This window comes from Elgaria multicarinata, chromosome 12 (assembly GCF_023053635.1).
Source record: "Elgaria multicarinata webbii isolate HBS135686 ecotype San Diego chromosome 12, rElgMul1.1.pri, whole genome shotgun sequence".
NCBI lineage: Eukaryota > Metazoa > Chordata > Lepidosauria > Squamata > Anguidae > Elgaria > Elgaria multicarinata.
The window spans coordinates 25811722-25883810 of NC_086182.1; the positions used below are offsets into that span (position 1 = coordinate 25811722).

The 72089-nt window shown below is 45.0% G+C and overlaps 1 protein-coding gene across 1 annotated transcript; it reads left to right on the forward strand.

The window, feature by feature from the left end:
• The first annotated feature begins 239 nt into the window (after positions 1 to 239).
• On the forward strand, positions 240 to 45989 carry ST14 (ST14 transmembrane serine protease matriptase). The gene is made up of 19 exons (XM_063138896.1): positions 240 to 803; positions 18032 to 18191; positions 20217 to 20344; positions 21583 to 21653; positions 21742 to 21902; positions 23581 to 23616; positions 26558 to 26795; positions 27194 to 27333; positions 27786 to 27883; positions 29614 to 29723; positions 31620 to 31750; positions 32959 to 33063; positions 34039 to 34146; positions 34772 to 34885; positions 35461 to 35583; positions 37048 to 37234; positions 38789 to 39063; positions 40486 to 40622; positions 41713 to 45989. Exons 1-19 carry the CDS (start codon positions 693 to 695, stop codon positions 41872 to 41874), a joined length of 2595 nt encoding a protein of 864 aa, XP_062994966.1. The 5' UTR covers positions 240 to 692; the 3' UTR covers positions 41875 to 45989.
• Positions 45990 to 72089: the final 26100 nt, after the last annotated feature.

A 72089-nucleotide genomic window follows, 5' to 3' on the forward strand; every position in this document is an offset into this window, starting at 1 on the left:
CAGACATGTCGAGGACCTGGAGGTTACCTCCATCCTATCCCTACCTGGGGTTTTGCTGGCGAGGCTGCCCTTGCAGAGAATGGCGAGGGACCTTTGCCAGGCGTTTCCTGCTCGCTCCTTCACCTGCCAGGAGGAGGAAGGGCGAAAGAGAAAAAGGAGGGGCCGGGAGGCCAAGGTAAATCTCGTGTGAGGAGGCAGAGAGCGCTTCAGCCCCACCCTTGAAACTGAGTTACCTGCGTGGTAAGGGGCGCACAAGGAAGACTCCGGCAGTGAAAAAGAAGAAGAAGAAGAAGAAGAAAACAAGGCAGAGGAGGAGGAGGAGGAGGGAGAGAAAACGAGAGAAGAACCATCCTGGGAAGGAGTCACATTTCAACCACCGGATGTGGAGGGAGGAACTGAGTGATCAGAGGTGGTCTCATTTTTTACCCTTTCTTTCCTCCTTTTCTTTCAAAAGTTGCCTTCTCCGGAGGCGTGCGGATTTCAGCGGAAGAAAGGTTTCCCCGGCCATGGCGTCTGGTTAAAAGTGATTTTCTTTTCTTTTCTTGAGCAGCCCAGGCACTAAGAGAAGGACTTTATACATTTCTGGAAGCGTGGAAAAAAGTCTTTTGGGGGGGATCTTAGGAACTCTTTTTCTCATTTTCTTCGCCCGATCTTCACCTTCTCCACCAAGAGGGAGAGAAATATCACCAACCATGAAGAAATATCGGCTTTCCAACGAAAGGAAAATGAACATTTATCACCCGCCCGCTGGAGCCAAAGCGCAGGATTTTAATTCGGGCCTGAAATACAGCAGTAAGACCGAGGTAAGCGCGAGCCTGTGGGGGGGTTTTTTTGGAGTGGTGGTAGAGGATGGTAATTCGGAGGCGATTAAGGTCGGAGGATGCCCATAGAAGGGGAATGCAGTTACTCCAGAGTGAGTGGGTTGTGGATCGCGACCATGGTTTTACACAGCGAGGAGTTCTCCTTCCGCCTTCCATGGCTAGTGGCTTCTCTTGTTGTCCAGCTTTCTGGAAACTTGAGGAATTGGTAGGTTTTAATGGCTAATACTACCCTTAGAACAATTGTTTACTGGGTCGGTTTTACTCGGATGTAAGGTGCATGCACTTCAGTGGCTCTTGCCGGACTCATTATGTGTGCGTTGGATCGTAGCCTTTCACTAAGTACAGAAATGACAGAGTTCGGCCTGGTATCAAGTTCAGGGATGAGTCGCCTTGAGTGTATAAACAACCCAGGTGCTTCTGTTGGTGGGAGAATGTTGTTTCTATGGGTGCCATTGTGCAGTTGTTACATTTAGATCCTGCCTTTTCCTCCAAGGAGCCCAAGACGGTGTACATGACCCTTCTCCATTTTATCCTCACCGCAACCTGTGGCACACTTTAGGCTGAGAGTCGGTGACTCACCAGTGAGCTTCATGGCCAAGTGGGGATTTGAACCCAGGACCCCAGTCCTAGCAGAACACTCTAACCATTACACCACACTGGCTGTCCATTGCGAGGATCCCTGGCAATGCCATAAAGGAGCGCACTACATGTACAGCAGTGTATTTTTGGCATTCTGCCTTCCAATGGGACTGGGTTGTCGGGTACCTTATCGATCACCTCATTTGCATTCTATCACAGTTGGGAACAGTCTCTTAAGTAGACCATTTATGTGTCAAATCAGGAAGGCCAAGACATCTCTAGGGATGTTTTCAGTGGCTGCTGCTCAATTTTGGAATTCTCTTACCCCGAAGGCTCACAAAAACCAGAGTTTATGTATCTTCTTCCGGAAGGTGTGGAAGACATTTGTGATCAAGTAAATTGGCTTTTAGTTGCCAGGGATACAGGAGAATAATTAATGCATTGTTACTTGCCCTGTGGATGGGGCAGGCTATACATCCAGTTACATCATTAATAAATAAAATCATCTGTGGCATTGCAAAGGATCGTAGGGTGCAATTCTTAGATCTCACACCACTGGCTGGCATTTTCTGTGATATAGGAAGCTGTTTTGGGGTATCTCTCTTGGGTCCTGCCCCCTATTTAAGCTGCCCTAATCCAGAATAAAGGTATGCATTCAGCCTTAAATAATAATGCAGTTTTGATGGAGCATAAAAGCCATTTTATTTTTGCTTTGTTTTATGTGGTTAATGTTATGGTGACTCAAACGTGTAGCTACTACAGGTTTTCTTCTGGTTGTGTTCTCCAGTCATTATACACAAAAGGGTTAATCAACCCTCTCTTGTTAACGTCAAGGGCCTGGCTGTTGTTATTAACTAGACTTTCCAGTTGAACAGGTGAACATGGACAGAAGCTGTGTATTTTTCTCTCGGTGGGTGAGGTCAACAAAGGCCTTCTTATTACATGGAACAATATAGGTTTTCCTTAATTAAACCTAATCTTTTTTTTAAAAAAAACACAACACATTCAATACCACTTCAACTTTAGTATCAGCAATTCCCTGAAAATGTATTGTTGAGCTCTTGATGGGACGATGAGAAACACAAAGAAAAATGGTGGATAATTCATCTGATGCTAAATATGGAAGCTTTCCTTTCTCTGTCTCTCTCTTAAAATAAGGAAATACATGTTTAGGGTTGACTTCTGTTTGAGGGGACCCTTAGCAAAGTGCCTTCTTGGAGATGCCCCACAAAGCCCATATCAAGGGTGAGCACGGTTGGGCACCTGTCGACGGACCCCCCTCCCCATGCAAAGGGCCACTGATAAGAACTCCATCAAATTGCTTCTGCTCTTCCCCCATTGCAACCTGCTTGTTCACCTGCCTCTTGATCTGGCCCAGGTAATGGTTGTGGTGAGGAGCAGTGGATGCCACTGCCTATTTGATCTTCGGCTCTCTGCCTATCGAGCAGTAGCAATCATGAGAGAATGGAGGATTAATAGCAATAGTAGCTGGAGACAATAGCAGTGGCAAGGTAGATTCATCCAGGAAAGGGGGCATTGAAGGTATCTTGGTCAAGGGCCCTCAAAGACCAAGAGTCAGCACTGGGCTCTATTCCGACCTCAGTGGGGCCCCATTTCTGGGCATACCTGGTGGCAGTAGCTTGGTTCATAACTGCCATTTAAAAATTCCTACAAAGCCTTGGAATGATGCTACATTGGGGGCATTTTCAGACAATTCAAAATGGCAACTAACCAACATACATTTCTGGGCAGGGCAAGGGTTGCCCACAGTGAGCCCTGCAGCGACTCTGGGGCTTGCAGCTGCCCAAAGATAGAGGTGTACAAAATTATGCATAGTATGGAGAATGTGGATAGGGAGACATTTTTCTCCCTCTCTCAAAATACTAGAACCCGGGGTCATCCCATGAAACTGATGGGAGGGAGATCCAGGACAAATAAAAGGAAGTACTTCTTCACACATAGCGCATAGTTAAATTATGGAAGTCACTATCACAGGATGTGGTGATGGCCACAAATCTGGATGGCTTTAAAAGGGGGTTGGATAAGTTCTTAGAGGCAAAGGCTATCAATGGCTACTAGCCCTGATGGCTGTGTGCTATCTCCAGTCTTCAAGGCAGTAAGCCTGTGTGCACCAGTTGCTGGGGAACATGGGTGGGAGGGTGCTGTTGCACCATGTCCTGCTTGTTCATCCCCGGCTGATGGCTGGTTGGCTACTGTGTGAGCAGAGTGCTGGACTAGACGGACCCTTGGTCTGATCCATGACACTTCTTATGTTCTTATGCTCTTAAATGTTCTAAATCAGCCTTCCCTAACCTGGTGTCCTCCAGAGGTATGTGGAGCCAGTGTGGTGTAGTGGCTAAAGTGTCGGACTGGGAGTCGGGAGATCTGGGTTCTATTCCCCACTTGGCCATGGAAATCCACTGGGTGACTTTGGGCCAGTCACAGACTCTCAGCCCAACCTACCTCACAGGGTGGTTGTTGCGAGGATAAAATGTAGAGGAGGAGGATTATGTATGCCGCCTTGGGTTCCTTGGAAGGAAAAAAGGCAGGATATAAATGCAAAATAAATAAATAAACATTGGACTGAAACACAAAGGATGCCCCAGCCAGCCAGCACTCCCACACCAGGTTGGGAAAGGCTGTTCTGTGCATAGATGCAGTTTTAGAATACTTCAGCTGTCCTGACTGCTCCTGAAAAGCCCGTTGATCATCTCTCAGATGAGATAATTTCTCTTACTTAAAGGACTTCCGAAACTGGGGTGTTCCCTCCCTGATGACCAAGGCAGAGGCTGTAAAGTCAACCTCCCTCACCTGACGCCACCTTATACTGAGTCAGTCCACTGGTCCATCTAGCCGAGTATTGTCAACACTGACTGGCAGCAGCTCTCAATGATTTCAGGCAGGATTCCCCCCCCCCCCTCCAGCCCTACCTGGAGATGCCAGAGACTGAACCTGGGATGGTCTGCATGCAGAGTGGGTGCTCGACCACTGACCTATAGCCCTTGTCCTTCAGATGTGTTGGGCTACAACTGGCGTGCTGGCTGGAGGTGATGTCCAACACATAGGTCGGGTGGCAGGTTAGGTAAAGCTGTTCTAGGTGATGATGAGTGCATCAAGGCTGATAAACATCATAGTGTCAGTGTAGCGGCTGCCTTGAATCTGCCACTTGTCTGCATGGCTGGTATTTGAAAGCCTGGGATATGGGTGGCTAGTGGTCCTTCTGCAAACAGGAAAGTTCCCTTTTTGCATAAGAGACACTCCTTAGATACTTCTCAAGCCAAGCGCCACCTCTTGAAAAGCCTGAGGAAAGGGTAAAACCAACACAACCTCTCCCCTATATGTGAGGGAACAAGGTAAAGGGTTTTGGGAAATAGGTTCTATTACTGAGGTACTGAAGTGCAGGTGTATTGTTAGATGTTTTTACACTGTGTACTATAGCAGGTAATAAATCCGAGCTGACGCATGGTTTGTGTGGTAACAGAACACAAAGTAAAGTTTATTGAAATTTAACAAATCTTTAGTATTTCAATTTAGATCAAACTTGCATATTTTTATATTCAAAACAACGATCCCAAGTCCCTTAAAATTCTATCTCCTCACACCAAACACTCTCACGAAGCACAAGCCGGACTAAAACTTCCAGACTAAAACCAAACCTCAAACTAACTCTCACAATCCCCTCAGCCAACCTATTTATACTCCTCCCTCTGCCTTTCTCACAGCATCACTAGCCACACCCACTCAGTCAAACATTCCGCACTCGCTAGACATACAAATCAGACATACCTAAGGGACAGAAAGGTGGTTATCGCCACAGATACCCTCATTACTCAACCGTTTTCCTGGGATGACAAAGGGCTAGTTGGTATGATTTTGCACATACTTCACTTTTTTATTTTTTAAAACTTTTGCCTTTCTTTTCCCCTTCTTCCTCTAAAATCCCTAACATTCTGCAAAAGATCTTCTCTCTTTATAAGAAGGGACAAACATCTTGGATTAATAGAACAGCTGGCTTGCGTCTTCTTCTCCTTCTTCTTTTTAAAAAAGAAGAAGAAAGTTGAATCGGTGACCTGGGTGAATCACACTCAAAGCAAACTTGCACAGATGGCTTATTTGACGTAATGTGCAATCCAGTTATATGTATGTTTACTCAGAAGTAAATCCCACTGTGGTGCACGGGATTACTCCCACATATTTTCCTTGTACTCCTAGGAAGAGGCTCCAAGCTTTGAAGGGCATGACCACCCCCCTCTGACCTTTACTTTGTATTACTATTTCCTGTCTCATTCTTGCCTTTACCTCCATCATAAATCTGGTATTTGTTCAGTTCAATTCGGGTTTTCCAGCCTTAGCCATAGCAACATACAATACTGCACAAAATGTTGGTGTGGGTCAGTCAATCAAGTTGTCTATATCTAGAGCATGTTCCTCCTAAGCAGGGCCAGTATCAAGGATAGACACACCCCAGCAACTGCCCACTGAGAAGATCCCTCTGGGCTTCCTCCTCCTCTTCAATGTTGCAACCAGCTTGTTCACCTGCCTCTCACTCTGGCCTAGACAATGGTGGTTGGTGGTGAGGAGGAGGAGGTGGAGCAGTAGATGCCGCTGCCTACTTGCTCACTGGCTGCCAAGCAAGGAAGTGGTAACAATTATGAGAAAGAGGATGTGGAACAACAGCAGCTGGTGGTGAGAAGGTGGACTGACTGAGGAAAAAGGTTGGTTGAGGTTGTCTTCATCAAATCACAGAATAGTAGAGTTGGAAGGGGCCTATAAGGCCATCGAGTCCAACCCCCTGCTCAATGCAGGAATCCACCCTAAAGCATACAAGACAGATGGCTGTCCAGCTTCTTCTTGAAGGCCTCTAGTGTGGGAGAGCTCACGACCATCCTAGGTCATTGGTTCCATTGTCATACCGCTCTAACATTCAGGAAGTTTTTCCTGATGTCCAGCCAGAATCTGGCTTCCTGTAAGTTGAGCCCATTAGTCTGTGTCCTGCACTCTTGGATGATTGAGAAGAGATCCTGGCAAGTAGGGGTGTGCACGAACCCCCGCTCCGCCCCGCGGGCCGATCCAAAAATTTCGGGTCGGCCCGCTCCGCGCCGCTCCGCCCATACTCCGCTCCTCTTTGCTGCGGAGCTCCGGCTCCGAATCGGAGCTCCGCAGTGGAGGGGAGTGGCGCCAGGTAAGGCCGGGAGAGGAGGTCGGGAGGTTTACCGGGCCCTGCCGCCATCGCCGCCCGTGCGGTGACGGTGGCAGAGCCTGGTAAGGGATCAAGGGGGAGGGGGGGCCTTACCTGCCTCCGTCCGCGGTCCGTCGGCGTCTTCAATTGAGCCCACGGTTCAAGCGGCCCAGACTTCCTGGTTGAACCGTGGGCTCAATTGAAGACGCCGAGGGACCGCGGACGGAGGCAGGTAAGGGAGCGGAGGGCGGGGGGGGTGTTTACCGGGCCCTGCCACTGTCGCCGCATGGTCGACAGCCACAGCAGCAGGGCCCGGTAAACCCCACTTACCTTTCCGGCGGAGCTCCGGATTGAGGTGAAGGATCCGCCTTTACCTTGATCCTCTTCGCCACGCTCTGCCGGCCCCCCAATCCTCTTCGCCTCCGCCTTAAGGCAGCGTGGTTTATATTGCAAGATGGTGAACAAACAGAAAGCCACTTGCTTTATGCAGTAATCAGAAAAGTCTTGCTATTGTGGTTACTACACTTTTACAAAAGACGTGTGTTTGTGTGTGTGTGTTTTATGGCTCACATTCAATATACTTGAGAAATCCCTCCGTCCTTTGTGCTCTGTGTTGGTGGGCAACTAAAGAAATAGTCAGGAAGTTTCTTAATTTGATGACTGCAGGCACTAGACTTTTTAATGGGGGTCTTACAAAACTGGTCTTCTGTTACAAAAGATGACAGGGAATTAACTCTCAGCAGGGCCTGCGTAAGATCAGTTTTGCTTTGTTAGTGATGCTTGAAGGGTTTGATCTTTGCAGATTCTTATACAAAATTACCTAACCCATGCCTCACTGGCTAACAAGCAGGACAGAACTTAGTTATCCATCCAAATATCAAAATATGCAGTTTGAGGAGAATTTTAAAAGCATAATTTCAGGTTAATGCAAAAACAGAATGGAAGTATGAGTGGTTTACTAAGCTTTTTCTAATCTGTTGTTTTGTTTAAGACTGTGTTTTTTAAAACACTAGCTTCCCATGTAAAAAAAGACGCCTCAAGGTGGCTTATACAAATCATTAAAAAAGTAATGTAAAAGGTCCTTCACAAAGAACAAGAATAAAAACACTGCTTTGTACTTTGTCACTTTTCCGGGGAAAGATTTTGCTGCCCCCAGTTAGCATCTCCCACCCCACACACCTGGCAAAGAACTTGAGGTACTTTCCTTTCATATTTTGTTGAGATCTCCATGGACTTCTCTCATTCAGTGAATGTGTTGAGGTATTTTTGGGGCTGCTCAGGCTAGCCCTGTCCTCCGCTGGAACCATGCACCCCATCCTGGGAGAAGACATTCTCTACAAGTACAGATGTACCTTTGGAGAGCTCCTACATGTGAGGATTGGCCCCGGTTAGACACAGGTCCTCCTGGCGTGTAGGTGCTCTCCACGCTAACATCTGTTCACACAGAGAACTTCTTATGAATGTCTGGATGTTCCCCAAGGAGAGGGGAGTTTGTGCTGTCTGTGGGTGGGACTAGTATGCAAACACATTTCAGAGACTTGCAAACAAGGAAGCAAAGCTGAAAAAGTCCGCAAAGAAGAGACTGACTTGAAAGACGAAAAACAGAATGGAGCTGAAGAGAAAGCAGAAGTTGACATAGAAGCTTGAAGCTGAAATGCTGATCTGCTAATTTTGTAAAACTGAAGAATTTCCAGTAAAGAGAGCCAGTGTGGTGTGGTGGCTAAAGTGTCGGATTGGGAGTCGGGAGATCCGGGTTCTAGTCCCCACTCGGCCATGGAAACCCACTGTGTGACTGTGGACCAGTCACAGACTCTCAGCCCAACCCACCTCACAAGGTTGTTGTTGAGGAGGAGGATTATATACACTGCCTTGGGTTCCTTGGAGGAAAAAGGGCAGAATGTAAATGCAAACATAAATAAATAAAAGTAGCCCCATGATCCTTTCCACAAATTCTTTGAGCATGTTGATGATTCCCTGTGTTATTCACATTTTAGATATTGCCTTTCCTCTAAGGCAATACTCCAGACTCGAGACCCATCTTGGACTTCCAACCTGCAACATTGGACCCAGACTTCCAACCTGCAACATGGGTCCCGACTCGAGACCCATCTTGGACTTCCAACCTGCAACATGGGACCCACTTCACAATTTCACAATTGTCCAACATGGCGGCAACAGCTTTGCCATGATCCATCTGGACTGATCTCTCAACCCACTTTTGAGTTGTGACCCACTGGTCAAAGACCACTGCCCTAAGGAGCTTGGAGTGGTGTGCATGGGTGGTGGGTGGTGGGTGTACTCTTACTTTTACAACAACCCTGTGTGGTAGGCTAGGTTGGGAGACTCTAGCCTTGTTCAGGCATTCTGAGCCTGAATAGAGCAAACACGAGGTGAGGAAGTGGTCCAGCCCTCCCTTCATCACATTTATCTGTTTCCATGGAGGTTCTCCATGCAAGCCAGAAAGTCAATTTCATTCTGGCTCATGGGGACAGCCACTATGGATATAGGAAGCTCTTCTCTTCAGTCAGTTGCCCTCCATGAGTTAAGGGCAACAAATGTGACAACAGAGGGGTGCAGTGGGGGTGGAATGCTCCCTCTCTTTTCAGAACACCTGAATAGAGCTGACGTGATTGGCTCACGGTTGCCTAGTGCACTTTAGTGGCTGAGAAGCGATTTGAGTCCAGAACTCCTAGGAATAGAAGGCAACGTTCAAATGCCTGATGGAGAACCTAAGCACTGTCATTTTGTCCGTGGACTGGCCTTATCCAGACTGCTAAAGAAGGAGTGTGTGCTATGCTTAATTCTTCCCTGTAAACAGCACACCCAGAATGTAAACGCAGAATTTATTTTACTAGTTTCTAATCTAGTTCTCACTGGGCATGAATGATTAGGTTGCAGGTGTTTGGAGGAATCTGGCTGCAAAGAAGAGTGAGGATTCTATACGTTTATTTGTAGAAGGTGGCAATTAATAGCTATCAGTCTTGTGGCTCTTTGTAATTGGGAACATCATCATCATCATATACAAGGCCCTTCTCGGTCATGAATACAACTGCAAGATTACTAGTGCTGGTATGCTCTAGAAATTCAGAAGATAAGTGCTGTAGGGAAACCTTCCCCAACCTGGTATCCTTGAGATATATTGGACTGCAACTCCCATAATCCACAGCTAGTAAGAGTCTTCTTACATGCTGGTTTGTTCTGAAGCGCACACCATAAAACAAATGTGTGAATATGACAAACAGATGTCTGAAAATTGATGTTTCGATGGGTACACATGTCAGAGAGTTGGGATTGCCATTTAGTTCTTTCTTGAGTGTACTCTCAATGGCAAACTTGGCTTTGCTGCCATGTAATGTGTGAAATGGCCCAACTAGGCTACTGGAAATCTTTGGTCCTGACTCAAAACTTGATGAAGTCCCTCCAGGTCAGTAAACCTAACCTGTCACCTGTAGTACTTTCTTGAAACAGATGCAAAAGAATAGGGAGTAACTTGCAAAACAAAGGAGCTGTATTTTGGATAGTGGTAGGAATGCAACAATGAACCGCTGATTTACTTTAAAATGGGCAAAAGATGAAGACAAAATATTGGTAGATTTTGTAAAATTCATTCCATCTGTGTTTCATAGATTGTCAGGTGCCTTTTGTTCCATTGTCTGTTCGTTGGCGGAATCAGATTGTTTGCAATTTCCCAAATTTGTGCAAATTTGCACTTGCAAAAATGCGCAAATCTTCCCTAAAATACACAAATCTTCCCAAAATGTGCACTTTCATGCTTTAGCCTGTAGAGGAAATGTGCATTCTCAGCCAGTGGTTTTTTTTGTTTTACGTATTTTTCTACAACTAAATAAATTTAGTTGTAGAAAGTATATTTAGTTGTAGAAAAAACATGTAAAACAAAATTCCAGAAAGTTAAAAAATAAAATAACCCACAATACATGCAATCTGGGAATCTGCTGGTCAGATTTGCAGTTTCCCTGATATCCCTAAATATTGGGGTACACCTATATCCCCTGTGTAGCAATGAGAGACTGAGGAAGCACAGAAATCACTTGGTTACAGCATTCCCCACTATGTTGAGATATTTCTATTTAAATAATAAGTCTCCACCCCTAAATTTGCCTCTGTGCATATAAATGCAAATGTTGGCCTCTCAACTGACATCTCAATCCTCTGCATGTGTACTCAGAAGTAAACTCCACTGTGTTCAGCAGGGCGTACTGTCAGATAAATGGGCACAGGATTACAGCCAAATGCCACCTTGTGAATTTATAGCAGAGGTAAGAACTTCCTGGTGCAGAGTGCAGTCTTTTTGTCACTTCATCATCCTTGTAAAGATTAACCAAGATAATCTTACAACAAGCTTCTTTATGGTAGGTCATTATTGCCTTTGTACTGCGGGATGGGTTATATGTGCTGAGGGTGAGAGTTAATGGTTTATTGAAGTGGGATTGTTGCCTTAGCGAGATTTGAATGGGAATTCTGAACGGCCTAGCACTGACAACTCTTTACTTTGTCCCTTTTCCAAACTATTCCTGGTATCAACTTATCCAAGAGTCAGTCAGTCAGTCAATCTCAATCTCTCTCTCTCTTTATTTATTTATTTATTTATTTATTACATTTCTAGACCGCCCAATAGCCGGAGCTCTCTGGGCGGTTCACAAAAATTAAAACCATTCAAAATATAAAACAACAGTATAAAACCATAATATAAAATACAATATAAAAGCTCCACCAGATAAAAACAGCAGCAATGCAAAATTACAAATTTAAAACCATGTTATTTAAAATTTATAGATTGTTAAAATATTGGGAGAATAAAAAGGTCTTCACCTGGCGTCTAAAAGCATATAATGTAGGTGCCGAGCGAACCTCCTTAGGGAGCTCATTCCACAGCCGGGGTGCCACAGCAGAGAAGGCCCTCCTCCTGGTAGCCACCTGCCTAATCTCTAATGATTATTGGTTTCCTTTACCTGCATTCTAACCGTTTCTGTATTTTCCTTTTATATAAACTGCCCTGGGAATTTCTCGTGAAGAGCCATGTAGATATTTCAACCATAAATAAATCCTGCTAGAACAAGCAGTTTGCAGATAGAAACGGCGATGCCGCCATTGCTTACGTCTCTTTGTGTCAGTGACTACAGCGAGTGCCGCTCGGTGTGTGATGCACGGAAAGTGATTGGCAGATTTTTGTGCTGGATGTGAAACTGGTTTTCTCCTTGGACTGTTGTCCTTTTGCCCTTGTGAAATGCCTTCCTAAGTCATGCCGGAACTTGCTGTGCCGATGACCTGTAATTAGAATCAGCGTCTCCAAAAATGCCCTTGTTTCTTCCTCTTTTCTCCCCCTTGAAAAAGCCATTTTCCCATGAGCAGGAGGATGTAGGAGGGGATTTTGAGGGTGCTGCATGTCAGGCAGGTATTGCACAACTAGGAGCTTGTGCAACTGTTGGGGATCACAAATGCACAAAGACTGCTTCACAAATTATTATTCTGATTATTTAGTGAATTGATACCTGTGCTTATGTGTATTTGGCTTTCTCGGTACTTGTTGACTAGCAGTTGAATGTGGGAACAGAGTCCACTGAAAAGCACTTTGCACCAGGGTGATGTGGAGCAATGTGAAACATTCTATCTGCGGTGTTTTCTCTCGGTCGGGCTGTTCACAGTTGCAAGCCGTCGCTTGGTGTTGCAAACCTGGCCTCAGCGGCTTTTTCAGGTGAATTGGTGAATCATCGCAGTTGAAAAACGTCTTGCGTTTGAACTTTCACCCCATCTGGGGCGGCTGATTTACTTATCAGCATGCACATGTCCATCACACGATACCACATGCAAGTTTCAACAGGTCCAGAGGCATTCTGGTTCTCCATGACAGCTAGCAAGGAGTGAAGGAGGAGCTTCCAGTGAGAACCTCATCTAGGTTCATGTTGTGAAGCGCCTGATTGGCCTGTCAGGCAGGGACACACACTCCCCCCCCACTCCCCCATTGCCCTGTCTTCTTTTGCGTGTATTTGCTGTCTATCTAAATATTTATTTATTTATTTATTTATTACATTTATTACAAGCTCTCTGGGCGGTTCACAAAAATTAAAACCATAATAAAACAACCAACAGGTTAAGAGCAGAAATACCAAATACCGTATAAAAAGCACAACCAGGATAAAAACCACGCAGCAAAATTAATATAAGATTAAAATACAGAGTTAAAACAGTAAAATTTAAATTTAAGCTAAAATTAAGTGTTAAAATACTGAGAGAATAAAAAGGTCTTCAGCTGGCGACGAAAGGAGTACAGTGTAGGTGCCAGGCGGACCTCTCTGGGGAGCTCATTCCACAACCAGGGTGCCACAGCGGAGAAAGCCCTCCTCCTAGTAGCCACCTGCCTCACTTCCTTTGGCAGGGGCTCACGGAGAAAAGCCCCTGTAGATGATCTTAAGGTCCGGGCAGGTAGATATGGGAGGAGGTGTTCCTTCAAATAACCTGTCCCCAAACCGTTTATATAGCAACGCTAGGATAGAAAAGGGAGAGCCTTCCAACCCATGTGCAACTTGCAAAGCGGTGAGTCAACTTTGAGTCAAGGGCTGTTTCTTTTATCCCTGCCTTCCCCAACTTGGCACTCTCATAAGAACATAAGAAGAGCCCTGCTGGATCAGACCAAGGGTCCATCTAATCCAGTGCTCTGTTCGCACAGTGGCCAACCAGCAGTTGACCATGGACCCACAAGCAGGACACAGTGCAACAGCACCCTCCCACCCATGTTCCCCAACAACTGGTGTATGTAAGCTTATACTGGAGGTAGCACATAGCTTTATTTTTTGTGAACTGCCCAGGGAGCTTCAGCTATTGTGCAGTATAAAAATGCAATAAAATAAAAAAATAATCAGGACTAGTAGCCTTCTCCTCCAGGAATTTATCCAACCCCCTTTGAAAGCCATCCAAATTGGTGGCCCATCGCTTCATCTCGTGGTAGTGAATTCCATAGTTTAACTACATGCTGTGTGAAGAAGTATTTTCTTTTATTTGCTCTGACTCTCCTGATGTGTTGGACTACAACTCCCATCATCCCTAGACAGCATGGTCATTTGGGATGATGGGAGTTGAAGTCCAACACTTCCAGAAGACAGTAGTTTGGGGAAGGCTGCTCTGTCATTTCTAGGAACTGAGTCTCAGTTTTGTTTCTGGCTAGTCTTACGTGGATGGGTTATATCCATGGGTCTTCTAAGCTACATGGAGGCTGAAATGACTCTCTATGCCTTGGAGCTCCGGACATATGGTGCGAAGATAAAAGTGGAGGAAGGAAAGGACAGTTTCTCTCCTCTGGAAAAGCCCTCAAAGTTCTCCGGAATTGCTGTTCCTGACAAACTAATCCGCATATGGCCTAAATTGGGCATGTTTCCACAGTGTATACTTCAAGCATTGAGTCATCAAAGGGATAGTCAACAAGCCCGGTCAAATGAAACCAGACTGCAGATTACACAACAACAGCGTGGCAGGATTGAGTTCTGGAGAAGGAAGTGAGCCTAAGTAAATCATTGAAGGCAGTTGGCTTGGATATGAGCAACAAAGCTTCCCCGGTGGCAGTTTTTCTCGCTTAGCCAAAATCATCCTTACAGGGTTGGTCAGGGGATAAAAGATAGAGATGCCGAGAGTGCTTCTTAAAGGATTGTACAAGATGTCTTGGGAGCATTGCCGATGACTTGAAGACTTGGGAAGAAGAATGACATGGTGGTGCTGGTGTGAGTGTTTTATGGTGGTTCCCCACATCTCATGATTTTTAGTCGGGCTGTGCTCCGCTCCGTTTTGGGTCGCAGAAGCGGTAGCGGAGCGGCCTGCTTCGCCTCCGCCCAAGGCGAATTTGAATCAGGTTGGGTGGCCAGTGGAGTGTTGCAAAGCGGTTCTCTCATTTGCGGAGTGCTCCGCGTGTTTTGGGGGCTCTGCCCACAATTACTTCTTGGGAGGAGAGCAATGACAAATCTTGATAAAATAGTTAAGAGCAGAGACACCACACTGACAACAAAGGTCCGCATAGTTAAAGCAATGGTATTCCCCGTAGTAACCTATGGCTGCGAGAGCTGGACCATAAGGAAAGCTGAGCGAAGGAAGATAGATGCTTTTGAACTGTGGTGTTGGAGGAAAATGCTGAGAGTGCCTTGGACTGCAAGAAGACCAAACCAGTCCATACTCCAGGAAATAAAGCCAGACTGCTCACTTGAGGGAATGGTATTAAAGGCAAAACTGAAGTACTTTGGCCACATAATGAGAAGACAGGATACCCTGGAGAAGAGGCTGATGCTAGGGAAAGTGGAAGGCAAAAGGAAGAGGGGCCGACCAAGGGCAAGATGGATGGATGATATTCTGGAGGTGACAGACTTGACCTTGGGGGAGCTAGGGGTGGCGACGGCCGACAGAAAGCTCTGGCGTGGGCTGGTCCATGAAGTCACGAAGAGTCGGAAACGACTGAACGAATAAACAACAACAAAAGGACTGCATTGGGCGAAAAATTGCTTATAACTTCTTTGTTTTTAAAGCTAGATCCCTGAAAATTACTATGCTTAGACATTGATGATTTGGGGTCATTTGTGTCAATTTTCAGAATTTTTCATCATGCGGTTTGCTTGCAATTAATTTTCATTGAATGGATAAAGTGGTAGGGGGGAACCTGCTTTTTTTCAGCGTTGATTGACAGGTTCATCTCCCAATCGTGATAACTGATCAGCCCATGTGAAGCACCCTCCAGTCCCAATGTTGGAGGGGGGGGGGAATAAGCAAAATGGGATACTTAGTAACTTTTCTTTCTTTGTCTTTTGTAGGACTTTTGTAACTTTTTGAGTGCATTGGTGAAGCAGTAGCCCCAGCAAACTCACACACACAACCTTAAATGATATACAAAGTAAAATAACAGATAGGCAACACAGCACTGTTGTTCACATAACTTTGGTGAACAACTGAATAGATGTGGTGCAAGTGGATGATGTGCTGTACGGCATGTGGACATGCCCAGGGCCCACTGACCTTGAGGGTCATCAGAACCCTCCAAAGGGGAAACAGTGGAAGGAAGCCAATGATTTGCATGAGTTGATGTGTGATGTGGCTTCTCAAAGGCAGGTACCTAGACAGGACTGGCCAAATAACTGGTGGCACAGTCCACTGTCCCACTGGGCACATTCACTTTCCCCTTACTGGTAATAAAATCAGGCAGTGTTTTCTTTCTAATTCTTCTTCTTGTTGTGATTATTAGTATTTTTATTGTTATTATAATTATTGGCTGGGCATACCCTGGAGTGTGTGAACTGTGATGGAGGTGTGTGTGTGTGTGCATCTTGAAAAACCAACATGTTATAGCACTTTGAAATGAGTGGATGGCATGAAAGAAATTAAGTTTTTAAGAAGTATTGCGACCCGAGCGTGGCAACGCAAGGTCTGAGTTGTTGTTTATCCCATGAACAGCTATGTGCTGTACGCTCATCCACTTTAATAATTTTCTATCTTGAAGTTCCCTGTGTTCATTTTTGACGTGGTTACCTGAGAGGAAGATTCTGATTTAGGTTTAACTTTAAAAATCCCTCCAAAATCAGGGCATGATCTGATTTCCTTCAAATTGGGCATGAATAAGGATCTATGTGGAAGCTGTCATGGTGGCCACTTAGATGTGTGTATATGGAAAAATGATGGAGATACATGCATTTCTGTAAATGGGGGGAATCTTTTAAATATTCACCAAAATTCAGGGCATGATGGGATTTCCTTCAAAATGGGCATGAATAAGGATCTATGTGAAAGCTTTCATGGTGCCCATTTTGATGTTTCTAAGTTGAAAATTAAAAAAAGTTATACATGTTTGACATTTTCAATGCAAGTCTATGGGGGGGGGGGGAACCACAGAGCTCCAATCTGGAGCCGGACCAGAGGCGGATCGTCCGAAAGTGGAGCGAACCCGATCCAAAATTTGCGGATCGGGGGGTTCCGTGCACAGCCCTAATTTTTAGGATTTGTCCAAAGTTTCCACAGCAGAAGCATGGAATTAAATGCATTCCAATGGTACATTTGTGTGATGTGCAGATTCTTAAGGTTGGTGCATCAACAGCCTCTAAAATAACACTTTCACTAAGAACTGAAGCATTTTATGATACTAGAAATGAACGTCTTCTACATTCCTTTTAATGGGTCTTTTCACATAAACTAAGCCCATGGAACCAATATGTCCATGAACACTTCTCCTCGTGCCCACCAGGTTCTCTGCCTCTCCATGGTGGACCATCCATCTGGGCTAAAGGCAGTAGTTTATCTACTTAGACCAATGGTTCAACCCATTCCCCCCACCCCTTGGAAGTTAATTTGTTTGCTACTAGAACCAATTTACTGCAGAGGTCGAGGCAGCTGAGCAGAAGGAAGTCAGCTTGCAGCTGTGTCTGGGCTGTGTGCCAGGCAAAAGGAAATTCACTCCTAACCTTTTCCTCCCTGGGATGGTGAAAAGTTGCTGACTTTACAGTGGAACTCTGTCACCTCGGAACTCTTAATGCTAAATGCGTAGCACATGAGGCGTGGCCTCGGTTGAGCCCATCTGGCCTGGCATGATCTGTTCTGCAGGTGTTCCGGTAGGGTTGGGCAGGGATAGTGAAAAAGCTATGATCCTGAAACCCTTGGCGAGTGTGCAATACTTGTATTTCCCTGCAGTTTCTGGCGATGAGTGTGTGTGTGTTGTGACGCTGACTCTTTATTCAGAGTTTCTGTGTCCTAGAACAGCCTCTCCCAACCTCCAGATTTGTTGGAATCCAATTTCCCATCATCCCCAGCCCACTAGATCTTTGAAGGCTGCAATTCCTATTTTCACGTACCCTGGTCTACTCCTCATCCAACTCAATGGGACTCGTTTCTGGACAGACTTGTATAGGACTGCCCCGTTAGTCTGAACCAGTAGAGCAAGGTTGGGCAGAAGGCAGATCTCCAGATGTTTTGGACCACAACTCCCAGAAGCCCCTGCCAACATGGTCAATAGCCAGGAATGATGGGAGTTGAAGTCCAAAACATCTGAAGATCTACTTTCTGCCCACCCCTGGTGTAGAGCACAGGGTGGTGGAATGCTGATGCTCTGAACACAGTATACATTTTGGGAATGGGGGAAGAAGTGAGACATCTTTATGTCTCTACACAAGGAGTATGTGAGGTATGTGAGGTATGTGTAGCGGTTAGAGTGTTGGGCTGGGACTTGGGAGATCTGGGTTCTAGTCCCCACTTAGCCATGAAGCTCACTGAATGATGTTGGGCCAGTCACTGACTATCAGCCTAACCTACCTCACAGGGTTCTTGTGAGGATAAAAGGGAGAGGCGGACCAAATAAGCCACCTTGGGTTAATTGCGAGAGGAAAAACGGGGGTGGGGGATGTATATAAGTGTAATAATAAATAAATGTGAACAATTCATGGGAATGCAGCCTGACTCTGTGCCTGTCTTACTCTAGGACATGAACGGCTTTGAGGAAGGGGTTGAATTCCTCCCCACCATGAATGCCAAGAAGCTAGAGAAGCGTGGCCCAAAGCGTTGGCTGGTGGTAATTGCTGTCATATCGATCTGCCTTCTCCTGTCCCTCCTGGCTGGATTCCTGGTTTGGCACTTCAAATGTAAGTGATGGTAGGCTGAGGTTGTTCTCAGTGCTAAATAAAAAGAGAGAGAGAGAGAGAGAAATGGTGTTAGGATTGGTCATCTGAATGACTCAACAGATATAGAATTAATTAAATCAGCTTTAGAATTAATTAAATGAGAACATTATGGAAACTTTTATAGAATTGCCTTTTTGGGATGCTGAAGGAAATAGAAGAGAGTTTACAATTTAAGAAGCAACGCTGCTCATAGTTGAAAGCAAAGGCCATATGTCAACATTTGCTCTCCCCTCCTTGCTGATGAATCAACTAAAACTTTAGTTGATTGTTCTACTGACTAAGTCAGTCATACAGGATTTGCCAGAAGGGCCTAGGAAGGGTGCACCAGTGAGCAGCACCTCATGACTTTGCACTTTCAGTGTGTCATGCTCAAAGTGGTGACATGCACCTTTTTCAGGGTGAGATGTGTGAACTAGACACACAACTGGAAATCATGCATCTCACATCAACCTGCCCAAGCCTTGTGATCAGCTTCTGAGTCCCAGGGGCAGGGCCTATTCTGTGCTGGCACCATCTCATGCAAAGGCATTAATTGGGAGTGGTAACTTTTGCTGAACGAATGATGACAATAATGACTCCCCCCCCCCTCTTGCAGGGAACCCAAGGGTGCTCACGTAGCCCTCCTCCTCTCCCAATTTATTCTCACAAGGTTAGGCTGAGAGTCAGTTTCTTCAGTTGTTTTGGACTACAACTCCATTTAGCCCTAGACAGCATAACCCGTTGTTAGGGATAATGGGAGTTACAGTCCAAAATATCTGGATGGCACCAGGATGCCTATCCTTGATTTAGATCTTAACAGTGGAAGGAGCCAGCAAATGAAGTGGAAGGGGTGAAATGGAGAAGCAATAATAACAAGGAATCAATGGATTGTATCTCATGTTAGTCCTGCTTAAGGTAGATCTGTTGAATTGAATGGGGCTTAAGTTAAACTAACATAGGCCCTGTTCAGAAGACACCTTAAACCATGACTTTAACCATGGTGCTTAAGACAGAAAGCCGAGCTGTGTTAAGAAGACACCTTAAACCACAGCTTTAACCATGGGGAATAATGCTTTTTGCCTTACTCACTGTGGTTAAAGCCATGGTTGTTTTCTGAACACAGCCTAGCTTTCTGCTTAACCATTGTGGTTAAAGCTGTGGTTTAAGGTGTCTTCTGAAAGGTGCCATTGGATACAACCCAATGTGAGCAAAGATGGTTAAACATACATAGGCTTGAGTTTTGTTGTGGGGGAGGACATGAAGGTGGGATCCTGAGCATCTTCTTTCTGGAAATGACTAGTTCTGCAGCAGAAAAATCACATGGAATGCGATATTCCTGGACAATATTTCTGCCACAACTGGGATCTTTTGGGAAAAGTTGATCCACGCGTGCAGATTGCTTTCTTGAACTTGCTCACAAATTTATGAAACTGGACGAGGGGCATCTTATCTGTCTTTGGTTGTGTGTGCGTGTGGTAACACCTCCTTAGGAATTAAACGGTAGGGCTGCAAGGACGGAAGCAGAGGGAGGAAGGGTTTGTTTTTTTCTGAATGAGATGGCGTAAGTTTGGTTTTGTTAGTGGGCCTCCAGCACACAGGGCTTTCCTGGATGCAAAGTAAGTGAGGGACAAAATGGACATTATTTTTAATCTGTGCCTAGTCTATCTACATCTCTTGTTCTTTCCCCCCCTTTTTAAAACTCTAGAGTAGGTGCAGAGGGCCTGATCCAGAAATTAAAAGCCCCCTACCACTGCAATAGGGCCCCAATCCAAATGGGGGTGTGTGTAGGCCTACTCCAGTGTAAAACTAAAGAAAAAAGAAGGTAGCTGCTAGCTACAATTTCAAAGTAATGTCTGTTTTGGCCCTGAACCTGTTTTGGGACAGAAGTGTCCAAATTAACCACAGCCCATCCATTCCAGGCACTTCTAGCCCTGTAGGGTAGATCACTGTCCATTCAGTACCTTTTAAAAAAAATATCTCCCTCTGTTTCCCAATGGCTTCTTTTAGACAGAAACGCCCCTGAACAGAAGCGCTACAATGGTCACCTGAGGCTCACGGGGTCTCAATTCATCGATGCTTACGAAAATTCCAGGTCCTCTGAATTTGCTGTTCTAGCCAGGAATGTGAAGAAAATGGTAAGGACATCTGGGCTTCCAAGGCAGCCTTGGTGAAGTGGGTTGTATTGGGTATCTGGGGTTGAACCGTGTTAAGCTGCATTACGCTGAGTAAGCCCACTGGCCTGTGTAGTCCGATATTGGCAATGGCTCGCCAGGGTTTCAGACCAGAGCCTTTCCCAGCCAGGGATGGTCCAAGATATTTTGCTGTCTGAGGGAAAGGAGATGATGGTGTCTCCTCCCATTCCACGCACTGAAGCAAACTGGACTGGCAATTGAGATTTACTTCAATACTGGCGCCGGAACATTATCTTCCATCACACCTGAGGGCAGCCGGATAGTTTAGGGACTGCAAGAGTGTGGTACACATGGCTCTGTCCCCCAACAGAAGGGAATGGTCAGGGGGCTCAGGAGAAATAGTCAAGGGATTGCCACTGCTGCCCTCCCCCTGGCATTTGCTGCCTGAGATAGTTACCTCACTCTGCCAAATGGCAGAGCTGGCCTTGTTCCCAGCCCTTACCTGGAAATGCTTGAGGCTGAATCTGAGGCCTTCTGCATGCAAAGCTGAGCAATGGCCCCTCCCAATTAATTGACCATCTTGGGCAGCCCTGCCCACATCTGCAACCTTCAGGCTCCATGTTCCCCATATCCGTGGCCATTCGCAGTGCAACTGATGGCAAGTCCTCGCTAGTCCTCTCTCTGGGTCCACAACCTACTATTGAGTCCACTGGAAGGTTCTTTTTCCATTGCCTTTCTTCTGTCAGACAGCAGGTCCACATGCTTCCAGGCTTAGGTGTGGTGCTGCCTGCTTCTCTTTTCAACTCCAAATCTCTCCACGATATGGTCTCTCAAACTCTTAAGGCCATCCTTCCCCAACTCAGATCCCTGAAGATGTGTGGACTGCAACCCCCATCATTCCCACCCAGCATGGCTATGTAATACTACCACCTCTCCATTTTTCCCCAATTGATGGATTCAGAGGTTCTCCCACATTAGGCCCATGAAAACATGAACAACTGATTCTTAGGTCCATTCTCAAGCTGCAGTCCAAGGTCTACTCTAGGGTTGACCAGCAAACTGGGTAGATCTGGCCAGAAAGCAAAACTGTTAGAACACCAACAGCTAAATAGGCAACACATGAGCAACTGGTGCAGGCAATGAGAACAATGGGCACAGCTGGAACATGTGGGCTGGTTCTAACAGCTGGATTTGCTAGAAATGTATTTATTCTGAATATAACCACCTCTCTGTGTCTTTAGCTCACAGACATCTATGACAATAATAAGGATGTTGGCCCTTTCCACAAGGAGACTAAGATAACTGCCTTCAGGTGGGTCACACATTTCACACATCTTTTTGCAACCCGGATTGTTTGTTCCAGGCTCTAACTTATTTGACATTTTCCCCCCTCCATGCAGTGAAGGCAGCATTATTGCTTACTACTGGTCAGAATTCAGTGTCCCTAAATACAAGGTGGGTGCCCTTGACAAGGCCATGACAAACATCCAGGCTTCAATTCCAGCAGTGCCGTGGAAATCACGAAATCACGAATTGCGAGTTGAGTCGCTTGTTGCTTTCCGTGAGTATCCGTTCTGCCTCTGTCTTCTCTTCTACCTCCTCCTTGTCCCACCCCCCACAACCTTGGCCTGGCTTGGGGGAGTGTGGTGTGAGCATTTGATTCCAGGGCTACGTATTATGGCTGTGGCAAGTTAAAGGAAGTCTTTAGGAAGGCAAAGTGATTAATTTGAGTAGGGGTTGGCCACTTGAGGCTTGGTCTCCTGTTCTGAGCTTTGCCAGTGCAATTTGGAGACCCAACCTCACCCATGGCTTCCTTCCTGGCTGTTACAGAGGGGTAAGCCAGGCCTGAATGGAAAACAAATGTTGTTAATGGTCAGTCTGACCATTGTACATTTCTGCACTTTATCAATTGAAAGAGGCAGCACATTTTATTTATTTTATTTACAAAATTTACATACCTCTCTACATCCAATTAAAAGGGGATAAAGTAACGATAATAGCAGCAACAATAACAACAGTAACAGTGAATTAAAACCTTTAGATTATGCCAGTAAAGCCATGGCTGGTTAGTCAGGGAAGGTTTGTTTAAATAGAAATGTCTTCAGCAGGCACTGAAAATGAAAGTGTTGCTGCCTACTTGACATTGGCAGGGAGTTCCATAGAGAGAGGGCCAACACACTAAAGGCCCTACTCTGAGTGGATTCCAAATAGAACTGCCAGGAGTGCCAAGAATTGTAAGAGGTGTTTTGGGCTCCGAGCTTACCAGAAAGTCTGTCCTTTCTTTCTTTCTTTCTTTCTTTCTTTCTTTCTTTCTTTCTTTCTTTCTTTCTTTCTTTCTTTCTTTCTTCCTTCCTTCCTTCCTTCCTTCCTTCCTTCCTTCCTTCCTTCCTTTCTTTCTTTCTTTCTTTCGGCCTGTTCAAACCACATGCTAAACCATGGTTAGGCTGCTAACCTGTTTGCAGCAAGTGGTTAGTGAGCATGTTTAAACCATGGTTATGTAGCCACCATGCTTAGGAATGATTCACATGACACATCCAGCCATGGTTCACATGACACACTTAGCTGTAATGTTTAGTTCAAAACACTTAACCATAATGGTTTAGTGTGTTGTCTGAACAGGGCCTTTCTTTCAACATGGAATGTGGAAGGAAGGGGGTGCAGAATTCTCATGCCAAAAAAGAGAGAGAAAACCCTGAAGGAATTTGAATTCTCTGCTCAGAGGAAGTGGCACAAAATGACTCTCTACCCTGCCCACATACACAGTTTATATTCTGATGATATTTCCACCAAAATGGCCCTGTCTGGTAGACTGAGAGGATAAGAGGAAGGCAGAAGGCATGGGACTGTGTGTGTGTGTGTGTGTGTTGTGTGGCAGGAGTCTGGTCCACCATCACTCCTCCCCTTCCCTTCTCAAATTAAAATTTTCCTGTAGTAAAAGATGTTCACCAAGGAAATTACGGAGAGGTTGACTGATTGCACTGTCAAACCTTAGTAATTAGCGGAAATCTATATCATGAAATTAAATGCTTTCAGCCTGGTCATGATAATTCATTCACTTTTGCTGGTGGCTTTAGTAAGAGGTTCTCATGAACTATCTCAAATCAGGAAAATGCACCATCCTCTGCCTATTCTCTTGTCTCCCAACAATGCAAGCTGGCAGGGGATTTCCTTGCATTGAGCATGCAAAATTAACTTGTTAGTAATATTTTGTGTGTCTGCTTTTTCTGCTTAACTTGCAGCTTCCGATCCGGATTTAATCAAAGCCTCACGGAACAGTAAGTAATATTTAGTTGGACTTTATATCAACAGCAATAAATTAGTCATCAGGCCATTTGAAAAATAGGATCTGTTCCTTCTCTCTGTTTGGGATAGGAAGGAGCATCTCTTTCTGGGGGACAGCTGTATGAAGGGTGTGATCTTATAATCTCTCCCCCCTACCAGTTCCTCTTCCCCCACAGGACACAAAAAGTTCTGGGGTGAGCGGAGAATTCTTTTCCATGTTCTGAGTTCTTCCCATTTACTTCTGAGTTGACATGTATAGGGCTGCACTGTAAGTTATTAAAGAACATCCATGAAAATACCTCTTCGCGAGCTGAAACTAATTTGGTATTAGGGCCCTTGGACCAGGAGAGAATTGGGGAACAACTCTTCTTGAGCACTCTCCTAGCTTGAATTTGCTTCCAACATATATAATCTGTTGGTTATAAGCTCCTTTTCAACATTGCTCATATTTGACTCCTTTCATTTCCCTCCCCCGCCTTAGACCTCATCCCCCAGTGTACGTACAAAGCGAAAAATGTAAACAGTTTCCGAAGCCTCATAAACATGTCGCATACTTTACGCAACAAAAGCAAGTTTGAATTGCAAAAACAGGGGGTGCGTTTGGGGAGGAGAGAGACAGGCGGAGCGGCGCGAAGAGGACCGGGCCTGATCCGGATTTTCCGGATCGGGCCACGAAGCGGATTGGGGGGTCCGTGCACACCCCTACCTAGGATTACGGCATTTGGGTTTCCCCTCTGCTCTGAGACTGGGGGACAGGAGCAGGAAGGCAATTCAGGAATGGGCCCTGTGTTTATGGAATGCTCTCCCCAAGGAAGCCCACCAGGCTGTGGCACAGCTGTCCTTTTCCCACCAGGCTCAGACAGACTTATTCTCCTAGACATTATTCTCCTAGACAGACTTATTCTCCTAGACATTTGGACTTTAGTTATGGTTTGTTTATTCTGGGCTCCCTTTACGGTGTTCATTCTAGGTGGCGGGGGTGAGGTGGAGATTTCTGAAGCCACACTTTCTGTATTGCTTTTATATTATGTATTTATGGTGTCCATTTATATTTGTATTACTGTGAAAATTATTCTTTATATTGACCGCCTCCCCCCAGTTAAGTTAATTATGAATTTCTATATTTGTGTACGTGCGCGTAAGCCATTTTGAGACTGCTTTTTGCAGCGGGAAGCAGCAAGTCATAAATGATGAAGATGATAATAATAACAACAATAATAGTTTGTCAATAAGATGCGAGAAAGACTTTCAACATGTTTCTTTTTCAAAGATGCATTTAAACATGACATTTGAAATTCAAGAAGTCTTAATTTGTAATTTGAAAACTGTGCGACGTCTCAAGCTTTTGTGAAATGTTTGGTTTTGGTCCCTCCATGGAGTTTGTCCTTGCCTGTTCATACCTATATCCTTATCTATATATCTTTAACCAACAACATAAACTTTAACATGCAAGCAATATGCTTTGCCTACTTTTACATTTAAATCAAGATAATTGGAGGCAATGGTTGGATATACTAATTACAAAGCTAGGGTATCCACCCTCCAAACACAATTAAGAACAATAATTAATCACAGTACTATTTTAACCCTTTATATAACCTCTGTAATAACAATTCAATATCATAATAACAATTCTATATCAACATTTCAATAACTTCAGCATTGCATATATGCATAAACTCAGTCTTTGCACCAGTTTTACAATACACACTAATCACCATTCAAACACACCAATTTGATGTCATGTATACATAGACATAATCTTTGGCACCAATTTTACGATATGGACTAACCACAATGCATTTCACCATTTCTATAATTACAGTTTTACATACATGTAAACATAAGACTTTTAATTAGAATTTTAACAATTTCCATATCTGTATACACCCATTTTTTAGTGTAGAAGTTTCATTACACCTTTAGCATGGTAGTTTCATTGCACCAACAGGAGTCCGGTACATTAACCTGTTTCGTGAGATACTGCTTCTTCGGGAACACGCTTCTCTCAGACTGTAAGCCAAGGCCTTTCATAATAGTCTCCCATAATACATAATTTCTCATACGTTTTAGGACAGGCACTACTGAAGCTAGCTCTCAAGGCTGTCAGGTACATGTATTATGAAAGACTATTATGAAGGGCCTTGGCTTACAGTCTGAGAGAAGCGTGTTCCCGAAGAAGCAGTATCTCACGAAACAGGTTAATGTACCGGACTCCTGTTGGTGTAATGAAACTTCTACACTAAAAAATGGGTGTATACAGATATGGAAATTGTTAAAATTCTAATTAAAAGTCTTATGTTTACATGTATGTAAAATTGTAATTATTGGAATGGTGAAATGCATTGTGATTAGTCCATATCGTAAAATTGGTGCCAAAGATTATGTCTATGTATATATGACATCAAATTGGTGTGTTTGAATAGTGATTAGTGTATATTGTAAAACTGGTGCAAAGACTGAGTTTATGCATATATGCAATGCTGCAGTTATTGGAATGTTGATATAGAATTGCTGTTATGATATATAATTGTTTTTACAGAGGTTATATAAAGGGTTAAAATAGTACTGTGATTAATTATTGTTCTTAATTGTGGTTGGAGGGTGGATACCCTACCTTTGTAATTAATTTACATTTAAATCACCAGCTACTGTTGTAGGAATCCATAACTTAGTACATCTTTTTCAAAGCAAGTCCTCTAAGAAAAGACAGTAGATCCAATTGTTAAGTGAAGAGCTGTTTACTGAAAATACCTGGGATTTAATCTATTGGTATCAATAATTTTGCCTCCTGCACCTGGGACATTTGTGTATGTTTCCCCACCTCCCTGCTTTTAAATCCGCTGCTTTTTTGCCGACTGCCGTGTTCTCTGAATCTAAGATGCTTTAGCATCTTTTTTGTTTATTTGTTTGTTTTTCCTTTCACCTGGCTAGGCAGCTGCCACTATTCCTTGCATGCAAAAGAAGGTACGATCACCACCTTTACCACCCCAGGGTTTCCCAACAGCCCCTACGCATCCAACGCGCGCTGCCTGTGGGTGCTGAGGGCCGACGCAAACTCTGTCATTAGCCTGACCTTCACGACGTTTGATGTGGAGCCGTGCAACATGGGTAATGACTACGTCAAGGTGTACGACTCGCTGAGCCCGGTGGACCCCCATTCATTGGTGAAGTAAGTCTAAGGGTTGGGTTGCCATGGTTTTGGGGCCCCAGAGGACCTACCCATGGCACAGCTACCATGAATCGCAGAGGCAGAAAGAGTTTGTGGCATGCTTGGGCAAACTCAAAGAGCTTAGGCTGTGCTCTTTCCGGTCAAGCAAGTTGCAGTGGTGAAGATGAGGAACAACTCCAGGGGTGTCTTGTCAGCAGGACTCTGCTGTGGTATGGGTTCTTGGAGGTGTCTGACCAATGCCTATCTTTGATGCTAGCCCTGGCTTCCTAGCTGGCAGGCTCTTTCATTCTCCTTTCCACATCAACGTTGTGGAAGTGGGGTCACCACAATGACTACTGTTGGGTTAACTCTCTTCTCCACAGCTCCCTCGAAATGTTTCTCTTCTTCCTTCCTCCTAGGCTGTGTGGCAGCTATGTTCCTTCATACAACCTGACCTTTGTTTCCTCTCAAAATGTTCTTCTGGTCATGCTCCTCACGGATGCTGAAGGGCGGTACCCGGGGTTCAAGGCGGAGTTCTTCCAGATGCCGAAGATGAAAGGTAAGAAGAGCTCTGCTGTTATTCCATTTTTTGTGTGTGTGGTGAAAGACAGTAAAAGGATTGATTCATAGTAGAAGAGGAAACGAAGGGGTTAAAAGCAACTCTTGTTGAAAAATATCTTGAGGATAATGCTTTCTTTCATAAGACGTAACCTGGGGCGTGGGTTTCTTTCTCGATCTTGAAATAGCAGCTCCCCCCTTGCTCCTGGCTGCTCTAATGATACCTCCTAATGAGAGATGGGCAGGAATGGCATTGGGTAAGCCGTTGGACAGATGTGAGCAGGTGAGACATAATTGGTCTCCAGGGTTAAATCCATGCCTTCGTAGTAAATCGGGTACCTCCAGAGACTGGCTTAACCTCATTAAAGGCTGCTCAGCACAAGTGTCGCTTTTCCTACTTGCTTTTCCAGAAAGCTCCAAAATAGGGTTCACTTTGTTTTCTTTCTGTCTTAGCGTGCGGTGGGTTTTTGACGGGAACATCTGGGAAGTTCAGCAGTCCTTATTATCCAGGCCACTATCCTGCTGATATGGATTGCATCTGGAATATACAGGTAAGAAGCCTAGAAGAAGAACTTGGTTGGTTGGTTGGTTGTGGATTCACAGTGCAGGTTAAGAGAGAGAATTTCTAGCCTCTCTATCATCCTAGCAAGAAACTAGAGATGGGAGGAGGCTCCAAAATCAGTGGCTGATGCAGGGTGGCCAGAGCAGGGAGGTGAACGTCGCCTCCGTGCTCCAGGTGTCCTGCATTTTTGGCTAGATGGGCGATTCTAGTATTTTTGGCTAGATGGGTGATTTTTCTTGTCTAGCCAGGGAGTTTAAGGGCATGGGGGAGGTCGTGTGACTCATAGGAAGCTGTGTAAAGTAGCTTCCACCATCTCCTCCCCTCTTTGCTCTCTGTTTCTGAGCACAGAGACTGGCAAGAACCATGCTAGGGGGGAGGGGGTGGGGAGTGCAGTTTCTGGGAACCGTGGTGGGGACCCTAGCTCTGACCTTGGTTCCCAGGAACCGAACAATCCTATGTCCATTTAGACAGTGTCTAGTGCCCATAGGATTGTGCCCTTAACTGTTCTAAACTGTGTATCTTTTTAAAAAATAGACCACATTTATTATAATGTTTTAGCGTAATGTTGTTTTTGTATTCATTTTTATGAATTGTTGTGAATCATCCAGAGAGCCTTGGCCATTGGGTGATGTTGTTGTTGTTTATTCGTTCAGTCGCTTCCGATCTTGAAGTCCGACTCTTCGTGACTTCATGGACCAGCCCACGCCAGAGCTTTCTGTCGGCGATACAGCAATAAAATCAATAACAACGAATACTAATAAATAATATTCCAGTGGTGGGTGGGTCTAAATGCAAAAAGCGTGGGGCCAAAAAACCAGCATATTAAGAACATCAGGACATCAGAAGAACCATGCTGGATCAGACCAAGGGTCCATCTACTCCAGCACTCTGTTCCCACAGTGGTGAACGAGCCATTGACCAGGGACCAACAAAGCAGGACACGGTGCAACAGCACCCTCCCACCCATGTCCCCCAGCAACTACTGTATAGAGGCTTACTGCCTCTGATTCTTGAGGTCGCACTTAGCCATCAGGGCTAGTAGCCATTGATAGCCTTCTCCAGGGATTTGTCCACACCCCTTTTAAAGCCATCCAAATTGGTGGCGAACACTACATTTTGTGGTAGTGAATTCTATAGCATAACTATGTGCTGGGTGAAGAAGTCCTTCCTTTTATCTGTCCTGAATCTTTAAGCTCTTACTGCCAACGACTAAGCCTTTGGGAAGGCATTTCAACCTACTAGAGTAGAGTTGGGGGTGGGGGGAAACCATGCAGAAACCACAAAAACAATTGGTCATTGGGAGGAAGAGATTGGGGCCAGGAGCATGGCCATCTGGGAAACTCCAACAGGCCAGATTTAGCCTGCAGGCCTGAGGTTCAACAACCCTGCTCAATGAAATCGCCGCCATCTTCCAATGCTAGCAGTTGCGAAGGACAACAACAGAGGAGGGTTCTTACTTCCATGCCATTCATGGGCTTCTTGGAGGCATCTGGGTGGCTGCTGTGGGAGTTGGGATGCTGAATGAGACCTTTGGTCTGGTCCAACAGGGATTGTCTTACGTTCATGTTACTTCAAGCTATGAAATGATTACTTCGGCTGCTGCTTTGTTGCCATGGTAGCTTGGGAAGGCAATAAAAAAGAGAACTAGCTTTTCAACAATGCCCCTCTGTTTTTCTTCTCTACCCCCATCCCTCCTGCCCCCTCTAATCTTGTCTTCAGGTCCCCAAAGAGAATAACGTGAAGGTGCGCTTCAATGAGTTCTTCCTTGTAGAGGATGGTGTTCCGGTTGGTTCATGCACCAAGGACTATGTAAAAATCAACAATGAAAAGTAAGAACCATGCGATGGGTTTGGAAACTCCAATCATGCAAGATTGTGATGTTCACGAGGAAACTGGGATTAGAATATTTCTGCTGCAGCGGAGGTGGAGCTGGGTTTATATTTAATATTTAAAGAGTACCTTGAAGTGGATTTTTGAATATTCCAACATGATTGTTTCTCTTTTCTTATAATTCGGGAAAATATACAGTGCAATAAAAAGCTACAACACGCATTGCAGGGATTCGAAAACCTCTAAACGATGGCAGATTTTTTTTTAACAACAAATGTGGAAAATTCAGACAAACTATTATTATTACTGCTGCTGCTGTTACAACCGCAATTTGCTGTTAATCCTCCTGTAGACAGCTTTGGGAATAAAAAAAATGCACAAACATAAACGATAGACAATGAAAATGTATGAGATGTATGTATTCCAAATGTATAACTTCAAAGAAATAGGAACAGCAATGTCAGACCATAAAAACTTTGGCTGTGCTCCGCTTCGCTTCGGATCGGAGAAGCGATAGTGAGGCGGCCTGATTCGCCTCCGGAAAAGGTGGAGGCAGATTGGTTTGGGGGGGGGGCTGTGGATCGAGGCAAAGAGGATCACCTCGATCCGGAGCTCCGGACGCAGGTAAGTGGGGGGGGAGGGGGACATCTGGCAAGCTGCTGAACAAAAATTGCTAAATGTGGAAGGAGAGGGGTGTCGTCGTTTTCACATATCTTGCTAGGCATTCCACAGTTTTGGTGCCACAATTGAAAGGTTCTTCTCTATTACATGAGCCCGTTGAATCGCTAATGGTGATGGGACAAAAAGCAGAAACTCTGAGACTAATTTCAGTGATCAGGCAGATTCTTCTAGGGAAGGTGGTTCCTGGGACATCTTGGCCCCATGCTTTTTAAATGGAAAACTAGTTCTCCAGGGTAGCAATTTTGCTTGGGCAGGAAGTAGCTGGGTCACCTTCTTTATTTATTGAGTATTTCTAGGCCACCCTCCCAAGATAGTTTGCATAAAATAACAACAACATGAAACTACAATATATCTTTTCAATTACGTAAGATCAGTTAAACAGCATTTTAAATTACCCAACTTCTAACCCTCCAATGCTGATTATAAAACTAACGAAACCATTAGTTTAAAATCAGCAGTAATATAACCATTAAATATATCAAAAAGTTCAGACCAGCATCTCGACTGAAAGCAGCTTGAAGCCCACTTAAAGCTCAGAAGTTATGGGCACAATCATAACTCTGTTGGGAGTAAATTTCACAAATAATGGGGGCCACCACTGAGAAGCCCTCGCCCACCCAGATCACTGCCATCATTATAGAATCATAGAATAGTAGAGTTGGAAGGGGCCTATAAGGCCATCGAGTCCAACCCCTGTTCAATGCAGGAATCCACCCTAAAGCACACCTGACAGATGGCTGTCCAGCTGCCTCTTGAATATCTCCAGTGTGGAAGAGCCCACAACCTCCCTAGGTAACCCATTGTCATACTGCTCTAACTGTCAGGAAGTTTTTCCTGATGTCCAGCTGGAATCTGGCTTCCTGTAACTTGAGCCTGTTATTCCGTGTCCTGCACTCTGGGAGGATTGAGAAGAGATCCTGGCCCTCCTCTGTGTGACAACCTTTTAAGTATTTGAAGAGTGCTATCATGTCTTCCCTCAATCTTCTCTTCTCCAGGCTAAACATGCCCAATTGTTTCAGTCTCTCTTCATAGACTGACTAGCATAATATAATGCGTAATGAGATTGCGGTTTATGCTGGCGGGAAATGGGAGTGAAAGACCCTGTCTAGTTCAGTGTCTCTTAAGTGTTGGATGTTGATCTCTTGAAAGAGATGTGTCCTTCCTGCTATTGGCTTTGCCTTCATGTGACGCTTGCCTTCATGTTCCCCTGCCAGGTACTGTGGTCAACGTAACAATTTGGTGGTATCGAGTCAAACTAACCAAATTAGTGTCCTTTTCCATTCGGACTTTTCTTTGGTAGACAGTGGCTTTACGGCGGAGTTCTTGTCCTATGACTCTAATGACCGTAAGTGGAAATGCCAAAATACGAGCTTGTTGTGGGGAGGGTTCAGGAACCATCCCTATGAGGAATGGCTAAAGCATTTGAACCTTTTAGTTTAGAATGGGGGTCTCCAACATGGAACCTGTCTTGGCACTGGCCAGGTTTCCTGCCCCTCCTGATGTTTATTTTAAAGATTTTTTTTAATAATAATAATAATACAAAAAAACCCTATGGAGGCTGGCATACTATAAAGCAAATTGTTGCCCTCCAGCACCATTGTTTGGGGGTTCAAAAAAGGAGGTTTGTGTTTTGCAGCTCAGACCCCACATAGGTGTAGGGTGCGGTTGCACCATATCCTGCTTTGTTGGTCCCTGGCTGATGGCTGGTTGGCCACTGTGGGAACAGAGCGCTGGGCTAGATGGACCCTCGGTCTGATCCAGCAGGGCTCTCATTTATTTATTTATTTATTTATTTATTTATTTAAAACATTTATATCCCGCCCTATATCATTAAGATCTCAGAGCGGCATACAGATAAAAACATACAGTATAAAACAATAAATATGAACAGTTAAAAAGAAATTAAACCATGATACAAGTTAAAACAATATATAATTTAAAAGCAGTAAAAGCAGTTCAAACAATGTGCCAGTGAGTTTAACCATCACAGGCTTTGTTAAAAAGCCATGTTTTTACTTGGCGTTGAAATGAAATCAATGTTGGTGCCAATCGGGCCTCCGAGGGGAGGGCATTCCACAGTCGGGGTGCCACCACAGAGAAAGCCCTCCCCCTTGTCCCATCATAGTGTATATGTTGCATTGGTGGGATGCGGAGAAGGGCTCCTCCAACAGATCTAAGGTCTTGGGCAGGGATATATAAGGAGAAGCGCTCTCTCAAGTATCAAGGTCCCAAGCCATTTAGGGCTTTAAACGTCATTACCAACATCTTGAATTCCGACCAGAAGCATATAGGCAGCTAGTGCAGTTCCTTTAAGACCGGTGTTATGTGGTCTCTGTAAGATATACCTGCCAGCAGTCTAGCTGCTGCATTTTGCACTAGCTGCACCTTCCGTGTCGTCTTCAAGGGGAGCCCCACGTAGAGTGCATTTCAGTAGTCTAACCGGGAAGTTACCAGTGCATGCACTACTGTGGATGCACTTGTTCTATTTACAAGACTAACATCTCTCTCTCTCTTTTTCCTCTTCCTCCCACCGCCCCAATCGCTGCCTTTCAGCATGCCCAGGCAGATTCACCTGTCCGAGCGGCAATTGCATTGACAAATCCAGGCTCTGTGATGGATGGTTAGACTGCAGTGATGGTGCCGACGAAAGAAACTGCAGTAAGTCTCCTCCTTGGCTCTCTTTTGAGAACTTGGAAGCGTGGATAATATATATGATTTGTGTTCTAAATTTTAAAATCAACAACATCAACATTCTGCATTACGATGATTCGAATTCTGCAACTTGTATAAATCATGCAAATTCTGTTGACTATCTTTTAGTCTGCAGAATTTATTCTGCTTTAGTTAATTGGAGGGGACCAATCAGGCAATGAAAGCCTGTGCCCCCCCCCCCCATGCCTCCAGGAAATCCCACTTGACCCTCTACGGGGTTTCAGCAGTTATTGCCCACATCCTCTGTTGACATCATAAGGGTTAGAAACTTGACTTTGAAAAAACAAAGCCAAGATTGTTAGGGTTCTGAATCCAGCAACCAGGATCAAATTCTGTGGCCTTTAGTGAGTTTGTGTGAAATTCCAGGAAATACACAAAGAGGGCCATGTTGATGAGCAGGTTGCAGGGCTTTTGACCGCTTTCTTTCCTAGTTCAAATGTACAGGATGAGTGGCTTAGCTGAACTGGAGGCCAGGTCCTGATATGCCATAAAAAGACCGACAGGCAACATCTATTGGAATGTTTGTCGGTTTCTCTTTAAAATCTTATGTGCAATGGGATGGCGGAATATGTAGTGGAAACCGGTGGGGTTGGTGTAATAATGGAACCACATGGATTGAATAACTGGCTGCAGTTCGCATTTAATTTCAGTTAGCCAGATCTGTCTCTGTCTTTGTGTTCATCTGTTACTTAAACACTTTCGAGGTCTGCGCCTGTTGAGGAAGAACCCAAGCTCACTTTTCTGGTCTTTCGCACATGTGCCTTCGCGAATTGGCTGATTCTGGGTCTTGACAGGTCAAATCTTATTGGTGTTTGATTTTCGGAGCTTGACTTCCTTCTTCTGGCATCTCAAGCCCCATCAGGGCTCTTTTTTGCATGCTTGATGGTGATTCTCTAACCTCGCTGCTGACTCCTTCTTCAGATTGTACCGAGAAGCAGTTCCGATGCCAAAACGGTTGGTGCAAGCCGAAGTTCTGGGTCTGTGATGGCGTGAATGACTGTGGAGACCAAAGTGATGAACTGCAATGCCGTGAGTTCATTGGGATGGAGGGAGGTGGGATGGAGGGAGGTGGTGTGCCTGTGAGTGAGTGAGAGAGAGAAGCAGAGATCTTTGATTAGAGATTTATTTATTTATTTATTTATTTATTTATTTATTTATTTATTTTATTAAAACATTTGTATCCCGCACTGTATCTCTGGGATCTCAGGGCGGTGTACATATAAAATCAGAACAATGTAAAACAATAAATATACACAGCAAAAAATGTATTAAATCATTAACTAAAACCAGTAGAAAAGTTTTAAAGCAATAAAAAAAATTAAAGCAATTAAAACTATGTGCAACCTTGGAGAATTTAGCCTTCAAAAGCCATGGTTTAACTTGGTGCTGAAATGAAGCCAGCGGCGGCTCCAGTCAGGCCTCCAAGAGAAGAGTATTCCACAACCAGGGTGCCACCACAGAGAAGGTCCTCTCCCATGTCCCACCAGAATGTATGTCTCACATTGCTGGGACACAGGAAGGCTCCTCACACAGATCTCAAATCTGATGGAATGATGTGGCTTTGATCAAACTCCTCCCTCTGTGGCCCCCTTGACCAATTTCAGTGCCTATTCATTTAACGGTTGTGACATGTGGCTTCTCCTCTGTTTGTCAGAATGTCCAGCCACTCACACCAAATGCAGCAATGGCAAATGCATCCCGGCGCTCCAGAAATGCGACGGTAAGGACGACTGCGGCGATGGCAGCGACGAAGGATCCTGTGGCTCTGGTAAGCATCCGGTGCTGATGGAGTTGCAAGCAGTGGCTTCTAGGGGATGAGCAGAGACAGCTTTTGGTTTCCTGCCCACACAGGTTGGGCCTGGCTTTGGGCCCATAAATGTGATGGAACTGCTTTCCACTTTGCACAGGCTGGTCGAATTGGCCGCAGGAGAGCCCAGTGGAACACCACCCTCTTTGTTCAGTTTCTCTGAACTTCTTTAATGCAGTACCTGTGTTTACATGCACAGTGGCAAACAGGCTTTCCGCACAAGGAAGATGGCGCTCAGTGAAGTGATGTGCAGATATCCCAGAATCCTCTGTTCTGATTTCTGGGAAGGAAGTAGCGTTGATGGACCTTTTGGTCTGATCCAACAGGGGAATTCTCGCTGGAAGCACCATGCCAAGGGCATCTGCACCAAAAGGACGCAGCAGTGTACGAGAGATTCAAAACCATTCCACACCTTCAGCCACCCCCTCCCTCCCCAGCCCTAATGTAGCATTCTCTCTGAAGACTTAAGGCTTCTGTGGGACCCCAGTGGAATGTTTTTCTGCAGCTGAGCTTCCTTCTCTGTGCTTTACTGACAGCTGTCGTCATCCCCTGCCAAGAATACACCTACAAATGCCGCAACAACTTGTGCGTGAACAAGAAGAACCCAGAATGTGATGGCGAGCAGGACTGTAGCGATAACTCAGATGAAGACAACTGCAGTGAGTCATGGCCTTAGCTATTCTCTTTCAGGGGAGTGGGGGAGGTTGATGACCGGACGAGAAATTAGGTCAGCTATCCAAGATCACTTGGTGAAATGTTAGGAAATCTAAAATCAACCTGCTGTGCTGATTTTGTTTATTTGTGACTTTCATCATCTACCAACCAATCTACTGGATTTTGGCTGCATTCCTGTGCTCTCTTACCTGGGAGTAAGCTCCATTGGATTCAATTGGGCTTACTTTTGATTGGACATGCATAGGGTTGCATTGTTTAGCCAATTTATTTACTTTAAATCATAGTAAAAGCTCATGTTACATAAAGCAGATATATAGTTTTTAGGTATCAAAGATGTTGAGATAATTTATGACTTCAATAAACAAATGCTACCACTGGTTTTTTAGATGGAAAGAGCAGCTGTCATTCCTTTTCTAAAAAAAATATATTCATGTCCTACATACCATAATCAAAATAATTTCAGAAAAATAAAGTATGCCCTATACAGCGCCACACAAGTTAAAGTTAGCCTTCTGCAGCTCACTCAGTGAAAACTTTAGTTGACTGATACACCATTTTTAAAACTTGCCACCCTACAAAAATATCAATTTGGAAAAAGCCAAGCTGTAATTTAATGATCTATGCAAATATATAATGTGTTCAAGAGCTGGTCTAGCATGGCTGGTAAGAGACTCAGGCAGCAGTCCTTTGGGGATGTCTGTAACCCTCCAAACTTGGAAGCTTAGGGCCATCCAACACAGAGCAGGAGTGATGTTGAAGGTGATCTAGGCCTCCATGTTCCTTCCACTCTGCATTTTAGCTAGACAGGCCTTTTCACCCATCTAGCTGAGGTGTCAGGGAGTGGGAGAGAAGGAGGCCGGAGAGCCCAGAGGAGTCTTCATAAGCCAGCCTCCCTCGTTCCCTCCCTGTCCATGGGAACAACCCCTTTATCTTCCCTCCGAGATCGCATTTGCAACGTGGTTCTCTCTGTGCTGGCTGCAAGGAGGTGGAACTGGCAAGGAGCTTGGACCCCTGAGTCGGAGTGGGGTCTCCAAAGTTAGATCCAAGAATCTGAATTATCCTATGCCACCCTCCCCGGATGCAGTCTAGAGACCATAGGATTGCTCTACCCACTATGAATTGAGGAAGTCCCTCCTCCCTAGTTCAAATTTCACTTCTGCCTTGAACTTGCTAGATGGTCTTCAGGAAGTCATTCTATTGTGCTCACCTCCTATTGTAATATGAGTGTGACGACCTACTTTCTGATGGTTATTAATATTATTTGGCCTCGGCCACAGGTATGTGTGATAACTTCCCCCTTTTATTACCGATCAATTGCAAAAGCATTTGGAAGCATCTTCCCTGTAAGGATCTAGTTCCTGGCATTTTGGAGGGTTTTTCTCTGGGTTCCCAGAAGGCAAACTTGCTCAAGTTTTGTATTTCTCGGGGCATCTGCATCTCACTTTTAGACTGTGGCCAACGCAACTACAACCAGCAGGTCCGGGTTGTCGGCGGGAAGGACTCAGCCGTGGGCGAGTGGCCCTGGCAGGTCAGCTTGCATGCCAAGGATGAGGGTCATGTCTGTGGAGCCTCCTTGATTTCAGAGAAGTGGTTGGTGACAGCGGCCCATTGCTTTCGGGAAATTAACTCTATCAGGTTGGTAGTGATGTAGGATTCCTCTGGTATCCTACCAGCTTATGTTCTCTGTTGCTTTTCTCCTGTTTGATTCTGTAACTTTTTAAAAAAATCTTTTGACCCCAAATGAGTTGGCATAACTAAGAGCCAGTGTGGTGTAGTGGTTAGAGTGTTGGACTGGGAATCAGAAATCCTGGTTCTAGTCCCCACTCGGTCACGGAAACTCACTGGGTGACTTTGGGCCAGTCACAGACTCTCAGCCCATCCTTCCTCACAGGGTGGTTTTTGTGAGGATAAAATGGAGAGGAGGATGAGGATTATGTGCACCGCCTTGGGTTCCTTGGAGGAAAAAAGGCAGGTTAGTAATGCAATAAATAAACTGTGAACCAAGAATTCCTTGGGTCCCATTTCATCTCTATTATGGTCTTCGTGGGTACTCTGAAGAAAGCCTCTGTTCTCAAAGCTGCATCCCCCTTGGGTTCATCATTACCTTTTATAGACCCATTTTAAGAATTGTTGAAAGATTGTGTGAAGTTCCCATGAGGAAGAGCCGGGTACACTTAAGCTGGAGGAGAGAAGGTTATGAGGCTCTCTCTCTCTCTCTCTCTCTCTCTCTCTCTCTCTCTCTCTCTCACACACACACACACACACACACACACACACACACACACACACACTGCTGCAGGTTTGTTCTCTGTCGCTCTGAAGTTTAGGAGTAGAACCAATACATGGACATTGCAGGGAAGTAGACTTTGGCCAGACATTAGGAGAATCTTCCCAAAGATAAGAGCCGTTGCACAGTGGAACAAGGTTGTCTTGGGAGCCGGTGGGCTAGATGTTTTCTGAGACCCCTTCCAACTCTATATTTCTGTAATTCTATGGACTGTTGGAATGAGAGAAGTAAAAAGTATCAGTAGGAGTATTCTTTTAGCAAGCTTTAAAAGTGCACAGTGAAGTTTGATCTTTCGGTGCAGGGAGTTTACACTTATTTATTTATTTATTTATTTATTACATTTATATACTGCCCCATAGCCGAAGCTCTCTGGTTTACAAAAGTTTAAAACAGTAAACATTAAAAATATACAAAATTTAAAAGAATCAAAAACATAAAACCGACAGTATAAAAATGACTTTCCTCCTCCACTTTCCAAACAACACAAACACTAAGGAGGTGAATCTAAAGGCATGCTAAAAGAAAAGAAAAAAAAAGCAGTAACGCTCCTGGTATGTTTCTGCACATAAATTAACACATTTTTATAAGCTTTTTGAAGGATGTGTTTTTTTTTGGGGGGGGGGGGGGGTTGAAGATAGTGCTTACCTTTCTTCCCTGCCCAGATCCTCTACCTCTTCCTTTCTTCCTAGCAGGATCAGGCCCTCTAATAGCAGTGTTGTTCCGGTTGTATCAGAGTTGAACTCCAAGCTGGACAATCTGAATCTTTGTCCCAGCTGAGCGGAAGCTTTCAGCACACTCCTGTTCTGAATCCCCAGGAGCCTCACATGGCTAAAGCACTCTGTCTGAATGGTGTTACTGCTGGTTATGCCCTTGCAAAACTCCACATGTCGATCTCCTTGCAGGTATAACGACCCCAAGTTATGGACAGCTTACATGGGGCTTCTCGACCAGCGGAACAGGACCAACAACTTTGTTCAGAAGCGGAGCATCAAGAGCATCATCCGCCACCCGTACTTCAATGACTACACCTTTGACTACGACATCGCTGTGATGGAGCTGGCGAGCGCGGTGACCTTCACCAAGCAGATCCGACCCATATGCCTGCCCGACGCCAGCCACGACTTCCCTGCTGGCAAATCCATCTGGGTGACTGGATGGGGAGCAACTAAAGAAAATGGTAAGCCAGGGGTAGGGGATGCTCCTAGGAAAAGGCTTGGAGCAGCAGCAACTGTCCTGAGATTTTGGTAGAAGGGGAAATGCTCAGTTGAATCCAGACTTAGTCATATTTAGGTGATGATAAACCTACCTTCACATTGCAATCAGCATCTGAAGCCCTCCTAGTGGTTGCATCCTCTGAGGAAGGTTTGGAGGACTGCAAAAACAAAGAGGATCTTTTCAGTGGTGGCCCCTGGACTGGAATGCTTTCCCCAGGGAGAATCACCTAGCACCAACATTGTCATTTTTCCAGCATCAAGACTTTCTTATCCTCCCAGACATTTGAAGACATGGGATGGACTTTTATGCATCAGTTCGTTGTAGTCCGTAATGATGTTGCAGTTGATTTATTTTGTTTTTGTTATATTTTGGTGTTTTCTTTTAATGGAAATAGTTTTTATCTATTTTTTAATCATTGTCATACAATTATTTTGTAATAATCTTGTTGTAAATCATCTTGGATCTTTTAAAAAGAGAAATGTGACTAAGAAATCCAATAAATACTAATATTATAATAATAACTTAGAGTAGGCTAATTGAAAACATGACTAACTGAAGTCTTCTTGATTTTGATGGGTCTACTCTAAGCACACCTGAGTTTGGATACAGCGCATTATGTATAAAATAGGACCACTATTTGCTGTTTTGAAATGGGAGTTTGTTTTTTTTAAAAGTGGTACAGCTGTACATAAGACTATTGCTGAAATATAGGTAGATTTTTCTGGCTGAAAAATGCCAGAACGCAATTGAGTCGGGTAATCGGGTTTCTGCGCTCTAGGATTGGGGAAGGAAGGAAAGTTGGGATGCACAAACATTGGCACAGGAACTGATGCCCTTATGAGAGAGGGGAAGCTGGTTGGTATACTCAAATGTGCATGTCCTATCAGGTTTTAAAAGAGCCAGTTTGCCCAAGTCCATTTCTCACCCACAGAAGCAATTCGGGTCTTCCATGGTTGTGTGTTTACATGTAGACTGGGCAATCACAGTTATGGATTTCTAATTGCAGAGATGTCAGCAAAGTTGACTGGACTCATGCGCAGAAATGAGTTTTGGTAATGGTTGCGTAGAGGAGAGGACTGAAAGCTTATGAATCCATGCTGGTTCAGATACAAACCATGCTGGTTTGGATTTTCTCTGAACTAGAGAAAGACAACTTGGCTTATGGGTGGCATTTACGGTGGTTTTTCTCCACAGCCAGTAGTTTTGCTGGTACAACAGTCCTTCCAAACAGCCCCCTAGGGAGTGGGTGGGGTGGGTTTAAGTGTTGCAAACCCAATAGGACTGTTTGAAAGAAATCCCCAAACGTATCGTGTGTTCTCAGCCTGAGGGTGGTGGGGGTCCCTGCTTTCCTAAGACTCACGCACACCTCTATGATCCTCGGCAGGTAAAGGCGCCGCCATTTTGCAGAAGGCGGAAATCAGGGTGATCAACCAGACCATGTGCAACATCCTGCTGCCCAATCAGATGACTTCACGCATGATGTGTGTCGGGATCCTGGCAGGAGACGTTGATGCCTGCCAGGTAGGAGCCTTTGCAATCTGTACAGGAATGTTGGGGGATCTCTTTCAATTTGGGGGCCACATTAGCTCTGTGCTAGCATGCTGGGGGTGAGGCCAAAGGCCACTGCTGGTACACAACCCCTGGTTCTGCTTGCCCAAATTCGCGAATGCACATAACATGCCCTGGGGCGGGAGGTGGTGATCGTGGTCTGCCCCCTACTGTCCTATTCAGCTCGGTGCTACCACCACCTGGAGAAGCCACCCAATGAGCTGGCTTTCCTGGGTCCTTTCCTCGAAGCTGGCTTTGCTTGAGAGCCTCTGCTTCTCGGGACCTGCAGGCTGGAGGTTCCCCATTCCTGTTTTAGAGGGAACATAAGAACATAAGAAGTACCCTGTTGGATCAGACCAAGGGTCCGTCTAGTCCAGCACTCTGTTCCCACAGTGGCCAACCATCCATCAGCCAGGGATGAACAAGCAGGACATGGTGCAACAGCACCCTCCCGCCCATGTTACCAGCAACTGGTGCTCACAGGCTTATTGCCTCGAATAGTGGAGATCGCACACAACCATCAGGGCTAGTAGCCATGGATAGCCTTTGCCTCCAGGAATTTATCCAACACCCTTTTAAAGCCATCCAGATTGGTGGCCATCATTACATCTTTGTGGGCCTTTGCTGTAGAGTGAGATCATCCTACTCCCCGAACTGCTGCAATTCTGTCGAAAACAGTTGGGCTCCGGTAGTTTTACTGGCTCCATGCCTTGCATGGTCCCTCTGTGCTGTTATTGGATTGGCCTCTGACCTTTATATAAGCTTCGCTTTCCAGTTGGCAGACTTTTAAGTGTCAAAGCAGCTGCTGTGTGTGGCTCACGCAGGCCCCTGCCAGTTCCTGATTTGCTGGCTTGCTTTGCACCCTTTTTCCTTGCTCCTTCTCTCCCTTGTGGAAGGTTCAACCCCACAGAGGGGACAGGACCCTTCCGGTGAACAGTGGAGACCAGGTGAGAGCTGGCACAAACCCCGGTGTCCCCTTGGGATGAAACGGATCCTTGAAGTGGCAGCTGGTCAAAGCAGCACAAGGAGACCTCGTGTAACCTGCATTCTCGTTTCTTTTCAGGGAGATTCTGGTGGACCCCTGACCAGCATCGAGACCAACAACAGGATGCTTCTGGCGGGCATAGTCAGCTTCGGAGATGGCTGTGCCCGACGGAACAAGCCAGGTGTCTACACTCGGGTCACACAGCTACGGGCCTGGATCAAAGAGAAAACGGGCGTGTAGGTTGCTGAAGCAACCGAGACAATTGTGCACCTCCTGTGGTGGGGGTTGTCTCCGGCTCTCTCAAGCCGGCGGCTGAAGACATTCCCACATGATGTGAAGGGAACTCCCATATCTGCTTCTGTGTTTGTTGTGTTTTTGTGGTGGTTGTGGTTGTTTTGAGAGCCAATGACACATCTGGATTAATCGTTCATGGCCCCTCCGATGGACAGTCGCCATCTTGATACCTCTCCTGCGAGTATTTTCCACTCCTCCATCTCCAGAGACTGGCTGAACATTTATTTTAAGGCCAACCCATTTCCTAGTGGGTTTGAATGTGAACCTGAGGGCCAGGAGCCCCATAGAAGGACCTGCCTCTGGGCGGGCCTCGTGAGGTAAGGGCTCGGCATGTGTTCTGCTCTTGGGAAAGGACTGCAGTGTCCGTAAGTGTCCACAGGTTGGCAGTGCGAAGGAAGAGAGCCGAGATGTCTATTTTAAAACCAAGTCGCCATCCTTGTGTGAGTTTCTGGAGACCGGATGAGATGAAGCAGGTTTTGTGTGGTTTTGTGACTAATCCCGCATAACCCGCTTCTGTGGCCTGTTCTTTTCCTTCCCTTGTCACACCTAGCATGCTCCACCCTGTGAATATGACAGCACCTATAATGTTCTCTTTCAAAACTGCTTTGAAAGGGAGTATCGGCCCTTATTCCGTCGACTTTTCCCAGCCTGCAGTTGTCCGGGGACTTCGTATTAAAGGGAAGCATGTCATCCTTCAATGTCTGCTGGACAAACCATTTTCTAACATTGTCCATCGAGGATGGATGGTGATATCCAATCTTGCTAATATGGTCCGGCTATTGACATCTGTTGTTTTATCGTATTACTTCCCCATGCCCCCAGCCCCAAAAGGTATGTTTTGATATTGTCTATGCAGAGGTAACTATAAAGTTCTGCAGCTAAAAAAAAAGGTTAACTCATTTACGGTTAGTGGGTCTTCCCTCCGCACTGCCCAGCTCAATATGTCGATTTTTATTGTGTTTTTCCAACTACGGCAAATACTGCAGCTGTAATGTTCTACCTAGCTGCTTTGCCTGCAACATTTGAAGGTCTTTCGGAGGTCCCATAAAATGGTTTTAAAGGGAGAGTTTACCACCTGCCCATTAAACTTTGCTTACTTTTTATATATAATAAACTAACTTCGTTTGGATTTGATTCTCTCCCTCTTTTGAGGTTTTTATCTTTTTTCTACCCTCCTTGGAGCTGTAGATCCTGCTAGCTCCATGGACTAATTAAAATGGTGGGTTTTTTAAATCTTCTTTGTTAGTACAATTTTCCAAAGCACCCAGCTGGACTGCTGTTGTCATTGCAGGGAATTTTAGGCCACCGAAGAGACGGTACTGGTGTTTACCTTACCTTTAACCTACGAGGTTGCCTTTGATGTTAAAACCTTGAACCAAAGATGAGACTTGCAATCCTGTGCCTTACTGCAAAAGTCCTGTTGAGATATTTGGGACTTTGTAAACTCGCCTGCCTTAACTGGTTGCAGGATCGTACTCAATTGAGCTGCAATTGCTGTGAAAATCTCTGTAGTGCAGAACATACCTTTAAACATGGGTAGGCAATCTGGTGCCTGCCAGATGTTTTGGATTACAACACCTATCAGCACCAGCCACCATGGCCAATCATTGGGGATTATGGAAGTTGTAGTTGAAAACATCTGGAAGGCATCAAGTTGCCTTTAGGCCTTTCAGAGGAATGGGGTTATTCCAGCAATGGATGAAGGGGGATGGATGTGAGCAGAGATGGTGTGTTTCTGGCTTGCTCAACTTCCTTCAGAAACCAGGGCCTTGCATCAAAGTGGATCTTGAAATATTGTATATATCTTTAAGCAAGAAGGGTTCTAAAATAAAATGTCCATTTTGGCAACTTGATGGGGCTCCTAGGAGGACATTTTGGCTTCTGTGAAGTGCTGCAGTGCCACAACCCTAATATCCTGAGAATGACATTCTGGGATCTTTAGTTTCTCTGCAGGGTTATGTGGAGAGCCTGGCTCAGGGGTGGTCAATTTGCAGCCCTCCAGATGTTTTGCGGTACATCTCCAATCATGCCTCTCCATTGACTATGCTGGCTAGGCCTCATGTGAAATGTGGCCCTCCAGATGTTTTGGCTTACAAATTGCCCATCCCTGGATTAGGTGAATAGATCCAAGACACTAGCTGCACTTTTAATTCACCTATCTGCCCCTTTTTTCTTAATAGAATAGAGTAGATGTACATAGAGCCTAGAGTGTGATACATTGACCAGGTTTGCATGATCACTGCAGCCAGCCATAGCTTATTTCATCAGTGACAGGTTGTGGTGTGCACCGGCAGCCATTTTGAATATTTAACTTCCCTCAGGAGGTTGCTATGGTATGTTGTGTTGTCTGAACCCAAGTGGCAGGTGTTATTTAAGGGTTAAATAGTCCTCAACCCATGGTGTGTTGTAGGATTATTTGAGGAAGTTTAATCCTCAACCTATCACCTGGGTTCGGAAGTCGTGACAAGCCCTGGCAACCTCCCACTGGGGCTTGAATATTCAAAATGGCTGTCGACACACACTGTAACCCAGAGTATAAGCCACAATGAACTGTGGTGATCATGCGAATTGGCCCACTGTGTGTGTGTGCATGTGTGTGAGGAAGAGAGGGAACAGGTGGGTGGGAATGTGTATATGTATGATTATTTTTTTCTGTCCCGTTATGGGTCAGATTGGCATTGCCATAATGTGCCTTAATGTATAGCCTTGTTTACTATATGGAATTCTGTAGTGTTTCCTTTTACTGTGTCTCCCTGGGTTCTTTAGTGAGTTGCTTTATTGGTGTAAGTCTTATACTACAAGGCAGACTTCCCCCAACCCAGTGCCTTCCAGATGTGTTTGACTGCAACTCCCATCATCCCCCAGCCAGTGTGCACAATGGCCATGCTGGTTGGAGGGTCATTCAAGTTGTAGTCCAACATACCTGGTGGATACTAAGTTAAGGTGGGCTGCTCTAAGAGATGTCTTTAGTGTGTGGTGTCAAATCTTTGTTTCTGTTTTGACTTTCATGGTGGGTGAATATTGGGACTGTTCATTGTCTGGGTTGTCAGTAATGGCACAATCTTATAGCATTAGTATGGAATAAAGAATGCTGGTGAGAATATGTGGATAATAAGTGCACCCAAGTATAGATGGCTGTGGGTACAGGGACAGAGAGCGCTATTTAGAGAGAAATCCTTCTCCAGGCTTCCTTAAGCAGACAATAGTGTTTGAGTGTGGTTTGTTTTGAATGTTGGGTTATTTGTTGAACCATGGGTTATCGTGTTGTCTGAACGCAGCCAGAGTGGCTTGTTAACCATTCCGTGTGGGCTATTTTTCTCGAACAGACCACCTTGAGAACCCATGGTTTGTTGTTAGATTGTTCAGGTTGGTTAACAAACAACACTGCATGGCTAACAAGCCACCCTGGCTGTTTTCAGACAACATGCTAAGCCACGGTTCAGCAAAACAAACCAGGGTTCAAAACAAACCTCACTCAACCACTGATGGTGCATTAGCATGTTGTGTGAATACCTCTTTCTGTTGTGTCTCATGTGATTTATTTTCCTTTTATAATTACGCAGTGTTCTTTAGCCAAAACTTTGCTAATGTTGCCTCATACCTGGTATTTTCTCTATGGTCCAGATTGTAGATTCGTGAAAATGAAGAGGGATGCAAAAGGAGTAGTTTCTGAAACTGCTTCTCTGTGTTTAAAAAAACGTGTTTAGTAGTTTAAGAAATGCTTCTGGGTGCCTCATTCTTCCAAAAATGAAGCCACAAGGAGGGTCAGTCAGATGACGGATTCTCTCTCCCCCACACCCTGTAATTTAATTTATCTATTTTATTTTATTTTTTAAAAGAAAATGTTGCAAAATTGTTTCAGATCAGTTGACTCAAGTTTAATTTCTTATTGTGTCTGTAAATATTGTATGCTTTTTTTTTTAAAGAGAGAAACATTGTAAATAGAACTAAATGAATGAAAACCATGCTAACCTCGATTCCTACCCTTTCCCCCTTGTTGTTCTTGTTGATGAAGGACTGAGTGAAATTGAGATGTCTGGTGATTTTTAATCTCTATTAAACCTGGATTTTTATACTGAATGATCTGCCTCGATTTATAGAGTCACTGAAGTGGTTTCATAAAAAAGCCAGTGGAAGCTGTTGGCTCCAATACCGGTGGGGCAGTGAATCCACTCTGGGTTTCAGTTCAGAACCAGTCAGAACTCTAAAGCAGCTATCCAGAGTGGTTCTGCCTGTCCCTGAATTCACTCTCCCTGTATGTCTAGGTTGCACATAATGCTACCCCATGGTATATTTTAATCCATGCTTTGTTGCCCGACCTAGGGCAAACCCAACAGATGATCAAACAAGCTGCAATTTGTTTGTTTTTCAATCTGTGGGCTGTATGTTTCTCTCCTCCTTTGCCCACTCCCTCCTTGTATTCCAGATGCCTTTGTGGTGATGTAGTACTGCCATATAGGGAAGCTGGAGGCTTTTTTGTCTGCTTTTGCCTGCCACCTCTCTAGCCTGGCAAAACAACCCAGAGTTCTGGGTTCACATGTAACAATCCACTGTGGAAACAACCCAGAGTTCACAACCCAACAGCAAACCATGAGTTCTCTTTCTGGGTTGTTTGTAATTTAAAAAAAACACACACTATGGTTTGTCGGTGTGGCTGCATTCACACATCACAACAACCCAGAATTCAACAATCCATACTATGGGTTAGCATTATGTGCAAACCATGCTTAGATCTGTTTAAAACAAAATTGCCTGGTGAGGTTGCCTGGTGAGGTTGTGGGCTCTCCCACACTAGAGGCATTCAAGAGGCAGCTGGACAACCATCTGTCAGGGATGCTTTAGGGTGGATTCCTGCACTGAGCAGGGGGTTGGACTCGATGGCCTTGTAGGCCCCTTCCAACTCTGCTATTCTATGATTCTATGATTCTAAAACACACCTACACATACACACAAACAACTTAAGGTCATTGAAGGTGTTCTATTTTTATTTGTACGTGTTTACATCTCATGGTTAACAAAACATCTTACTAAATTACTGATTGGGGGAAATGCTGCGGAAGTTTTAAAATCGTTACATGTGTTGTTGTTGTTATTAATATAATATTATGGTTTATGAGAAAAACAGTATATTTAGCTGTGTATGGGTTCCCTCACGCCCAGCAGATGGCACTGTAGCATCCCACAAAGCTAGAATTCTGCCACAGCTAGGGATAGATGAGAATTACCTTTCAGTTCAGAAATCACTTCCAAAACACCCCATTCGCAAACACAAACGTGAGCACGTTCTCCAAAAATGTCCACAAATTTCAGGATTTGCATTTTCAAAATGCACAATTTTAAAAAATGTACAATTATTTTGTTGTTTATTCGTTCAGTTGCTTCCGACTCTTCGTGACTTCATGGACCAGCCCACGCCAGAGCTTTCTGCCGGCCGTCGCCACCCTTAGCTCACCCAAGGTCAAGTCTGTCACCTCCATATCATCCATCCATCTTGCCCTTGGTCAGCCCCTCTTCCTTTTGCCTTCCACTTTCCCTAGCATCAGCCTCTTCTCCAGGGTATCCTGTCTTCTCATTATGTGGCCAAAGTACTTCAGTTTTGCCTTTAATACCATTCCCTCAAGTGAGCAGTCTGGCTTTATTTCCTGGAGTGAATGAACTGGAAAAAAACAGTCACAAACAAGAATGGAAATGTGCCAAACCAAGTTTTAAAGTAATTACACTGAGCTTGTGCTTGAGCTTTTCTGGTTCTCCCATCCTTAGCCAAGGATATGAATTCACACACCCCACTGCACGCCCTGGGAATAGTCAGGGCTTCTACATTTATAGAGCCGGGCTCCAGACAAAACCTGCTGTAATGCTATCAGACAAGTTTGCCTGTCTATGGAAAAATAATCCTGGAGGCGAAGGCTATCAATGGCTACTAGCCCTGATAGTTATGGGCTACCTCCAGTATCCGAGGCAGTAAGCCTGTGTGCACCAGTTGCTGGGGAACATGGGTGGGTGGGTGCTGTTGCACCATGTCCTGCTTTGTTCGTCCCTGGTCGACAGCTGGTTGGCCACTGTGGGAACAGAGTGCTGGACTAGATGGACCCTTGGTCTGATCCAGCATCAGGGCTCTTCTTATGTTCTTAACAATGACAGGAAGCTGTGCTAAGCCCATTTGTGTGTGTTGTGGGGAGAATGTAGAGCTTTACAGGACCTTAACAGACAGTAGAGTTATATCTTTACTGGGACTAACTAAAAAGTCACCAAGAAGTAAGCAAGTTTTCATGATCATCGAAATTCTTCAACAGACTAGATGTTAAACAAAAGTGGTGTTTTTTTGTTTGTTTTTTTAAAAAGGTATGGAGGGGCTTGCTAGGCAACATCTTAAAACCCTATCCTGTCAAGTTTCAGAACTGGTTTACACTGATCCACTTCATTGGTCCAGAAAGACCAGTATTGTCTAAATTGATTGGCTGCAGCTTTCTGGAGTTTCTGACAGGAATTTCCCAACCATTCCCAACTGGATGGTTGGGAATTTCCCAACCATCCAGTTCTGGGCTCCACAATTCAAGAAGGACGCAGACAAGCTGGAGCGTGTTCAGAGGAGGGCAACCAGGATGATCAGGGGTCTGGAAACAAAGCCCTATGAGGAGACACTGAAAGAACTGAGCATGTTTAGCCTGGAGAAGAGAAGATTGAGGGGAGACATGATAGCACTCTTCAAATACTTAAAAGGTTGTCACACAGAGGAGGGCCAGGATCTCTTCTCGATCCTCCCAGAGTGCAGGACACGGAATGACGGGCTCAAGTTAAAGGAAGCCAGATTCCAGCTGGACATCAGGAAAAACTTCCCGACTGTTAGAGCAGTACGACAATGGAACCAGTTACCTAGGGAGGTTGTGGGCTCTCCCACACTAGAGGCATTCAAGGGGCAGCTGGACAAGCATCTGTCAGGGATGCTTTAGGGTGGATTCCTGCATTGAGCAGGGGGTTGGACTCGATGGCCTTGTAGGCTCCTTCCAACTCTGCTATTCTATGATTCTATGTCAGGGATTGAACCTGCAATGTTTTGCACACAAAGGTCCTCTTGTCCCAGTTTTGATACCAAGGCTTAGTAAAACCGGGGTGGGTGTATAAGTGAACGTATTCTACATCAAGACGTTTTGGTTTGTTGTGTGTGTGCTTTTTAAAAAATAATAATAATTTGACATCTCCTGGCTTTATATTGCTCACTTTCAGACTTTTTAGAAAATTATTGAAGCATTTCCCTACATATAAACAACTGATATATCCTCTAGGGCTTAACTGCAGAGATATGTGATTTGTTGAAGAGGGTGCAGGAGGTAATAATAGATAATGGTTAATCTCTGTTCAGCTCCGTTCCTATATTGTTTATATTGGAATGCTCATTTAAGACTCCTATACGTATACTGCCAGTGCTTATAGAAAATCTTCTTTGCCATCCATCCAGTACAATCTTCTTGGCCAGCCATCAGTGGGGCCTTCCCCCCTCGCTGGGCCGGGCCATATTACCCACCACCTGTTTCCTGACACAGCCTGTCAGCCTGAGCCCCTTAGCAGACTGAGCTGCTGCTAAGCCCCCACACGGTCGATTAGGGGAGTCACTCAAGGTCTGTCGCACAAATCTCTGGGTGTGCAGCATGTCACGCTACGGCCAGGAGCCAACTGCGGGCTGAAGCCTTCCGGCTAAATTCACTCCTAAACAAAACAGAGTGGGTAAGAAGGGAGAGGAGTGACCATTACGGTGAACGGAGCAGCCAAGAGATGGCCCGTCCGGCACGTGGCCTGAGCCTAAATTTAGCAATGTGGGTAAAGTGGCTATTTGTGGATCACCCCCCCCCGCCCCAAAAGAGAACACCTATTCACATAAAATCTGCATGTGCTAATTTATATGTATAGATGCAAATTTAGAAATAATTCCTACAATTTAAATCAAAATGCAATACTATACCGCTGCAAGCATTGGGCAGTATCCAACAGAGCCACTCTGCTTCCATTGGTTCTGTGGTGCTCATGGGAGTGAGAACTTGTACAACAGGGCTTTCATACTTCTAAAAATAAGCCCAGAAACCGTTTGTGTCTAGATTGGGACAGGTCAACAGAGTTCCCTTCTGCAAACTCCACTGACCTGCGCTGTTCCAAAAAGGAATGTTTCTGCTAATTTTGGGTTAGTTTAGAATTGTGAAAGGCCCGTTCTGCATGTGATGAGTGCATGGGCACATAGAATTCCACTGTATGCATATTTTGTACAGCCTCTGGCTACTTCCCACTGAAAAAATCCAAACATTTTAAATCTGTTGGTGGCATTTTAATAGCAGTTTTTATTCTGCTTTTTTAACTAGAGAGGTGGCTATATATTTTGAAGCGGTCCTCTGCAAACTGCCCTCTAATGGGCACACCGCAGTAGCATTACATCTAGTGTGGCCATGTGCCCTACTTTACAGAGGACAGTCCTCTATTCGAATGCATTCTCTAGTTGAGGGACAATCCTGTCCAAATGTGGTTGGAAGATAAAGATCCATTGGAAAGGAGAGAAAGCTCCAAGAAAGTGCCATTTTTTAAGTTCCACTTTTTTTTTTAAAGAGCAGGATACAAATACAATAATAAATAAACAGTGAGCACCTAGATCAGAGTCTGTGTAGGCCACACAGCACACCTGGTTCCAGTTGTCCCCACCATGGGGAGATGTATTGTATCCCTATTTAAATTCTAGTAATTATTTATAAATTAGCATCTGGAGATTTTATGCAATGACATCCTCTTTTTGTCCTCTCTTTAGGCAAGGTGTCTCCCCTCCCTCTCATCTGACCCAAATTGTGTGTTACAAGAAATGTGCTTCCTCCACCCTCACCAACAAAATTCTGCTTACTGCCTCGGATACCTCCAGCATCGAAGGCAGTAAGCCTGTGTGCACCAGTTGCTGGGGAACATAGGTGGGAGGGTGCTGTTGCATGATGTCCTGCTTTGTTGGTCCCTGGCCGACAGCTGGTTGGCCACTGTGTGAACAGAGTGCTGGACTAGATGGACCCTCGGTCTGATCCAGGATGGCATTCCTTATGTTCTTAAACGAGCCAGTTTTATTTTGAAGAAGAAAAACAGCCTCAGCCTCCAGTCCAGAAGATGCTTCTGTTGCAGGGTTTCTGCCAAAAATGGTCACCCCAGCTGCTCTTTGCCCCCTTCCTCTCCTGTTGAGTTGATGAAAGACCAGTGGCAGCTGGGCCATGCAGTTAACCTTGCAACGGTCTGTCCTGCACCAACTGAAAAAAAGGAAGGAAGATGCTTGTACTTTAGATTCAGGATCTCTCTCTCTCTCTCTCTCTCTCTCTCTCTCTCTCTCTCTCTCTCTCTCTCTCTCTCTCTCTCTCTCTCTCTCTCTCCATATATCCCAAAACAGTTTTTTTTTTTGGTTCAAGATACTAGTTTGATTTGCACAGACCATCTGTGCACTAGTACTTTATTGCTGTATCATAATTTCCCAGCTTTTTTGCAGGCGCCCGGAGCTGACTGGGAGCTGATTTCCCAGCCCCTCTCCCCCCTCGCCTGCCTGTCAACCCGCAGGATTTACCTGAGGCCTGCATGTGTGCCAGTGAGCTGCCCAGCCTCCTCTCTGGGCTCCCCTCTCCCAACCACTCCGCCGCTCCCTCCCAGCTGCTCCCCCTCACTCTCAGCTGTGTTTATAAATCCTGTTGCTTAGCCACACAAAGTTCTTCTCATAGGTAGAATCTCCTGTATACAAAGTTCTTCTCATAGTTTGGAACCTCCAACATGTCATAGGTCAGAACCTTGGTGTCGTGCATTGCCATGTATCACTTTAGTGTTCTAGATAGATAGATAGATAGATAGATAGATAGATAGATAGATAGATAGATATGGGGGATGTAATTGTCCCATAATATCTTATCTGTAGTGCAAAATGAACCACAGTTGCAGTGCTGTGTGAAATGGCAGGCACTGTGAACTGCATTGTGATTTTAGACTTAACGCATATGCATTTGCATGCATTTTCGCAAAAGACGCATTTGCACATACATGCCTGATTGGAATGAGAGGTGACCGTTAAGAGTTTCTGACCCACTCACCCACCCACCCTCCAGCTCCTGTCCCTCCCCTTGACTTTGCAGATTTCCCTTCTTTTAGCTTGTTCCCATCCTTGCCTAAAATAAATGGCAGATCTTATGAATAGCACAAGAGAATCAAACTAATCCCAGATAAAGTTAAACCCTCCAATCTAATGCAGCAACAATTATGTTTAGACAAATCCACTTACAATCCAGCAGCCCCTTTTAATTGGCTCGGAGTAACGGAGGTCCTGCCACTGCGAGCGAGGGGGATTACAGGTGCTGCTGAGCCTGGAGTCAGACTCAAGGTCGGGTTGGCCTAGGGAGTGGCGATACACTGCTGCTTTGTAGCTGGGTTCCCTCAAAACCCTGCAGCATCACTGCAGTGAGGCGGGGAAGATAAATTCAGCCTGCAGGAGGGAGTGTGGTCTATCCGGCCGGAAAACCCACAGTGCTGCTCCCCTGCCCTGGCTTCCCACGCTTACCTTGGACATACATCCACCTCCAGCAACACCCATTGACAGAACCTGAACTGAGACTGGGGGGAAATGTGGTGAACTTGGAACAACTAAAAGAATCATAGTACAGGGACACTGAGAAAAAGCACAGTTTCGGGGGTAGAAGGCTGAGGTGGCTGCGAGTTGGTGGCTGCGTCATGTAAACAGTGCAGTGCCACTGCGCAGCCACAACGGAGTAAACAGGCAGTCTAGACGCTACCCAGGCCACAAAGCAACAGTGGAGGCTGCCGGCTCCGATATCAGTTGGCCGGTGAATCTGCTCTGGGTTAAGAACATAAGAAGAGCCCTGATGCTGGATCAGACCAAAGGTCCATCTAGTCCAGCACTCTGTTGTCACAGTGGCCAACCAGTCATTGGCCAGGAATGAACAAGCAGGACATGGTGCAACAGCATCTTCCCACCCATGTTCTCCAGCAACTGGTGCACACAGGCTTTTTGACTCGAATACTGGAGATACCAGTCAGAACTCTGAAGGAGCTACCCAAGGATCTGGGGGATTTGGGGGATTGGGTTCAGCCCCTTGGGTTTCTCCTTTAGGGGTCCGACTGAAAACGTCTTGTGACTTGTGTTCCTACTTCATGTCATGTTTAGGGTTGGAAAAGGAGCACCTTTAAACTCTGGAACTGTAGTGTACGAATGTATACCTTGACACCCTCTAGAAGAGATGTAAAGAGATGCTCCCGCCTCCATCATTCATTGCAACATTTCTACATGGAAGGCCCCACAATGCAAGGATTAATGTGTTCCTTCCACTTCCACCTCTACTGAGTAGATTTTGGCATATTTGTTTTGTTACAGTGAGTTGTAGATTAGTTGGGAAGAAGGGATACTCTGATTTATTTCAAACGCTTTCCTCTTATACACCAGTTCTTCAATAGCAGCTCTTTCTGGCAATTTGCAAGGTTAACGGCATAACCTCATGAGCCACCGGCCTCCCAAGTGTCACCGCTAACCACAGAAGCCACAAGCAGCTGTGTGAAGTTTGAGAGTGCTTTTTGGCACATTGCGGTTTGCAGTACGCATCAAACAGAAACAAAAGAAGAGTTTGTGCAACTAGGCTGGATGGATGAAAAGTCCGGCAGACTTCCTCCTTTTACCAGGTAAAAGGCAGGTTTATGGATACCCTGAAAGAATACAGGTCAGGGATACCTTTGCAAGGAAGAGAGAGAAGAGTTTCCAAAGGTGCTAAAAGCAAAAGGAGAGAAAGAGTCTGTTGCTTCCAGGCAGGCAGAACATTTCATCCTTCAACCAGGTTTGCATTCACAAGAAGTAAAAAGCAGAGGTGTTTAGAATCTGGGGAATGGGGGGCGCGGTGGGTGGGTCTTACCTCTGCCCTTTCCCTGCTGAGATGCATCATGACAGCAGAAGATTGTGGATTTCACTCCTGTCGTAGACCCCACAGCCAGAAAGGATCACAGCCAAGTTTTTGCCCATAGTCAGAGAGGATGAGAACTCAGCAGCTACAACAGGGCAACTCTATGAAAAGGAGGACAGGGCTCCTGTATCTTTAACAGTTGCATAGAGAACAGAATTTCAGCAGGTGTCATTTGGATATATGGAGAACCTGGTGAAATTCCCTCTTCATCGCAACAGTTAAAGGTGCAGGAGCTATACTAGCGTGAACAGATTTAAAAGAGGGCAGGGCACCTGCAGCGTTAACTGTTGTGATAAAGAGGAAATTTCACCAGGTTCTCCATATATACAAATGACACCTGCTGAAATTCCCTTATCTGTACAACTGTTGAAGATACAGGAGCCCTGTCCTCCTTTTCATATGGTTACCCTAAGCTAGAAGAGGTGTTGGGTTGATCTTCTCAGAGGCCTTTATAGGCTAAAGTCCCACCCAAGGCTGGTGTGGGCTTGGCCTTTCCTAGTGGGAAGATGTCCCTCACCTCCAACTAGGTGGAGGCTGCAGATGTCGCTAGACTTGGTTCCACAAATGACTTCCTCTCTTTCGAAGCCTGAGGACATCCCCGGTTGGCTTGAGCTGGTTGATGACACAGCAGTTGGCTGTGGCTGAGCTCATTCTGGACCATCCAGGACGAACCCTTGGGGCCCTGGTGTCGCTGAACCTCACAACCCAAAGGGTGCTTTCCAGGAACTTTGCAATGCCACACAGGAGGCTAGAAGGCAAGCCAGAATTCACACCTCGCCATCCTCTGCTACATTGCAACAGGTCCTGGAGCCTACCCATAGTCACTCAGTGGGTTTCCATGGCCGAGTGAGGACTAGAACCCGGATCTCCCGACTCCCAGTCCAACACCTTAGCCACTACACCACACTGGCTCCACCACATCTTGATAATCTATCTGACATTTCTAAACTGCAAACCCAGTTCCTAGCTCAGGTGGGTATAGGGATTTGTGAACAGGTCAGGAATGGAATACCCAGTAGGCCAGTGTTCAGCACAAACTCCAAATGTGCCCTGGGACACTTCCCAGAATCCTCTGCAACAGGCAAGCATTCCATGGTAGTGGCACAGGGTTTTATGAGCAGACAAGCCTACGCCAAAAGGATTTGAGATGGAAAGCGAAAAAATGAACCGGGCTGAATCAAGCTTCTCTGGTGACAGAGCTGAAATCCAGGTCTGGGCGTTGTTGTTTATGCCACATATCACATTCCTCATCCTGCAGCTCCATCCAGGAGCAAAGAATGTGTCTCCCCCACCCCATTTTTCTCATGGTTTTAGTCATCTATGTGCATGGTAGCATGTATGCAAGTTGTTGGACACGGGGGCAGGACTTGCAATGCCGAGAGTGGGATTCAGCAACAGACAAACTTTAAATCTAAAGATTAGTCCTGCCTCTGGGAAGCCAGGAGATTACAGGTGGTGGTCTGTGCTAGTATGTGTGTCAAACAAACAGGGCCTGTGTATTCTCATAAGCGGCTTCTAATATCACAAATCATTCCCCTATCCCAAGGATGGTAGCTGGATCAACTTCCTCTCGTAAGGAATAGCCCCAGGAAGGAAGAGATCGCCAACCAAACCCCTTATCTTTAGGTTTCCCTGTATCTACACCCCAATTGTATCACCTACCATATTTCTCTACATTGCCCTCTCAATTCTCCACGCCCCCTTGTGAAGTATCTGGCAGACCCACTCTGTTCCCTTTGTAAGTAGTACCATAATGCTCCCTCAGCCAGAAACCCTCTTTCTCTTTGTAGGTCAAACCAATTCCCTTTGCTCTTTTGATGGGCTTATCTACACCACTGGCTGGAACGTGCTTCTGGATTGGGCTTTTACTCTGCAATTGCATTGCTTCAAACATGGCATTTTACAGGGGTCCTCAGATTATGATGTCTTCTGTGTGTAACCCTTCTTTCCACCACTTCCTCCATCTTATTTCTTGACAGGAAAAAAAAACCTGTTAAGGTTGAGAAGAAGAAGAAGAAGAGTAGGTGAGAAATGCTTTTTGACTGGAGACCTCCTGGAAGCACTCTTAAACTGCTTTGATGGTCATTCTCCTGTGGGTGGGCAGCGGGCAGTGGTAAATGTTGACTTGCCCACAGTCACAAAAATACAGGCAGCTGTGTGGATCCATATCAACAAACCAGTTCTAGCATGTCACATCTCCACTAGGCATAGGTGTTTTGCAGAATTAATGGATGTTTTGCTCATTCAGGTCCAAGGCACCCCAAAACTCTTTGCGTTACAGCAGTGATAGCTCGCAACAATATATTGTTGCTAAGAAAATCGATTCCCCAGGCCACAGATACTGTAGGAATTGCAGCTAAGCTCAAAGGGAACAAGGGGGGTAGCAGATTACACCATCAGCCCTGCTAGTCAAATGTCCTCTGGGCATGTACAGAGTGTTTCTTTCCTTACCACTGAGCAAGTCAACATAAAATCATAGAATAGTAGAGTTGGAAGGGGCCTACAAGGCCATCAAGTCCAACCCCCTGATCAATGAAGGAATCCACCCTAAAGCATACCTGAAAGGTGGTTGTCCAGCTGCCTCTGAAGGCCTCCAGTGTGGGAGAGCCCACAACTTTCCTAGGTAACTGGTTCCATTGTCGTACTGCTCTAACAGGAAGTTTTCCTTGTCCAGCCGGAATCTGGCTTCCTGTAACTTGAGCCTATTATTCCGTGTCCCCATAGCATTATGGCTCCCACACATCACTCAAACACAGTCCCTCCATTTTTGGAAATGTAAGCATTGCCCTTATTGTATATCCCCCTAAAAATCTGAATCTAGGAAATATTCTCAGTTATAGTGGCCCCACCACCACCACTATCAAATCCTTATATCTTATTGTTCCTGCTTGCTTTCACCCTTTATAGTATATCACAGCACCCTTCTCAGCTCCCACTAGAGGTCACCCTTTGATAGGCTATCATGGTTTTCCTGCCCTTCTGCAGAACATCTGGAGCTAAAGGATTGTCCTAGCCTTGAGGACTCCTGTCATTGTAAGAAGCTGTTTTATACTGTGTCGGCCCATCTAGCCCAGTAATGTCAACACTGAGTGGCAGCAGCTCTCCAGGATTTTAGGCAGTATTTTTTTTCCAGCCCTACCTGGAGTTGCTGGGAATCAGACCTGGGATCTTCTGCAGGCAAAATAGGTGCTTGACCACTGAGTGACAACCCCTCATCTATGTGTGTTGTTATTGCAGGGTCAGGGTCAGCATTAGGGGCAATCCAAAAGCAAGTTAATAAACAGGTAATGGTCAAAGGCACAGTTTTACCAGGCAAAGGGGGAAAGTTCTGAAAGAGAGGTCTCAAGAGCAGCCAAGGTCCAAAGGCAGATAAACAGTCAGACACAATATGCAGTCCAAGAAGCAGAGTCAAGCAAATGTCCACAATCAGTAACTTGAAGGTCCAAATCCAAGTCAAGATCAGGATACAAGATACATGAACTGCAGCAACAGCATTGTTTCCAGCGATGGCTAGACTGCTACTTCAGGCTTATATTGCCAGAGATTCCTGAGCCCTAGCCAGGGCTCAGCTGCAGTTCGTTACAGACCTTGCTCTGAGGAATCTCTCTTGAGGAGTCTCTATTTGAGCACTTCTTCAAGGAACACTACTGGCCTGCCTTTTGAAGTGATGGTGCTCTTGGGGTCTAGATGGTCACCCAGCCTCTGCCTCAGAAGCAGAACTCCCCTCCTCTTGTAGGGACAGAACCATGGTCATCTCCTCTAAATGCCCAGGCTCCCTCAGGTCTCTGGCCATAGGTGGCTCCTTGGTGCTGGCCATCTCTGGGAGCTCTAGCTCTTCTCCAGAGGAGGATTCCTCCAGCAGGGTCATGACAGATGTTTTAATTTCCTCCAACCCAGGAAAGGTACTCAGCATTCTCCTTCATGGTAAAAAAAACCACAAGACAAATAATGGGTGTTTGTCTACGAGCATGAACATGGGTGCACGGTACAGCTCTGTAGGTGATGGCAAAATGGTGCTATGAACTTTGTGAAAAATAGGAGGCAAGACAAATAAAGATGCTTTGCAAGTTGTGACACTCCAGAGTCAAAGACCTCCACTCTACAAACATGCAGCTAAAATAGCCTCTCAGCAGTGGCTATTGTTTTTATGCCAAGATGGAGCACAGCTCAGTGATTGAATCCCAAGTTCAATCGCCAAGTTAAAAGGATCCCAATTAGCAGAGTTGGGAAGTCCCCACGCCTTGCCAGAGTTTCTGGAAAGCCAGCACTAGTCAAAATGGATAGCACTGAGCTAGATGGACTTAACGTTAGACAGCTTCTTATGACACATGGCTGCCAACTAGGAATCAGGGAGATATTTGTTTAGTTCACATTTCAATGCGAACTTACCTAATGGCACACTTTTAAATCAATGTGCAAAGCGAAACTCAAATTACTCTTCTCCAAATTTTGCAATGGAGCTCTCCAATCACAAAACCTGTGCATTTTAGTGGAAATCATACATTTTTTAAAAAATATATATGTAAACTTAAAGAAAAAAATTCTTAAAAGTTTGGGACAAACAGAACTTAAGATTGGAAAAATGAGAAACTGAGAGAAACCAAAGTTGACAGATCCCTGGAGTGCCAACAGGATTGAGCTGAGGAAGAGGGTTTCATTTCACATTCTGCATTGGGGTGACCAATTCCTCTAGGCATCAGTGAAGGTAAAAACAAAAGATGGATCTAGATTTGTGATCTAGGGCTCCCAAGTCCAGTTCCCTATTTATAGGACTAGGTACTGAGAATGCATTGTTGCTTGTTGAACTCACCTGCCTTTACAGATCTAACGTTTCTGAAACTGCCAGTACACAATCCCTTACTGCTACAACTCAACATCAGAAGCTATATTAGGGATATAAGAAACTGCCTTATACTGAGCCAGACTGTTGGTCCATTGAGCTCAGTGATGTCTACAGTGTATTGACTGGTGGTCCCTCTTCAGTTTTTCAGACAAGGTTGTCTTGCCCAACTCTACTTGGAGATGCCAGGGGTTGCATTAAGGATGTTCTGTACGCAAAACAGGTATGCTGTCATTGAACCGTGGGCCCTACTCCGCAGTTGCTTCCTTTGCTCAGGGACCTTGGGAGGTGAAGCTAGTTTCTCCTGTATCAGACGCAGTAAGCCCGTATACACCAGTTGCTGGGGAACATGGAAAGGAGGGTTCTGTTACACCCATGTCCTGTTTGCGGGTTCCTGGTCAACAGCTGGTTGGCCACTGTGTGAACAGAGTGCTGGGCTAGATGGCCCCTTGGTCTCATTCAGCATGGCTCTTCTTATGTTCTTTGGTTTGTGGGCTTTGAGACGAAAAGAACCTCAAGAAAAGCTGAGAAAATTCAGGCAAATTCCAAAATCACAAAGATTTCGGTGGCAGTTTGTTTGTTAGTGAAGACTAATGCATTTACTGGGGCATGAGCTTTAATGGGAAATAACCTTCTTCGTCAGATGCACATTTCTGGATTATCCTGAAACAGAGAGGGGGTGGGCAGAGAGCTATTCTAGAGAACTGATTTCTGGTTCAGCTCATCCAGGAAAGGAAAATGATTTGATTCCAAGGTTCCAAATGAATGCCAGCTCCAGCTCTCAGTTCTGTGGAAATTGCTTCCAAATGTTCCAGCACATGGTGGGTGCTTTCCAATGGTTTGATTCATCATGTATCATTGCTCCAGAGGCCTGTGACTGTGTGTGTAGGTGTATGTATTGCCACAAGAGATGGTCTATGTACAGCCCCACCTACACCCTGTCCAAAACACACCTGAAGAATAGGTCCTGGAATTCTACCCTATGAAATCTGAAGGTTTGCAACCAGAAAAATCCCCTAAGCACTGCTTCTGGGATAAATGGTTCCAAGCACAGAGCTTATTGAAAAGAAATAATCAATGCATATGGACTGTTGATTATTTGATTGCTGGCAGTAAACAGAGCATTAATTGATTGCTCACATTTTTGGGATGGCTTTTGGGGAACGTTTTGTACTCTTTGGTTCAGGTACAAATTAGGAAGACCCATAAAGGGGGCAATAGGTGTGCATAAAAGCACAGAGGCTTGGTAGCCACGGGGAAAGGCTACTGGTGGTTTAATTGGGCAGCATCTTCCTATGTCATTTCATATGACATTTTCATATAGTCCAATGGATCCTATTTCTCTTCATGCATTCATTCACCCTACATTATCCTCTGCCCATCTCTTGCTCCTAGTTTGTCTTTGGGGGAGGGTGATAAAAAATACAGAAAGGAATCATAGAGTTGGAAGCAAACTCGGAGATCAACCACTCCAACCCCCTGCTCAACATAAGCTCTGCAAAGCAGAATGCAGCTACAGAATCCCTGACAAGAGGCCATCCTGCTTCTGCTAAAATAACACCAGCAAAGAAGAACGCTAGACTAGATGCTAGTCTGATTCAGCATGGCTCTTCTTATGTTCTTAAATCTCAATCCAATCCCTTATGATAAGATGCACATAACATCTAGATGACTTCAGCTTCATTCTAGGTTCTTCCTTCCTTTCCTTCCTATGTTTTATATCTTCTCTTTGAAATATTGTAAGCCACTTTGGGTGGGTGGTGTGCCCTTGACGGTGCATTAAACATCTTTTAAATAAACGTAAGTACATAATAAATCTCCCTTGGGCAACTGCCTTCCTCTGGCCGCTTGCCCATGTGTGAGCCCAACATTCTACGGCCGTGCGAAATGAGGTTACAAAGGCGCTTCTGTCAAACATGAATGCTGCTCCTGTGCAATCCTGCATGGATGGCTTCCCGCCTTCCTTCTGTCCCTATATCCCTCCCCACACAATGCCCATGCATACACACACACACACACACACACACACACACACACACACACACACACCCCTCCTCATGCCAACAATAGACACTCAAGATGGCTGTACCGGCACTCAGATTGTTTTCTAATCCTGGAGGGAATAAATGGACTTGAATTTGCATCCTGGGCTTCAACTATGCTGCAATTAGCATGCATGCAGCAGGAGTACTATGCTGATTATGAGGAGGCCGGTTGGTGGTATGCGCAGTGGAATTAAGCATGTACCAAGGTAGAACAGTTGATGGCGTCCGATTTAGAAGGCTGCCTATTTAAACTGATGTGGTTGAGCGGTTGGCATTGCTTGATAAACTCAGGGCAGTGCAAAAGGTCAGTGGTCTTTTTCTGGATTTCTGGGGGTACCAGATCAGGGTCTCCTGTCTCAGAATTGCTTTCTGTGTATGAGTAAAATGCCACATAGGAACAGAAGGAAGAATGGAGGGCCGGATGCTCTAGAATGGAGGTTTTCAAAGTTCCTACCTTCAGGGTCTGCCAAAGAACCCCCACATGTCTCTGTTTGTTTGTTTCATATCATATCTTTGTCCTGCTTTTCAGACAGGATTGGCTCCTAAAGCAGCTTGCAATTAAAAATCTACACAGAGGGGTATTATGATTGGGGATACGTTGCTTTCAGGGGCCATCCATGTTTCATCCTCTTCTTTCTAGAGGTAGGAGAGAGAGAGAAGGGTTCAGGGATTGGTGGGAGATTCAGGACAGATAAAAGGAAGGACTTCTTCACACAGCGCATAGTTACACTATGGAATTCACTACCACAAGATGCAGTGATGGCCAACAATTTGGATAGAGCTAAAAGGGTGTTGGATAAATTCCTAGAGGAGAAGGCTATCAATGGCTAGTAGGTTTGATGGATATGGGCTACGTCCAGTATCCAAGGCAGTAAGTAAGATATGGGCACCAGTTGCTGGGGAACATGGGTGGGAGGGTATTATTGTGCCAGCATTGTGTCTTCCTTGTGGGTCAACAGCTTGTTGGCCATTGTGAATGCTGGAGTAGATGGACCCTTGTTCTGATCCAGCATGGCTCCTCTTACATTCTTAAAAATTTGGAGGCATCAGATGCTTGCCTCTCCTTTGAGCATTAATGAGTCCCTGAAGCCCATTTCCATGAACTTAGCTGGCAACTCTAGTTTCAGTTGCAGCTTCCTACACCTCCTTCTGAAGAACAATCAAGGGGGGGGGGTGACAGTGGACTGTAACAAGTTCACCATGTGGTTTTCACAGCTATGGAGAAGGACACCCCCTCCCTGCAAATTTCTTCCAATTTGTAAGCAAGAGGGATTTTTAAATTGCGAACACGCAGCCTCTTTTTCTGGAGAAGGAAGGCCATCAGGCACAGAAGTCTGTTCCAAAGACGGCAGTATGCAAAGAACTGGCAGAGTACGGGATCTCATAGAGCATCTGCCAAGCCTGTGATCACAGCTGGGTGAATTATGCTATCAAACATTCCCGAAGGAAAGTCTGAAAGCTTGACTCACTTGGCTTTCTGCACACAGGGACTCTTTCTCAATTTTATTTCAAGGGGCCGTTGACTCATACTTGTTGGGTTTGTCTCTCCTTGTGAGGACGGCCAATGTACCCGGTAGGAAAGTTTTTTTTTATTCCCTTACCCCACCCCTAATGATCACCCAAGGGAAAGCATTTGTTCTTTTGTGCATATAAAACGTGCTGCTGTGGTTGATCCCAGATGCTGGAACAATGTGGGATGTGACCAAATGTGTTCCATCCCAAGTGACCTGCCATTATGCTCATTCCTGGCCAAGCAGAAGTTCCACAGCACATGCTGAGAGACATTTCTGTGCTCTAAGGCTAACACACGCTTACAAAAAGGTCCCATGCATTCGGACCACATGAAGCCCATTCCTTCTCAGTCTGTTGATCTGGCTTGTGCTAAATATTTTTGGTTGATTGCAAGATCTGTCTTCTGTGAAAGGAAGGGACCTTCCACATGACGAAGGGTTCTGCTAGCAGAAGACACATTTTGGGGATCATAGAATCACAGAGTTGGAAGGGGCCTATAAGGCCATCAAGTCCAATCCCCTGGTCAATGCAGAAATCCACCTTAAAGCATCCCTGACAGATGGCTGTCCACCACCTCCCTAGGTAATTGGTTCCATTGTCAGACTGCTCTAACAGTCAGGAAGTTTTTCCTGATGTCCAGATGGAATCTGGCTTCCTGTAACTTGAGCCCATCTTTCTTTCCTTGTCCTCCCCACAGGTCACCCCATTCAGCAGGGCCTCCTGATTCTCTGTGCAGTATTTGGGGGTGGGGTACTGGAGGAGTCCCATAGGGAGGAGTGGGCAGAAAAGACCAATACCACCTACACAGTTGATCCAGTTAAAATCTGGTTCCAATCCTTTGTCGGCTTGCTTGAAAGTAACTGGTCTATGCTGCTTGCCATACCTCCAAACTTGCACATTGCGCCCTCTGTTCTGTTCAATTCTGTTTGCTACTGTGTATGTGTGAGCGGATCTGCACAGATATATGAAACATTGTTTTTTGAATCATTAAATGTATTATTTTATTACGATTTTATACGTCCCCGAGCACATGTATTTATTAATACGTTTCTTACCGTTGTGTTGTCCGTAGATATCCGCTGATCCGGGCCACACAATGTGTTTTTTTATCGTTGTTTTCTCAAATCCGCTGTCTGCTTATTGTTCCTCCCACTTCCTCTTTTCTTCCATTGTCCCTCCTCCGATAGAAAGGGTGGTGGTGGAAAGATTTCCCCTCTTTCCACACCTGGGAGCTTTTCCTAAGCTAGAGCCATGGAGGGAGGGAGGGAGCCTCCAGGCAGTGTTAGGGGATTTACTTTACTCAAAAGTAAATCCCATTGATTTCAACTGCTAACATGACCTGCTGCCCCTTGGTTTGTGCTTGGAAGGGAGAGAAACAGAGAGAAGGGAGGCTGGAAAGATTTCCCCTCTTTCTGCGCCCTTCTCCTAAGCACAGACCAAGGGGCAGCATATCATGTTTATATATGATATAATATAAATATTATATATGTTAGCAGTTTATATATGTTAGCAGTTGAAATCAATGGGATTTACTTTTGAGTAAAGTAAATCCACTAACCCTGCCTGGAGTCTCCCTCCCTGCTTGCTTGCATCTTCAAGTTCATGAGCTACAGGTGTGCTGGTTCCCTTACTCAAAAGTAAATCCCATTGATTTCAACTGCTAACATCACATGCTGGCTTACCTTTGAGGAAAGCCCATTGAACAGAGAGAGTCTTACTTCTGAGTAAACACATCTAGAACAATGCCCATACATGGAAGCGGGGAGGGAGGTTGTGGCTGCAAAGAGGAACAGGAGGCAAGAAAGAGGAAAAACGGCTGCTACTTTAGTGCGGAAACACAAGAAACATGCCCCGAGGAAGGTGATTGGCTAAGGAAAAGCATATATAAAAAAGGAAGGTTTCTTATGATGCAATCAGCCACATAAGAGAAAATATGACTTATACAGATAAGATTAGAAAATAGAACAACAGAAAGGGTAAGTGATATGTTACAAGGCAAGCGTCATGTGGCAAGATAAGACTCAATACACAATAAAAATGTTTATAAACGTTATATCCAGCTTAGTGTAGATCTTGTGTGTATTCTTCTCTCTCTCTCTTTCTCTCTCCCCCCTTCTCTCTCTCTCTCTCTCTCTCTCTCTCTCAAACACACACACATATATATGAAAATACAGATTTCTAAGAATTCTATATAAACTCCATTCATTCATTTATTATATAAACTTCATTCATTATATTTCTATACCACCCCCATAGCCAAAACTCTCTGGGCACTTCATAAAGATTTAAAACCATTAAAAATGCATTATACAAAGTGCAAAACCATTTATACCAAAATATATAAACAGACAGCATGCACACACACACACACACACACACGTACAACATATATCTAAAAACAATTTTAAACCACCATAAGACAAATCCAGGATCTCATTAAAAACTCATGGCATGCTGTGTTCACCCGACTGGGTCCGGGAATTTATCAGACAACAAAATGCAGATGATAAAATATGATATAAAAGTTTAAAACTACAATATAAATACATATAAAAAATGACCAAATGGAAACTAGCAGCAGAGCAAGTTTCTTAAAAAAATACAATACTAGATAAAAACAAACCAAAAAAGCTAAAATTCCCTGGGAAAATAAAAAGGTCTTGATTGGAGCCTTTACATTACATCCACCTCCTCCACTGTCTCTCCTGTTCTTTGCAACCATTAAAGTGTTGTTGTTGTTTTTCTAATGAGTAAAGTCTGGTATTTCGGTGACTGATGGCCTGGTGTATTTGTACAATCTTGCTGTATAGCAATGACACCTAGTGTTTGTGTAATAGAGTATATAGAAAAGCAGAGAAAGAACCCCCCCCCCAAAAAAAACCCATGTGTAATAGAACCAATCTTAATCCCACAAAGAATCTGGAAACAGAAGCCTCAGTCAAATGGTGGATTAAAAGTCTCATGTAGAAAAGCCCACCGGATGCATATGCCTTAATTACAACCCACCCCCACCCCCAAGTACTGGGGTTCTTTTCTTTTAAAAATCTTAACTTTCTAGAACATCTTAGAATAGGGTGACCATATTTGGGAAACCAAAAAAGAGGACACCTGGGGGGGGGGAGCAGCTTTCTGAGTCCTGCAGAAAGTACATTATTCCCCCGCCACCTTAAAGAACCCGATTGGAGTGGAGGAGGGGAAAGGATTTCATTGTGCACCACCACCATCCACTCCAATTGGGGCCTTTTCTATAATGTCCACGAATGACCCACTTTCCCCTTTAAGACCTCAATTGGAGCTCGGGGTGGGGGAATGATGTGCCTCAAGAAAGCATGTCATTCCCTCCTGCCATGCTAATGGCAGCCTTAAAGGGGAAGGTGTATCATTCTAGGACATTATTGAAAATTATAGAAAATCCCCCCTGACACCATGGAAAGAACAAAAACCAGGACAAATCCGGGGAAATCCTGATAGTTGGTCACCCTATCTTAGAAGCTGTGAGTTGGCCATCACAGCGTAAATTCTGGCTGCACATGGAACTATCCCTCAAAGCAGAAGCCTTCTGGTTTAAGTAACTGAAACCTGGATGGAGCTGAGGAAAATTCAAAAGAAAGAAACAAATCTTCTGCGTGGTGTGTGTGTTGGGTGGGTGTGGGTGGGGAGGTGAGTGGTTGAACCAAACGCCCTTGGCCTTTTCCATCCTGATAGTCGTTTCCAGCTCTGATTTCCATCACACCAGGACTCTCTGTACCAAGGCCAGGAAGATGGATGTCTTAACAGAGTGTGAGTGGTGAACAGCAGATGCTTTGGCAGTCGTGAAGTTCAAGGGACAACTCCAACAGCTTTTAGTGCATTTCAAAATCCTGGTTGGTAAAGCAGGATGAACGTAGATGTAGAACTCCATCCCATGCAAGATTGTTGTACTAGTGGAGTGTATATGTGTGTGTGTGTGTGTGTGTGTGTTGCAGGGCAGGGGGAAAGAGAGCGAGAGAGAGATTGATTATTAGCAGCTGTGATTGTTTCAACAACAACAACAACAATAATAATAATAATAATAATAATAATAATAATGCTTATCCGCCTCTCCATTTTGATTGAGGTGGGGAACAAGAGCAATAAAATACATAAAACTGAATTAAGAACATAATATATATTGTTAAAACATCCTAAAAAACATTCTAAAAACATTCTAGAATTCCACTGGATAGGCCTGCCAGAAGAGATCAGTCTTGATAGCTTCCTGAATGACGAGTCTCCTCCAGCAGGCCATTCAAAGCAAAATGGGACCATCTAGCTGCTGCCATCTTCATTTATTCATTTCATTCATTTATTTAGGGTGACCAACTGTCAGGATTTCCCCGGATTTGTCCTGGTTTTTGTTCTTTCCATGGTGTCAGGGGGGATTTTCTATAATTTTCAATAATGTCCTGGAATGATACACCTTCCTCTTTAAGGCTGCCATTAGCATGGCAGGAGAGAATGACATGCTTTCTTGAGGCACATCATTCCCCCACCCCGAGCTCCAATTGAGGTTTTAAAGGGGAAAGTGGGTCATTCGTGGACATTATAGAAAAGGCCCCCATTGGAGTGGATGGTGGTGGTGCAGAATGAAATCCTTTCCCCTCCTCCACTCCAATCGGGTTCTTTAAGGTGGCGGGGGAATAACATACTTTCTGCAGGACTCAGAAAGCTGCTTCCCCACACACACACTAGGTGTCCTCTTTTTTGGTTTCCCAAATATGGTCACCCTACATTTATTACATTTCAATACTGCGCAATAGTCAAAGTCCTGCAGGTGTTTTACAAAGGTTAAAACCCTACATTGATAATATAAAATGTAATATGAAACCATTGGCATACAAAAATATAAAACAATCTGCAGAATCAGCAATAAAAATACCAGTATCCATTAAAAAACTTCTCATATGACATCAGATGCCTGGGACAAAAGGGAAGTCTTAACCTGGTGCCAGAAAGATGATGATGTTCGTACCAGATGGATCTTATTGGTCCAGAATCATTGCATAATCAGGAGGCCACCACAGAGAAGGCCCTCCCTCTTGTTGCCATTCTCTGAACCTCCTTTGGAGAAGGCCTCAGATGAAGATCATTGTGTATGGGTAGGTTCATACCAAGGGAGGTGTTCCATTCAGGTTCTGTGGTCTTGAGCTACATCAGGCTTTATGGTCACCAGGTCCATCTTCAGAAGTGGCACCTGCATATCCCTTAAAGCTCACAATAAGAAGGAGAAAGAAAGAAAGAAAGAAAGAAAGAAAGAAAGAAAGAAAGAAAGAAAGAAAGCTCAGATGGGAAACCTCCAGCATGTGAGCCTGACATAGCTGGTGGAAGGTGCCTGTCTGGCCCACCAGCTTCCCTGCCTTATCTCTGATCTCTGATGAGACCATTGACTTGCTGCCCTGTCCATGCTTGGAGAGAGGGTGACAAGATAGCTGAATGATTTGGTCAAGAGAGCAATCCTTAGATGTGAAAGGAGCAAGGTCAGAAATGGAGGACTTTGGAGAAGACTGCCACGGTTGTGGTAAGAGATTAGCAGAATTTTTGCTGAAGAGGCAGAGAGAAAGTGCTGCACTTTTGAACATGATAAATTATGGTCCATAGTAGGTGGAGAAGATGGGTAAAGTGGGACATGGCAGCTGCACCTTCCCTTGAAGCCTCAGAGCATCTATAACACAGTTCTCAGCATATTTATCCAGATATGTTCCAGTGAATTCCATGGGGTTTATGCCTGGTGCGTTTCAAGATACTCCTTCCTTTCCCATGGGGAAAGGAATATAACTTGCTGTTAGAAACTTGTTGTGATTCCTCAGTAGGACAGTGATGGCTCTAAAAATAAAGACGTGGTGGTGGGCAGAAAGAAAGGAAGGGTCTTGAGGAGCTGCCCAGCACTGTGGAACAGATGGGGAAAATTGGCCAATTTCCCTGAGAGTGCATATGGTATGTTAACGAAGCGAGCCTGTAGTCCTTCCATCTGCTTTTTTGACATGTTTAAAAAGCAGGCTGGCTACGATCCCCAAAATGCTCAACGCGGGGGGAAAGGTCTCTCCCAAGAGGAACTGGCTTCACCCAAATAACATTGTGTTTTGGTAGTCCTGGGCTAAAATATATGGCCCAGACCTTTTTTGACATTTGGGGGAGGAGCAAATGTGAACCCCACAACATTTTTAAAAAAATCTTTGAGGACTGTGATTTTGTTTACATTTTTGGGGGTTTGGGCCTAACCTGATGGATACAAAGCAGCGGAGGGTTGCAGCCAGTCTTTCTTTAACTTGTAAAAAGAACCTTGACATGCCTACAAAGTAGGGGTGTGCACAGATCCCCCCGCGGGCCGATCTGAAATTTTTGGATCGGCCCGCTCCGCTCTGCGCTGCTCTGCCCAATCTCCGCTCCTCTTCGCCGCAGAGCTCTGGCTCCGAATCGGAGCTCCGCAGTGGAGGGGAGTGGTGCCAGGTAAGGCTGGGAGAGGAGGGGGGGGGTTTACCGGGCCCTGCCACCATCGCCGCCCGTGCGGTGACGGCTGCAGAGCCCGGTAAGGGACCAAGGGGGAGGGGGGACTTACCTGCCTCCGTCCGCGGTCCATCGGCTTCTTCAATTGAGCCCGCGGTTTAGCCAGGAAGTCTGGGCCATAAGTGCGGCCTAGACTTCCTGGTTGAACCACGGGCTCAATTGAAGAAGCCGAGGGACCGTGGACGGAGGCAGGTAAGGGAGAGGAGGGGGGGTTACCGGGCCCTGCTGCTGTCGCCACATGGGCGACAGCGACAGCGGCAGGGCCCGGTAAACCCCACTTACCTTTCCGGCGGAGCTCCAGATCAAGGCGAAGGATCCGCCTTCACCTCGATCCTCTTCGCCACGCTCCGCCGGCCCCCCAATCCTCTTCGCCTCCGCCTTAAGGGGAGGCGAAGCACCCCGCTCCGCTTCTAATTCGTCGGTCCGATTAGAAGCGGAGCACATCCCTACTACAAAGAGCAGTAGAGCTACAGAAAGCTCTAAAAACCAGAAACAGCCCTGCAGCAATCCTCATTCTGCATGGCCAAATATCATTCATTGTTATTTATTATGATCGCAGACCAGCAAAATCAACACCAAAACATGCAAAGGATAGATAAAAAGTGACATAAAAACAAAATACAGCTTGGTGAGTTCCTTCTCTCAGGAGGATTGCGATGTTATTTTTCTAATTTGCACTGAGGTCATGAGAAACTTAGAGACCCTTTCAGTAATATGGGAGGACACATCCCTTAAACAGATTAATACCAACGTTGTGGGGCTGTATCCAGAAAAGGCTGTTAATAAAGGAAAGATTAACTTTTTTCCTGCATTCCTCATACATGTTACAATGCAAAATGACATGTTCAACAGAGTCTATTGCTCCAAAACCACAGCCACATATCCATTCATTAACAGGGATTTTATTAAATTGTCCTTCTAGTAATGCTGATGGCAACACATTAAAGCAAGCGAGGGTAAATTCTCTCCTATACTTGGGGATGGTTAAAGCATACAGATATGAAGCTGCAGTGAGCCCATGGTTATTAAAATTATTGTAGAGCAGTGGAGAGCAAGATTTGTTAGCAGCAGTTAACATGGCCAAATATAGCATTATTCCTAGGGGCACTTTTGGTAAAAAAATAAAAATAAATAAATAAATAAAATGGCTGCCCATGAGAAACCCATGAGCAGGATATGTGTACAACAGCACCCTCCTGGTTATGTTTCCCAGCAATGGGTGTACATAGGAATACTGCCTCTGGTACTAAAGATATCACAGAAGAACTATTAGCCATTGACAGCCTTCTCCTCCTTGAATTTGTCCAATCCCCTTTTAAAGCCATCCAAATTGGTGGCCATCACTACATCATATGGTAGTGAATTCCATAGTTTAACTATATGGTGTGTGAAGAAATACTTCCTTTTATCTGTCGTGAATTTCCCATCAATCAACTTCATGGGATTACCCCATTGGGTTCTAGTATTATGAGAGGGGGTAGGAAATGTCTCCCTATCCACATTCTCCACACCAAGCACCATTTTGTACACTTCTCCCATATATCATGTTTCTGGAGTTGTGAGTGTCACATTCCACCATCTTCCTGGCAAGACCACCTCACAACTAGATCATGTCTTAGAGAAGGATCTTATTACTGACTCTAGTGTTTTCAGAGGTCAGCGGGAGTCAGAAGATGTCAGTAGCCCTCCTGAGACCATCTAGGTGGGATACCCCAATTGAGGAGGCCATGGCATTGGGAGAATGGAAGCACCCTGACTGGTTGTATCCCCTTGTTCCAGACCCACTTGAATAACTCACAGGATGAACAGAGCTGGCAACATGTCCAGACTGAGGCCCAAAGCCTGAGGTACAGTGTCCACCTGGTAGTATGTCATATATTCCTGAGCTGTATCATAAGGAGGAAGCATGCTGTGGATTAAGGTCCGAATGACAAGCCAGGAAGGGGTTGGGCATCATTATCACTCAGTTGATGCTTGGCCATTACTGAAACAACATCTTTCTTCCTGGGCTACCTACTGGACAGCTTCCCTGTTGACCTGACATTCTTTATCCTTGACCCTTGAGGTTTGCTGCTGGTAAGGTAGGATTTTGCCCATATGTCAGGATTGGCAGGAATAATGAGTTGATATAATATTCTGCCCATTGTATTATATCTGTAATGGGTCATTCACACATGCTAATATTCACTTGACCATGTGGTTGTCAAGCAATGAGCATGCATGTGTGAATTTTCCATTGAAGCCAACTCTGGAAGAAGCTGTTGGAAAACTGCAGCCTAAAAAATTACTATATTATATTCTAGGTCATGGCTGCTCTATCAAACAAATAAAAATGGCAATGTTGCACACCTACGCTATTCCTCCTCCTCCTCCTCCTCCTCCTCTTCCTTTTCCCCAAACCAACTGGTTGAAACTCTGATGAATAATGAAGTGATAATAGAGCAATCTTAATTTGGCATATGCAGGTGTCTGCTTTTGAAACAAAAAATGTTCTTAACTGTTGTAGACACATATATCTAACTCAATGTGGCAATAAAGCAGGGGACCAAAGAGATAAGAGACATTCCTGGATGGCTTGAAGGCCTCAGCCAAACTTTTGCAACTCCCCAAGGGACGCCACAGTATAGTAAAGCAGATGAATGCTTGTGAAATGACATCTCTCTTGGACTTGGTTTCATGTTTTCAGCAGAAGCTTGTTAAATTCTTCGCATGCCTCCCCTCCCCCCTCCCACTTGTCTTTCATTGAGAAAAACAAGTGGTTTCTTAAGTGTCTCCCAGGATGGAACTGGTCAGTGAGTGAAACGTTTGTGCTTCTACTGATTGGTTCCATTTCATTTCAAAAGCATTCAAAAATGGTAGTAGAATCCTCCAGCGTGGTTCCATTCCACACCTTGCAGCTTTCAGTTTTATACACTCTTTGACAAATGTACCTCTAAGATATATTCATTCATTCATTCATTCATTCATTCATTCATTCATTGAGTTTAACAGGATTTTTAGGCCACCTTTAAGCATAGACCCCTTTCAAGACATTCTGTTCACACAGTGACCCACAGGTAGTCCACAAACAGGACATGGGTGCAACAGCACCCTCTCAGCCATGCTCCTCAGCAACTGGTGTACATGCATAGGCATAGTGCCTCTGATACTGGTAGTAGAACATAGTCAACAGGTCTAGTAGCTTTATCCTTCACCATAAATTTGTCCAATTCCCTTTTAAAACCACCCAAATTGGTGTCCATCACTACATCTAGTGGAAGTGAATTCCATAGTTTAACTATGTGC

What these genes read in the sequence shown, in the direction of transcription:
- ST14 (XM_063138896.1), top strand. Translation starts at nt 693, where the DNA reads ATGAAGAAATATCGGCTTTCCAACGAAAGGAAAATGAACATTTATCAC. An exon ending in AATACAGCAGTAAGACCGAG is followed by an intron (nt 804 to 18,031) that starts GTAAGCGCGAGC and finishes GTCTTACTCTAG; the next exon opens with GACATGAACGGCTTTGAGGA. An exon ending in AATCAAAGCCTCACGGAACA is followed by an intron (nt 23,617 to 26,557) that starts GTAAGTAATATT and finishes TCACCTGGCTAG; the next exon opens with GCAGCTGCCACTATTCCTTG.